General features: G+C 42.2%; 1 protein-coding gene and 1 long non-coding RNA gene across 2 annotated transcripts; both read right to left on the bottom strand.

The window, feature by feature from the left end:
- Positions 1–17,530: 17,530 nt before the first annotated feature.
- APOC1 (apolipoprotein C1) lies at positions 17,531–27,625 on the bottom strand. The gene is made up of 4 exons (XM_077457222.1): positions 27,558–27,625; positions 22,226–22,304; positions 19,382–19,532; positions 17,531–17,724 (listed from the first exon to the last, which is right to left on the bottom strand). Exons 2-4 carry the CDS (start codon positions 22,278–22,280, stop codon positions 17,670–17,672), a joined length of 261 nt encoding a protein of 86 aa, XP_077313348.1. The 5' UTR covers positions 22,281–22,304; positions 27,558–27,625; the 3' UTR covers positions 17,531–17,669.
- Positions 27,626–37,952: 10,327 nt separating this feature from the next.
- LOC143933997 (uncharacterized) lies at positions 37,953–55,922 on the bottom strand. Its single transcript, XR_013263187.1, has 4 exons — positions 55,788–55,922; positions 51,643–51,721; positions 49,866–50,010; positions 37,953–38,155 (listed from the first exon to the last, which is right to left on the bottom strand). It is a non-coding gene; the product is annotated as an uncharacterized LOC143933997 (long non-coding RNA).
- Positions 55,923–72,089: the final 16,167 nt, after the last annotated feature.

Here is a 72,089-nt window from a genome sequence, read left to right on the forward strand (position 1 = left end):
AAAGTCCCACATATGTGGTATCCCCGTACTCAGGAGAAGCAGCAGAATTTATTTTGGGGTGTCATTTCACATATGCCCATAGCATGTGTGAGCAATATATCATTTAGTGACAACTTTGTGTAAAAAAAAAAAAAAAATTTTTTTTTGTCATTATTCAATCGCTTGAGGCAAAAAAATAAAATATTCAATGGGCTCAACATGCCACTTATCAATTTCCTTAGGGGGTCTACTTTCCAAAATGGGGTCATTTGGGGGGGTTTTGTACTGCCCTGCCATTTTAGCACCTCAAGAAATGAGATAGGCAGTCGTAAACTAAAAGCTGCGTAAATTCCAGAAAACGTACCTTAGTTTGTAGATGTGACAACTTTTGCGCACACCAATAAATATACAATTATTGACTTTTTTTTTACCAAAGACATGTGGCTGAATACATTTTGGCCTAAATGTATGACTAAAATTGAGTTTATTGGATTTTTCTAATAACAAAAAGTAGAAAATATCATTTTTTTTCAAAATTTGCGGTCTTTTTACGTTTATATCGCAAAAAATAAAAATCGCAGAGGCAATCAAATACCATCAAAAGAAAGCTCTATTTGTGGGAAGAAAAGGACGCAAATTTTGTTTGGGTACAACATTGCATGACCGCGCAATTACCAGTTAAAGCAGCGCAGTGCCAAATTGTAAAAAGACCTCTGGTCATTTACCAGCAAAATGGTCCGGTCTGAAAGTGGTTAAATATATTTTATCACTGATGGACTAATTGGCAACAGGCGAGGTATTTTTGGAAAATGAATTAACCGTTGCCCTCAACAAAAACCATGTTGCCTATTTGCAGAGCTAGACTGCACAATTCTTCCTGGTGTAAAGTCTAAAATGATTCTAACTGGAATCCCTGAAATACAAATGCGCAAATAAGTATTTACCTAATCAGAGCTGTCTAAAGGCCAAAGTGATTAGGCTGACAAGATTACAAACACATAATTTTCTTTCGCTGCTCATTGACCAGAGGTTTAAACACAGGGCATTGAGAAATTGTTCTTCAAACAAAAGTCCAATAACAGACCACAGGTGGGCTGTTTACCATCCAGCTACGCTAGTTTCAGCCCCTCCTATTGTAGTGTAGGAACCCCCTAATGATTGCAAGTAATTAAGCGCTGATATCTCACATGTAATGGATAGGTATAAGGAGCCATCAGATCATTTATTTTCCAGCACATACCATAAACTGAAATATCACTTTAGTAATTCATTTTGTACATTATAGCATTTCAATATAGAAGATGGCAGTTAACAACTAATGCGCCATACTTCCATGGGTTCAGTTTGAGCAGGGTTCAGTGAACTTCAAAGAAGTTTGAATGCCAAACCTAAAACCTTATGCCATCAATAAGAGACTAATCTGTTAACCACTTCAGGATTTAGCAGTTTAATGGAGGAGGATTTGGCAGCTCAATTACCGGAGGACTTTTTACAATTTGGCACTGCGCTGATTTAACTGGTAATTGCGCGGTCATGCAATGTTGTACACAAAGGAAATTTGCGTCTTTTTCCCCCCACAAATAGAGCTTTCTTTTGGGGGTATTTGATTGCCTCTGTGATTTTTATTTTTTGCGATATAAACAGAAAGACCGAAAATGTTCTAGTTTTTGTTATAAAAAAAATTAATAAACTCCATTTTTGTTATACATTTAGGCCAAAATGCATTCAGTCACATGTCTTTGGTAAAAAAAAAAAAGTCAATAAGCGTATATTTATTGATTTGCGCAAAATTTATAGTGCCTGCAAACTAGGGTACATTTTCTGGAATTTACGCAGCTTTTAGTTTGACTGCCTATCTCATTTCTTTAGATGGCAGGACAGTACAATCCCCCCCCCATGACCCCATTTTGTAAATTAGACACCCCAAGGAAATTGCTGAGAGGCATGTTGAGCCCATTGAATATTTTTTTTTTTGTCACAAGTGATTGAAAAATTACAATTTTTTTTTTTTTTTAATTACACAAATTTGTCACTAAATGATATATTGCTCACACATAGCATGGTGTAGAATTACCGTATATACTCGAGTATAGGCCGACCCGAATATAAGCCGAGGCCCCCAATTTACCCCCAAAAAAACTGGCAAACTTATTGACTCGTGTATAAGCCGAGGGTAAGACATGCCTGTCCATCCCTGTGTGTGTGTCCGTCCATCCCTGTGTGTCCGTCCATCCCTGTGTGTCCGTCCATCCCTGTGTGTCCATCCATCCATCCATCCCTGTGTGTGTGTGTCTCCATCCATCCATCCATCCCTGTGTGTGTGTGTATCCATCCGTGTGTGTGTGTGTGTGTGTGTGTGTGTGTGTGTGTGTGTGTGTGTGTGTGTGTGTGTGTGTGTGTGTGTGTGTCCAGCCTACCTGTGTCCCGAGCCTTTGTCCCGAGCCTCCGTCCCGTGCCTTGCCTCCTTGCCTCCGTGCCTCGCCGCCGTGCCTTGCCTCCGTCCCGTCCCGTCCCGTCCCGTGCCGTGCCTTGCCTTGCCTCCGTCCCGTGCCCTCTTCGTCGGCGCCTCGGCGGCCATTGTAAAATTCAAAAGCTGCGCCGCCGCCTTCGCCTGTGATAGGCGGAACACTGAATTTCCCAGCAGCCTGTGTTCCGCCTATCACGTACATCGTATCATCCTCGTCCGTAGTACGAGGATGATACGATGTCCGTGATAGGCGGAACACAGGCTGCTGGGAAATTCAGTGTTCCGCCTATCACAGGCGAAGGCGGAGCCGGAGGCGCGGCTTTTGAAAGGTAGAATGGCCGCTGTCTGTCTGCTCGACACGCTGTTCGGGCAGTCAGACAGCGGTGACTCGAGTATAAGCCGAGGGGGGCACTTTCAGCCTCAAAAAAGAGGCTGAAAATCTCGGCTTATACTCGAGTATATACGGTACACCCCAAATACATTCTGCTGCATCTCCTGAGTATGGGGACACCTCACCTCATGTGTGAGACTTTTTGGGAGCCTAGCCACGTACAGGACCCCAAAAACCAATCACCGCCTTCAGGATGTCTAAGGGTGTAAATGTTTGATTTCACTTCTAACTAACTATCACAGTTTTGAAGGTTATAAAATGCCAAGATAGTACAACCCCCCCAAATGACCCTGTTTTGGAAAGAAAACACTTCAAGCTATTTGCTGAGAGACATGTTGAGTCCATGGAATATTTTATATTTTGCCACAAGTTTTGGGAAAATTTATATATATATATATATTTTTTTTTACAAAACGTTGTCACTAAATGATATATTGTTCAAACATGGCATGGTAATATGTGGAATTACACCCCAAAATACATTCTGCCGCTTCTCCTGAGTATGGGGATACCACATGTGTGGAACTTTTTGGCAGTTCAACCGTGTAGAGGACCCTGAAAATCAACCACCACTTTCAGGCTTTCTAAGGGCGTACATTTTTGATTTCACTCCTCACTGCCTATCACAGTTTTGGAGGCCATGAAATGCCCAGTTAGCACAACCCCCCCAAATGACCCTATTTTGGAAAGTAGACACCCCAAGCTATCTGCTGAGAGGCATGTTGAATATTTTGCAGATCTCACTTTTTGTCACAAAGTTTTGAAATTTGAAAAAAGAAAAAAAAATGTTTCTTTTATTTCTTAATTTTCAAAAATAAATGAGATCTGCAAAATACTCACCATGCCTCTTAGCAAATACCTTGGGGTGTCTACTTTCCAAAATGGGGTCAATTGGGGTGGGGGGTTTGTGCTAGCTGGACATTTCTTAGCCTCCATAACTGTGATAGGTAGTGAGGTGGGGTGTAATTCCACATATAACCATGCCATGTTTGAACAAGACATCATTTGGTGACAACTTTGTGTAAAAAAAAAAAAAAATACAGTGCCTTGCGAAAGTATTCGGCCCCCTTTAACTTTTCAACCTTTTGCCACATTTCAGGCTTCAAACATAAAGATATAAAATTTGAATTTTTTGTGAAGAATCACCAACAAGTGGGACACAATTGTGAAGTGGAATGAAATCTATTGGATATTTTAAACTTTTTTAGCAAATAAAAAACTGAAAAGTGGTGCGTGCAAAATTATTCGGCCCCTTTACTTTCAGTGCAGCAAACTCACTCCAGAAGTTCAGTGAGGATCTCTGAATGATCCAATGTTGTCCTAAATGACTGATGGTGATAAATAGAATCCACCTGTGTGTAATCAAGTCTCTGTATAAATGCACCTGCTCTGTGATAGTCTCAGGGTTCTGTTGAAAGCGCAGAGAGCATCATGAAGACCAAGGAACACACCAGGCAGGTCCGTAATACTGTTGTGGAGAAGTTTAAAGCCGGATTTGGATACAAAAAGATTTCCCAAGCTTTAAACATCCCAAGGAGCACTGTGCAAGCGATCTTTTTGAAATGGAAGTATCAGACCACTGCAAATCTACCAAGACCTGGCCGTCCCTCTAAACTTTCAGCTCAGACAAGGAGAAGACTGATCAGAGATGCAGCCAAGAGGCCCATGATCACTCTGGATGAACTGCAGAGAACTACAGCTGAGGTGGGAGAGTCTGTCCATAGGACAACAATCAGTCGTACACTGCACAAATCTGGCCTTTATGGAAGAGTGGCAAAAAGAAAGCCATTTCTCAAAGATGTCCATAAAAAGTCTCGTCTAAAGTTTGCCACAAGCCACCTGGGAGACACACCAAACATGTGGAAGAAGGTGCTCTGGTCAGATGAAACCAAAATCGAACTTTTTGCCCACAATGCAAAACGATATGTTTGGCATAAAAGCAACACAGCTCATCACCCTCAACACACCATCCCCACTGTCAAACATGGTGGTGGCAGCATCATGGTTTGGGCCTGCTTTTCTTCAGCAGGGACAGGGAAGATGTTTAAAATTGAGGGGAAGATGGATGCAGCCAAATACAGGACCATTCTGGATGAAAACCTGTTGGAGTCTGCAAAAGACCTGAAACTGGGACGGAGATTTATCTTCCAACAAGACAATGATCCCAAACATACAGCAAAATCTACAAAGGAATGGTTCACAAATAAACGTATCCAGGTGTTAGAATGGCCAAGTCAAAGTCCAGACCTGAATCCAATCAAGAATCTGTGGAAAGAGCTGAAAACTGCTGTTCACAAACGCTCTCCATCCAACCTCACTGAGCTCGAGCTGTTTTGCAAGGAAGAATGGGCAAGAATTTCAGTCTCTCGATGTGCAAAACTGATAGAGACATACCCCAAGTGACTTGCAGCTGTAATCGCAGCAAAAGGTGGCTCTACAAAGTATTAACGCAAGGGGGGGCGAATAATTTTGCACGTCCCACTTTTCATTTTTTTATTAGTTAAAAAAGTTTCAAAAATCCAATAGATTTCGTTCCACTTCACAATTGTGTCCCACTTGTTGGTGATTCTTCACAAAAAATAAAATTTTTATATCTTTGTTTGAAGCCTGAAATGTGGCATAAGGTTGAAAAGTTCAAGGAGGCCGAATACTTTCGCAAGGCACTGTACATATTCCTGCAACTTGTGGCAAAATATAAAATATTCCATGGACTCAACGTGCCTCTCATCAAATAGCGTGGGGTGTCTACTTTCCAAAAATTGGGTCATTTTGGGTTTTTTGTGTTATCTTGGCATTTTATGGCCTTCAAAACTGTGATAGGTAGTGAGGAGTAAAATCAAAAATTTACACCCTTCGAAATCCTGAAGGTGGTGATTGGTTTTTGGGGTCCTTTACGCAGCTAGGCTCCCAAAAAGTCTCACACATGTGGTATCCCCATACTCAGGAGAAGCAGCAGAATGCATTTTGGGGTGTAATTTCACATATAACCATGCCATGTATGAGCAATATATCATTTAGTGACAACTTTGTGCAAAAAAAAAAATAATAATGTAAATTTCCCGACACTTGTGACAAAATACAAAATATTCCATGGACTCAACATGCCTATCAGCAAATAGCTTGGGGTGTCTACTTTCCAAAAAGGGGTAAATTGGGGGCTTTTGAACTGTCCTGGCATTTTATGCACAACAGCTTATGTCACACATCACCCACTCTTCTAACCACGTGAGGACACTTTTTGTTTACATGAAAAAATATTTTTTTTTTGCAAGAAAATTACTTTGCTTTAAAAAAATATATAATGTTTGGGGGTTCAAAGGCCCTACAGATTAAAATAGTGGGTGTTGCAATTTTTTTTTCACACAGTGTTTGCGCGGAGATTTTTCAAATGCAATTTTTGGGGAAAAATACACTTTTTTGAAAACTTGAATGCACTAAAACACACTATATTGCCCAAATGTTTTATGCCATGTACATGGATACCAAACACGACATGCTTTAAAACTGCGCACAAACGTGCAGCAGCAACAAACTGCATACATTTTTAAAAGCCTTTAAAAACCTTTACAGGTTACCATTTTAGGTTTACAGAGGAGGTCTGCTGCTAAAATTACTGCCCTCAATCTGACCTTTGCGGTGATACCTCACATGCATGGTGCGTGCAATTGCTGTTTACATATGACACCAGGCCGATGCTTGCGTTCGCCTTTGCGCGTGAGCACAGGGGTGCTTTTTTTTATCATTATTTATTTTTCTTTTTTATTATATTTTTAAACTGTTCCTTTAATTTTTTTAAATCATGTTATTGTTATCTCAGGGAATGTAAATATCCCCTATGATAGCTATAGGTAATGACAGGTACTCTTTTTTGAAAAAAATGGGGTCTATTAGACCCTAGATCTCTCCTTTGCCCGCAAAGCATCTGACCACACCAAGATTGGTGTGATAAAATGCTTTGCCAATTTCCCACTGGCGCAGTTTATATGCGGGGAAACTTCAGTCATGAAATGCTCGTAGCTTCTGGTTTCTTAGACCATAGAGATGATTGGAGCCATTCTGATCTCTGATCAGCTCTATGGTCAGTTGGCTGAACCACCATCTGCATTCTCAGGTTCCCTGTTGGGAAAGGAGAGCTCGAGAAAACCATGGAAGATGGTGGAGGGGGGGAAATGTTCCCTCCCACTACTTTAAAAGCAGTCTAGAGGTTAATTAGCTGCTAGGATTGCTTTTATATGAAAGCCAACCGCTGGCTGAAAAGAATGACACCAAGATGATACCTAAACCTGCAGGCATCATTCTGATATAACCACTCAAACTCCAGCAACATACCAGTAGGTTGTTGGTCCTTGTTGGGCATACATTGTAATGTTCTTTTTTTCATGCAGCCTGTGGGCTGAACAAAAAAAAGAGATTGATCGGTGAGTATGTTCACCATTAGAATGCACCCTTCATCCACCCACTTCAAATGATGTGCATACATGCACCATTTTTGTTTTTAACTGTGGTGGTGAAATCGCCTCCGACAGCGCTGGAGTCGCGGCTTTACGTATTGTGGGCCCAAACGCTGTTGCTGTCAAGATAAATAAACCCGTGCTGCAGCTGAATGGCATACCTGCTATGCAAATGATGGTTAATAATAAAACAAACATTACAGTATAACATACAATACCTGCAAAGCAAATACAATAAAACATAGCAAAAATAAAACAGAGAGAGAACAATAGATATAAAACAATAATGAGCGAACAGTAGAGTGGACAGTAGAGAGTGAACATAAGAGAGAGAACAATAGAGAGAATAGAAAAATACAACCACAACTATATTTGGATTTTTTATTTTATATTTTTTTGTGTTTTTTTTTTTCATCTTTATAAAAACTGTAAACTGAACGTTGCAGATTAGGGTCTCTCAAAATGTGATGGCCATCATATCTTTCGAGACCCTGTGTTAGTGTGCCTAGGACTGTGTGGTGCTGTACCCTACGCTAACACTCCACTAGTGTGTGGTAGCGTTTGAAACATTCACCAATGCAGAGACCAGGTTGGTCAGGACAGGAGGGACAATAAAAGCGTGTGTCACACCTAAATCCACGTGCAGATGCTGCAGACACAACATCTTCTTTGGGGTGTTCTTTGGGTAGGGGTACCAGGGAGGACTAAGGAAAATGCCTCTCATGCAGCCTGCTCACTGCATTTGCATTGGGAAGCTGGGCAAAAGCACATCTGGAAACAGAAGGGCTCTGACGATCTCTTAAATTTAAGGAAGGATCCAGTCCGTCCTGAAGCTTTGTATAGCACAAAAGCGTTCAGCAAAGCCAATTGAAATAGACACTTTTTTGTACCAGCGTCTGGCCTTACGGGCAATTAGGTACGGCGCCAACAACTGGTCGTTGAGGTCCATCCCTCCCATGTTAAGGTTGTATTCGTGGACACAGAGGGGTTTCTCCACAACACCAGTCACCGTAGGAATTTGGACTGCCATGCCTGCGTGAAGTGAGGACAGAACAAAAACATTCAGTGAATTTTACTGCTAACAAATTATTACACTTCAAGCATGCTCTCTTCCTCCCCATCTAAGTAGGGATTGTACAAGCCATTGGGGGAAGCCCCGGCGATTAGATCGCACTGTGACACATGCGCCAATTTCATAATCAAAAAGGTGACTAAAAAGTTGCACGCTCGTGTAATAATTGTTCACGTACAAATGGTACCCCTTTCTGAATAAGGGTGACACCAAGTCCCACACTACCTTACCAGCCCTCCCTATGTAGTCACAGAGCATATACATCTTGACCCCGTATCTGGCAAGCTTGCTGGGAAGATACTGTTTGATAGACAAGTAATAGGGCTCCGATCTCTGGCAAGGGTCAGCTGGGGATTAGTGGTGATGAATTGACCAGCATACAAATTGCTTTTGTTCACAATAGATCTATAGATATATTCGGTGAAAAACAGCAAATAAAAATCAAGAGACATAAAATCAACTGTTTCCACCTGAATTCCGGGTTGGCCAGTGAATGGGGGAAGTATGAGTGTTGCAGAAGTGGTGGACTCCCAGGTAGGATTGGCGAATGCAGCAGAAAGGGCACTATGGACTCGACGGGCCTGTGTTTGTCTTTTGCTTGGTGGCAGCAGGACACTACTCATGCTTGCCACCTTGCCAGCTTGAACTGCACTTATGGGAGTCGCCACATCACCAAGTGTTACTGCAGTGCTGGATGTACGACCAGGATGTAGGCCGCTGGTGCTTGCCAGTTCACCAGAAGGATGAACAGCGCTGGTACTGGCTCTCTGCTCCATACGAGAGACCAGCGGTTATTGCACCTTTAACGAAAGCAGAAGATCGGGGTCTGGTATGCTTGACCTTGGCAGGGACCACAACTCCATCTGTCAGGGTGCCACTGCTGTCTACGGGTTCATATTCTGAGCCTGAATCTGACAGATGAGTGACTTCCTCTTCACTATCTGTCATGCTCAGAAACCTATTTGCCTCTTCACTACTGGGATCTGGTCTGACTCTGCGAATGCTGCAGTTATGTGTTTTGTAAGTGACAGTGATCGATTGATACTGCACTTGGGTGGGCTGGGCGAGGGGGCTAAACGCTAGACATGTGCAAAAGGAAAAAAATTGTTTTGTTTCAATTCGTTAATTAATTTTGTTTAGTTAGATTCGTTAAATTCATTAAATTCTTTTTCGGATTTCATTTAGTCTTTGACCGAATTCGAAAAATAGTTCGCATTCGAAAATATTTCAACTGAATTCAAAACTATTTCAACATGATTCGAAATTATTTCACCCGCATTCGAAAATATTTTGCAATCCGACTTTGGGGCCACGTATCTCGGGGTCACTTGGTGCTAGAAACCCCAAATTTGGAGATGTAGTGCTAGTTCTACTGTGTTTGCATACCAAATTTGGGGGTTTCTAGCTATAAGTGGCCCCGAGATATGTGGCCCCAAAGTCGGGACGCAAAATGTCATTCTCTGCTGCAGAAAAGTGCTTGACATTTTGCGACCCGACTTGACATATTGCCCATATCTCGAGGTCACTTGGTGCTTGGAACCCCACAACTTGTGGCAGGTGACGTGGCAAGTGGACAATCCACAACTTGGTCATGTGGCTGGTCACTTGGCACTCGTGGCTGGTCACATGGCACTTGTGGCAGGTCACATGGCACTCGTGACAGGTCACGTGGCACTTGTGGCTGGTCACGTGGCACTCGTGGCTGGTCACGTGGCACTCGTGGTCGGTCACGTGATACTTGTGGCAGGTGTTGTGGCAAGTGGACAAGACACAGCTTATGGCAGGTGATGTGGCAAGTGGACAATACACAACTTGTGGCAGGTGACGTGGCAAGTGGACAATACGCAACTTGTGGTCGGTGACGTGGCAAGTGGATGATGACATACAGCATATGTACGTGCCTTGCGATCGACATCTGTGTGTAGTTGAAAAACTTGTCCTCAAAACCACGCAAGTTCTCATACATAGCCCAGAACTGCCCTCTGTTAGGTCTATTGACAATGATTGGATGGATCCAGTAGCGACGTCTTCTTCTCATCCTCATCCTTCGCTTCCTTTCTTCCTCTTCCATCAATACTGCCAACCCAGCTGTTATGACAGCTGACATTAAGTAACGCAAAGAGAGCATTTGGGACTCAGAACAACAGGGAGCAGGGAACAAGGAAGAAAACAGGAACAGGAATGATGTCACAAGAGCAGATAAGCTTTAATTGGCCACTTGTACAGTTCCCTGACCTGGAACTGTACAAGTGGCCAATATATATATATATATATATATATATATATATATATATATATGTGTGTGTGTGTGTATATATATACATATATATATATATATATATATATATATATATATATATATATATATATATATTTTTTTTTTTATTTATTTTTTTTTTTTTTTGTTCTATTGTTTTTTTTATAATATTTTTTTCTATTAGTTTAGAATATTTTCTATTCAAATTTGATTTCATTCTATATGAAATTCGAATTTTGGAAAATGGTTATAGATATATTTTTATTTATATATATATATATCTATATATATAAAACCATCTTCTGAAATTCAAATTTAGTATAAAAAGTTGGATCAAATTTGAATAATAATATAATAGACTAAGAATAGACTATAATAAAATATAATATATATTATTTTAGTTTCCATTGTTTTGAGTTATTTTAAATTCTATTCGAAATTATAATTCTATTCGAAAAAAAAAATATTATTATTTTTTATTACATCCTATTAAATTCTATTCTGTTCTTTACAATTATTTTATGTTCATTCTATTGTGTTATTATTTTATATTCTGTTTTACTGTATTAATTTTTTAAAAATCGATTTATATTTTTTTGATTTATATTCAAATTTGTTTTCGATTTTGATTCGAATTGTTTTCAGATTCGATTTGACTAGAATTTTTTTTCGAATTCGATTCGAATTTCATCAGTGGTTTTTCAAATCGAAACTTTATTTCGGATTTGGTTGAATTCGTAATTCGCTAATTCAGATGCATCCAAATGTCCGAATAATGAAAATTCGTCAGAATTTCGATTCGGAATGAAACGAAATGCACATGTCTACTAAACGCAGATACTAGCAGGTATCTGGGCTGATCCCACTAACACTGCATTTTTGGGAACCCTAAATTGCTGGGGAATCTAGTATAGATCTGATCAGATCAGATATCGATCTGTTCAGACACTATACTACTAAGGGAGGCTTATGGTGCGTGTGTGGGAATTAGCGCTACTGGCACTAATCTGACGCTGCCTGGGGCGAAACGGACCCTATCTGATGCTAAAACCTAACTTTGATCACCCGCCGGGTGATCAGGGAGTTAGACCTTTATTGGGTAAAATATGGCGGTGCCCGACGCTAAACTGCGTCACCCGTGACACTTATACTGTGATCACAGGTGACGGGTGATCAAGGGGTTGAACCTTTATTGGGGGGGTTAGGGGGGGTCCCTAGACCTATCTGGGCCTAAGACTAATTACCCTAGCACTGATTTTTGTCACTAATGACACCAGTACAGAGATCAAAAAAAAATCTGATTGCTGTACTGGGCGACAGTGACAGGTGGTGTAAGGATAACTGGGGGGTGATCGGGGGGTGAATTGTGCCTACGTGACCTGGTGTAGTGTTGGTGCAACTCTCGGTCTGGAACGGAAAAGACTGACGCGAGGAGAGATGACATCACTTCCCCTGCCAGTGTTTACAGTTACACATCTCATTTGTCAGGACCAATCACCAGGTCCAGGCCAGATATCATTGGCCTGGGCCTTGGGATTGATCGGTTCCTGATCAAATCTGATCATCGTGGCCGGCGGGGGGGGGGGGGGGGGGCTAGTCTGGAACTGATTAAATTAAAGTGGAAGTAAACCCATTGATTTATACAGTTAAAAAAAAGGCATGCTGGGAATGCTAACTGCACATTGGCTGTGCTCTGAGCCAAACTATCAAACCATCCAATGGCTGGTGTCATAACGAATTATATGTGCAGCACCATAGCAGTTGAAGATTAAACAGAGGCAAAGATGGCAGCTTCCTTGGCTGAAAACGATAGGGGAGTTAACTTCCACTTTAAATACACCCATTTTCTGAGTTAATAGGCACGGTAGTGTCAAAAATAGCATGGTGATGTACAGTACCTGCTGCAGCAGCTTTGACATATGCAAAATAAGAAAATTTTAAAATTGGTAGCCATCATTTCAGGCTTTTTTGTTTAAAAAATAAATAAAACAGACCCTCATTTTTGCTGTAGCTGTAGTTGAGTTTGGTATGGGTTTTAAGTTGATACCTCACACATAAAAAGCAATACATGAGGTCCCCCAAGAAATCTTCAGGTCTGGTACAGATATTTTAAGCGGGGGAGCCATGCAAAAGAAAAAACTGCGTGGGGCCCCCTAAAAATCCAGGCCCTTAAAAGAGAAGTATGTTTTGTTTTTTTATTGCCCATTCATACTTAGGTGGATGCAGCATCACCTAAGCCTCTTCATTGAGAACCGAGCTATCAAACATCAACAATGGCTCGGTTCTCTCACCTCTCCGAGAGCCGCTGACTGTCAATCAGCATCTCTCTGCTCTGCTTCCTCCACGTTCACTGGAGCGTTGAGCTGTGGAGCGGTGGGGAGCGGCTGTCTCAGCCTCTCAGTAGCTCGCTGAGAGCCTGAGACGGCTATCAGTCCAGGTACCTGGCGGATCCAGACTTCTGAAGTCAGGATGACGCGGTGCCTAGACTGATCTGTGTAGCAGAGAGCAGACTTAATACTGCTCTCTGCTGAAAGCAGGTCACAGGAGTGCAAAACTAATTTTTCGGAATGAGCTCTTTTTATCCAAGCATGCAGCCTGTCTGGCCAGGAAAAGAAGGGGGTAAGTGTGTGCACCCCCCTTACTGAACCAAGCCAGGCCACATCGTTTGTGCAAAGCAAAGCACCTTGTCCCCCAGTTGACAAGGACAAAGACCCCATCCTAACAACCCTTGCCGGATGGTTGTGGGGGTCTGCAGGCAGGAGGCTTATTGGTATCTGAATCTTTAATAAGACCCCTCTACTTAAAATGAGTATGGTGTACATAATACCCCTACTCATTCGCAAAAAAAAAATGTAACCTAGAAATAGAAACCCAAAAAAGTGACCCCCGTTGTAAATCCATCGTCGATCATGATGCCTGCCACTGCCGACTTGCCAGAAAAATCCAATGGCTGGGTGCATGCAACCAATCCTGATGGATAACACTTAACTCTGGTCAAATGACAGCTTCCTGACCAGTCATCAGCCACCTATATAAAGGAAGGGGAGGGGATAATGGTGACATTGCCTACATATAGTCATGTAGCCACATTTAAGCAAAGATGTAAGACGCCATTGACGGCTAGAATCATTCATGTTTGTCCAAGCCAAACTTCCTAAACATCTGGCATTGAGATAAACAAACATTTGGCCCAAACACTGAGCACATGCCTATAAATGACCTATACTTAAAGCGGTAGTAAACCGCCATTTTCTATTTTATTTTAAACCTGCAAGGCAAAGTTATAATGGAGAGTGGAGATAGACTATAATAGCCAGCACACCTAAGGTGTCCTTGTACTTGGGAGGCCAGTCTTTAGCAGAGCTATGGATTTCTGTGTGTTACTTGCAGCAGAGAAGAATTATTACCTTACCCAGCAGAGGGAGTTGGCAGTAATTTGGAAAGGAAACCAGCAGCAAATAACAGGGGACACAATCAGGCAGGGGTAGAACGAGGAGGAGGCACAAACCAAGAAACAGCTAGAAGTGCCAGTTTTAAGGTTTTAAATACAGTGGGTCTGCACACAGAGTATAGCCATCCAGCAGGGACCTCCAACACCTCTCCCAATAAATAAGGACTGGACAGCTTTAACTACAAGGAGGAATTAAAAGTTATTAATTTATCCAGCATGGAGTTATCGAAGGACTGATTGTCCTTGCTTGGAAAGGGGCTGTCTTTCTGCCCTACTTATGGATGGAGTATTTTTGATGAAATAAAGGATATTTACTTATTTGCACATAATTTTATACATACTTGTAAGACAGGTGGGGCTGCCTTTAGGACCCTTGGGTAATTGGACAGACTTGACCAGAAAGTATCAGGCCCATCGTGACCTAATTGATTTATGGTAACAGGGCCACTTGGACTTTGAAGAACTACTAAATGAGGACATTATCAACTCCATGTTGGATTTGGCCCTAGAGGCCAGTGCCGAATAGTCAGATGGACCTGAACCCTCTGTGGAGATTGTACCTTTGAGAGATAATCTGTACAGAAGATTCAAACCCCCCCCCCCGTCAATGGTACTGGCTGTTTACTGTTTTTTTACAAATACAAATGCTGCAGCTGCTGACTTTTAATAATCAGACACTTGCCTGTCCCAGGGTCCAGCGATGTGGGGGATCGAAGCCCCGCTCTCCCCCCCCCCCCCCCTCCGTTCGGCGGTGCTGGAATTGTAACTGGGCACCCGGCTGTGGCTTCACAGTCGGGCACCCACTGCGCATGCGCGAGCGGCACCGCACAATCGCCTGGGACCTGTCACATGTCCCAGATGATTGACAAGAGGGAGGGGGCAGAGCTGAGCCCTTTCTGCACCGAGGGGAAGTGATGTCACCAGCCCAGGCACTGAAGGAGGCAGACTACGAAGGACCCTCTAGCAACAGGCATTTAGAGGTGAGTAAAAAAAAAAGATTAGACGCCTGAAAAAAGATTAGCTAGTTCAGGACAACCTCAGGAATTAAGACTAAATCTCAACTTGTTTATTAAAACCGATGACAAGGGAGGAAATATAGTGATGGAGGATAAAGAGAAATATATTGTGATGTGAAATGTAAATTTTCTGTCCCCTCGAAATAACTCAACACACAGCCATTAATGTCTAAACCGCTGGCAACAAAAATGAGTACACCCCTAAGTGAAAATGTCCAAATTGGGTCCAAAGTGTCACTATTTTGTGTGTCCACCATTATTTTCCAGCACTGCCTTAACCCTCTTGGGCATGGAGTTCACCAGAGCTTCCCAGGTTGCCACTGGAGTCCTCTTCCCCTCCTCCATGACGACATCACGGAGCTAGTGGATGTTAGAGACCTTGCGCTCCTCCACCTTTAGATTGAGGATGCTCAATAGGGTTTAGTATTCTCCCAGAGGAAGTCATGAGACCTGTGACGAAACCGGTAGGAGGAGCTTGATTGTCTGACGTGTGGGAAGTAGGAAGAAGCCTGGAGAGGAGGTATAGGACATACCAAACGCTGTGTAACAGGGGCTGCAGATCCAGGATGCAGGTGACCCTATTCCCCCCTCACTACTATAGCACTATAGCACTTTATAAGCAATGTTTTTGATATATAAATGTGAGGTGAATGTATATTGAGGTTTTTAAAGATTACATTTTTTTAACGTTATTACACTATTGCATGTCTCTATTCTTTTTCTTATGTGGCATATGTGAGGAGGCTTGGTGGAAGCAACCAGGAGACACTGATATCCATATAAAGCCGGGCTATTAGCAGAAGCAGGAGGTGACCAGTGTGGAGTATCAGCATACAGCAGCCAGTACATTAATGGGATACACCTGAATGACCCTGACCATCTGCTGTTCACTACTTTAGGCTTAATTTCTAAGCCCTTAAGGCCCCTTTCACACATGCGGACAGTATGTCCGTATTTCATCCATCCGTTTGCGGATGAAATACGGACATACATACATCACTATGGGATAGCGGGTGTCTGCGGATGAACATCCGCAGACACCCGCTATTGTCCGCCTCCGCAACAGTCTGATTCTGCAGACGGAGGAAAATCCTATTTTCTATCTGTCTGCAGAGAGGATCGGACCATTCTGATGAAGAAGCTGTAGCTTCGAAATGCATTACCATTCCTTGCCACTGTGAATAATCACACTTCCTGTGAAGTCACGACCAGCTGCTTCTTGTTTCCTGCCTCCTGGTTCCCAGATTTTCTGGATCCCTGTAAGATCACACCAGTGCCCCAGGCTGCAAAGGGAAGACATTTATGAGACTCCAGGACTGGCAATTTTCACTGCATACTGAACTCATCTAATTTAACCTGTGAGTTACTACTTGTTTTTATTAAATATATGATTAATACTGCACTCAGTCTGGCGCCCCTCTGTTCCCATTTCTGCTTGTCTTCAGCAAACTGCAGGATTTCTTGTGCGTCATCTTTAGAAGATGCTTCCTTCTGGGTCGACAGCCATGCAGACCAATTTGATGTAATGTGCGGCATGGTCTGAGCAGTGACAGGCTGACCCCCCCCCCCCCCCCCAACCTCTGCAGCAATGCTGGAAGCACTCATATGTCTATTTCCAAAAGACAACCTCTGGATATGACGCTGAGCTTGTGCACTCAAATACTTTGGTCCACCATGGCAAGGCCTGTTCTGAGTAGAACCTGTCTTATTAACCGCTGTATGGTTTGGCCTCCATGCTGCAGCTCTGTTTCAGGGCCTTGGCAATCTTCTTATAGCCTAGGCCAGTAATGGCGAACCTTGGCACCCCAGATGTTTTGGAACAACATTTCCTATGATGCTCAACTACAATGCAGAGTGCATGAGCATCATGGGGAATGTAGTTCCAAAACATCTGGGGTGCCAAGGTTTGCCATCACTGGCTTAGGCCATCTTCATGTAGAGCAGCAATTCTTTTTTTCAGATGCTCAGAGCTCTTTGCCATGAGGTGCCATGTTGAACTTCCAGTGACCAGTATGAGAGAGTGAGAGCGATAACACCAAATTTAACACACCTGCTCCCCTTGCACACCTGAAACCTTGTAACACTAATGAGTCACATGACACTGGGTGGGAAAATGGCTAATTGTTCTGAATTTGGACATTTTCACTTAGGGGTGTACTCACTTTTGTTGCCAGCGGTTTAGACATGAATGGCTGTGTGTTGAGTTATTTTGAGGGGACAGCACATTTACACCGTTATACAAGCTGTACACTCACTATTTTGCATTGTAGCAAAGTGTAATTTCTTCATTGTTGTCACATGAAAAGATATAATAAAAGATATACAAAAATGTGAGGGGTGTACACTCTTTTGTGAGATACTGTATACACACAGTATCTACATAAATATATGTAGATATATTTTTGTTAGTAATGTAAAAAATGGCATTACAAATTGCACAGACGACTTTGGAAACATTGTTTATTAGTGTCGTATGAATCATAGAATTCTAATTCTGCTCTGACAGAGGAGTTTGCTATAGTATTTGGGGAAATACTTCATGGATTCTTTGTTCAATCAAGGAAAGAATCAAACATTCATTTGCTTTATTTCTTGGAGAATTTGTCTTTTATTTTCTTGCCCAAGTCACTGAAAAAGTTCCTGTTGAAACAGAAAAGAAACAATTCATTATAAAAAAAATAAAATCCTATTTGTAACCTTGGTCTTCTCTTATTACCTTTTCCACACTTGCAAAATGCCTATTACCATTTGGGATTCAAGCAGGGGCGGACTGACAATTCATGGGGCCCCCGGAAATAAGAGATGATTATGGGGCCCCTTGGCAATAGGAGATTATGGGGCCTGCAGGCAATAGGAGATTATGGGGCCCCCAGGCAATACATTATGGGGTCACACAGTATACACACACGCACATATACACAATATACACACACAGAATACACATACATACAGTGAAAAGGTACTGGAGAGGTGGGGCAGCTATAATCTTGGGATTTTTAAAAAAACACAGATTTTTACATACTGTTCCTGGTATTATTGAGGCTGGCAACCCTGATGGGGCCCCTTAGTGGCATGGGGCCCTCAGGCAGTGCCCGAGGGCCCAAATGGTCAGTCCACCCCTGGATTCAAGTCATACACAAACCAAAGTTGCAAAAAAAAAGAATAAAAATGTTTAACATTTTAAATAATTCTTCTTGTTTGCATTCCAAAGTCAACTTTAACCAGACGTTAACTGTACTTGGCTTTAAATTTGACCCCCCCCCCCCCCCCCCCCAGAGATCTTTAACTTCCCTCCAAACCAGAATTGTAGCATCCCTACGTGCATCTATTGTCTGCCTAAGCTACCAGCATTGCATTTTGGAGTTTCTGAGAAGATGGAATTTGGAAATACTTTGGAAGTTTAAGCCCAGATTCAGGGAGTTTCCTGGGCACATGCAAGAAAATGTGGACAAATTTAAAGGTACATCAAAGCCTTAGAACAGCTTTTCTTAACCGGGGTTCCTCCAGAGATTGTTAGGGGTTTCTTGAACAATAAGCAACTTCTGCCTCTGAGTTGAGTGGCCACTGACGCCAATGATCTCTGTAAAGGTGGGATTCATCCCAATGACCACAAATGTAAGGTTCATTGACCATCACACTGCCAGCTGTAGATATAAAAATTATTAGGAGGTGTTCCCTGTGACCTAAAGCTTATTTTGTTTGTTTTGAAAAGGTTGAGAGAGGCTTAGAAAAGTGAAGTGGTAGAAATAAAATAGAAAGGTAAACATACGGCAATGTTTTGGAGCCACCCAGAGCCCCTTTGTCAGGCAAGTGAAACGCACCTTACTCTTATGTTTACCATGTGACCATAAAATAAAGCTTTGGACCCTTTTGAGGAATCCTTAATGTGCTAATGACAGTTCTTCACTTTGATCATCTACGGCTTTCAACCTGTAGTCATTACAGCACCCAGCATTACTGAACAGCTTTTTTCGGGAATGTGCGCATGGGGAATATTACACTTGGACTGATGATGCAAGGAGGCACATGCGCAGTGCAGCAGCCTGCTGAGATATGTACATAGGTATCCCAGGAGGCTTTGGGTGGGGGTGACATCATTCTCACCTAGGGAAGAAAGTAGGAAGTACAGGTTCTTCAGAAGATCCATTTCACCCCCCCCCCCCCCCCCCATAAAAAAAAATGTCTCTAACCAACCAACCAAGCAATGATGAGAGCAGAGAGTGGTGACTATATAGATTGCCTTCGTTTCAATGGGTGGCAGTTTCCCTAAAAACAGACAAGGGAAATGGTTTAATACCTTGTTTTGACACCAATTTCACTGTCACGAGCACTTTCATAAGCACTCTTGAGGTGTTCATGAGCTTTATTTGCAGCTCCTTTCACTGATGTTACAATAGAATCAAACTTCTCTTTCACTGGTGACTCTTCTGATTCAGCAGAGGTGGGCCCTGAAATTTAAGAAGTGATAAAAACCAAGCATTATTGGAGATTCCGTTTTAAAATAAATAGTTATAATTAAAAAATACTGGTAAAGGCTGACTCCAGTCAAAAGGTCTTGTTATGTAGTCAGTTTTCTTGTTTGGATTACAAGATGAAATCTGGTTGTTTGCTAAGAGCAAAAAAATTACTTTTTTTTTTAAAATAAGGTGATTGTAGCCATATTAGTGCACTTGCGACAGAAATAATTGAGTACTGTCTGTGATACTTTTTTTTATTTGCACTAACATACAATTTTTCAGGACAAGCTCAAACTCCTTTCTTCAAGTTCGAAGCAGTACTGATATACAAAGTTGTAGCAGAATGGTAAAATAAGACAATCTCTGTGGGAAAAATAAAAAAAACTAATAAATGTACACAGCGATTGTAATTAAATTAGGATAGTTAACAAGATAAGACAGAGAGCTATAGACTGTGGGGGGTCAGTCACAGAGGGGCTCGTAAAAAATGGTAGAAAACCCAGGTCTATATTTAGGCCATTATATTTTGTGTCAATTAGAATTATCATTCTTAGTTCAAAAGTTATTTTTCCTGAATAGTTTTGAAATTCCTTTTAAGAACTAAGGACTAAGGCTGGGTTCACACTGCTGCGGGTGGGAGATCCGGACGTGATTCGCACCGCACTGCAGTGCAAATCACATACGATCTCTGTAGCGATGCGAGTTCAGCCATACAGATAGTATGGCTGAATTCGCATCGCTCCCGCAGCAAACTCGCATGGGACCCTTTTTTTGGACCGCAGCAGAATCGGATCGCATGGGTGTTCACACCATGCGATCCGATTCCTGTCCGAGTGTGCAGATCACACTGCGATATGCGGACGGATCTGGGGGTGTCATTAAGATTTCATTGACACTCCCAGCAGTCCGCATAGGGCAGTGTGAACTGCCGGCGGGAGGCATGTGATGCGGGAAAACACCGCGGATTCGCGGCGTTCCCGCATCGCTACGGTGTGAACCTAGCCTTAAGGTCTTCCATAGTGTGGTCCGGTTGTGGGAAATGATGTCCCACAGGTGTGCAGAACCCATCTTCCTTATGTTCCTTGATGTGTGTCTGTGCAAGTTTATCCTTGTTTCCCCAGCATAAGATCTTATATTCAGTGGCATCACTTGAATTGTTTCAACTAGTGCAGAAAAAATTGGTGTCAACCCCCCCTTAACTATAGTCCCCCTCCACTAACTATAGACCCCCCTCTCTCAGTATAGACCCCCCACTATGTACAGACGACCCCCCCCCCCCGCAGTATAGATCCCCCTCCCTCAGTACTGACCTCCCTAAGTACAGGCCCCCCTCCATCAGTATAGCCCCCCCTCAATGCAGACCCCCTATCAGTATAGACCCCCTCAGTGCAGATCCCCATCCATCAGTATAGACCCCCCTTTCTGGACCCCAAATGCCTGTCCTGAAAAATTGTATGTTAGTGCAAATTAAAGTATCACAGAGTTCTTTTTTGAAAGTAGTTTTTAAAAATTGGAAGATTGGAGATAAAAAAGAAGTGTCTACACTACAGCATAGCAACCAATGATACACTTCCTTTAGCTTTCCAAATAAATGTCACTCTTATGCCACATACACACGATCAGAATTCCGGCCAGAAAAAGACAGATGAGAGCTTTTCATCAGAAAATGTGACCGTGCGTATGCTCCATCAGAATTTAGCTGTTCGAATTTACGCCAGCCAAAAATTTATAGCATGTTCTCAATTTTCTCGACAGAAAAATTCCGATCGCGTGTATGCAATTCCGACACGCCAAAAATCACGCATGCTCAGATTCAACTACGAGACGGAAGCTATTGGCTACTGGGTATTGAACTTCCTTTTTCTAGTCCCGCCGTACGTGTTGTACGTCACCGCGCTATAAACAATTGGAATTTGGTGTGACCGTGTGTATGCAAGACAACTTGAGCGGAATTCCATCGGGAAAACCATCAGAGCTTTTTCCGATAAGAATTCCGATCGTGTGTATGTGGCATTAAAGGCACATTGAAACCTCTGGCTGAGCACCTTGCCATCCTATTAAAACACCATGGGCATTATTATAGAGTTGCCCCCCTTTGTGGCTACAACAGCTTCCATTTCTCTAGGAAGGCTTTCCACAAGATTTTGGAGTGTGGGTGGATTTGTGGATGTTCATGGAAAAGACCTGGCTCACAACTGGTTTTCCAATCCATCCTAATGGTGTTCAGTAGGGTTGAGGTCAAGGCTTTGTTTAGACCATTCAAGTTCCTCTAAGCCAGATATTAAGCCATAAATTCATGGAGCTGGCTGGCCTTCCCCAAACTGTTGCTACAGGGCTTGAAGTGCACAATTGTTCAAAATGTCCTTGCATGCTGTAACAATAACATTTCACTGAAAAACATCTGGATTTAGTTATTTATAGGAGTGTCCCCAAGGCTCTAACCATACAGTGTTTCATGTAGAGCATGAAAGATTTTAATCATAAGATCTTCTGAAGCTTTGGTAGAAGAGCACTTAAGAGTCAGGTCCATATGCCACTGGACATAATGCAAGAACAGAAGTTGCATTCATTTATTTAAACATCTTAAACTAAATCAGATGAACATCTCCCTGTTTTAATATGTAATATTTTGTAATGTCTTCCATAATACAACTGTATGAGGTTGATTACAAAATCTGGCATACCTGCTAACACAGACAGAGCAATGATCACCACAGAGATTGCAAGGATTAGCTTCATCTTCACCACAGCTAGAGATCACACCTGTAAGGAAATAGTAGAGAAACTTCATGCAATTATTATGCAGGGTCACAAGTATAATTAAAGTACAGTGAAACCGTAAAGCTGATTTCTTGGCAGGTAAAATAGACATGAAGATCGGTTACAGGATGAGGGTGAAGAGGGGACCTGTAAGTGAAAATGAAACTGCAGCAGAGACATATATGTTCCACTCCCTCGCCAGGCAGAGCTGTGCTGTGTGCCAGGGCTAAATATCAGGACTAAATAGACAGAAACACAAATCCTTTGGTGGTTAAACCAGCTTCTATATATATGTATTTTATCTGTGTTTGTATCTGTTTTCCTGGAATTCAGTTTTATTATACCGTACTACCTGTAAACTATTTATATACTAGCCAATGTAGCGCCTGCCCTCCCCTAGTTAGGCTAAATGTCATTTTTTTGACCACACTGTAGTCAGTGGGGCAGTAATCTATAGTTTTTGTCAGGTCAGTGTCCTAGCTGGGTGTTTGTCTTCTCTCACCTACTTCTGGGGGAAGCTTCCAGATTATAGGGCAGGAAGAGTCAACTGTCCATTATGAATATTTATCATGCCCCAGCCAATCACTGGAAGGAGGCATCCAGAAGGTTACTGGGGAGGTGATAAATGTTTGGGAGGCATTTCCAGAATGTTCTTTCCTTTACGCATAGGGCTTGATTTACTAATAGACTGTGCACTTTGCAAACTGCAATTGCACTCTAGAAGTGCAGTTGCTCCAGAGCTTAGTAAATGAGCAGATCTTCTGCTGACTTTCATCATCCAAACACGTGCAAGCAAAAATTCAGTTTTTTTTTATATTTTTTTTTTATTTCCCTTGCACGTGATTGAGTCTTTGCAAAGTGAAGCTTTACTTCATTTACTAAGCTTTGGAGCAACTGTAAAGTACACTTTGCAACTGCAAAGTGTACAGTCTATTTGCCTTTAATAAATCAACCCTAGAGAGTTCCAGTTCTTCTGGGCCTGCTGCATAGTGTATGTCCAGCTTAACCCTGACCCAAACTCGCAGGGTCCATTCATACTGGGTGCAGTGAGACTGCTTTGGGTAGTTATTCCAGTGCAATCCCATTGCAAGACGAGGCAAAATGATCATTTGTATCTGGTGTGGCTGGTTCACACCCCTGCGTTGCAAATGTGTGTGGGCTGGGTGTAGTACTTTTTTCCAGCACAGCGAGGGCATGCTGGCCAATAAAACTCAATAAAATGTCACAGATTGTTAATTTACTAAAGCTAGAGTGCTAAATTTGGTGCAGCTCTGCATAGAAACCAATCAGCTTCCGGTTGTTATTGTCAAAGATTAATTGAACACGCTGAACTTAGAAGCTGATTGGCTACCATGCACAGCTGCACCAGATTTTGTACTCTACAGTTTTAGTAAATCAAACCCCTGTGTGACTTTTCAATAAAGTTAATTAAAAAAACGAAAGGGTGAGTAGTGTGATACGCCCAGATCAGAGCATTAACACACACCCTCTCCTCATTAGGTAGAGACTTTCAGAGCTGATCTTTGAATGGTTCAGCACTCTGCTAATCTATTTTATAGCATCCTCCCCAAAACAAATCTCAGGCTGTTTTTATCTCAGTTGACTGAGAACTTGCCAAAAGTTATCAGGCTGATAACAGAAGAATGGAGCAGGAGACAGCTATGGGATGCTTTGAAGAGAGATAAGAAAACACTGCAGATATATGTGCCCAGCTCAAATTTCATGAATCGGGTTTATATCTACTTTAATTTAAGGTAAAAACCTTTAGCCTTTAGAACCACTTTAAGCAAGCCATTGATTATTTGTTATTTTTTTACATATAGGTTGGTGGGTTAGACACAAGTGCTGTTCAGGACTCAAATCTATTTTTGTGGAGAGAAGGGTACAGACATGGGCATTCACAACACAAATGAATCGTCTGACATTTGAACAGCGTATGGCCAGCTTAACCCTTTTCCAGTGTATTCAAAACTAAAAATTTTTGGCTTGACATAAACTTTAACATATGCACTAGACATGGGCACCGTCAAAAAATTTGTTTAGTTTCGTTCTGTATGAAAAAAAAATTGTATTTCGCGTACGAAATACAAATTTTTGTTAGATTCGTAAACTTTTCGTTAAATAACAAAAGTTCATTATGATGAATTTATCATTATGAGGGGCTCCCACCATCCCTGTGCTGTGCTGACTTCCTGGGTTTTTAACTTTTAGGTTTGTTAACGTTTCGTAACAATTCTGAATGTTCGTTATGGTGAATTTATCATTATGAGGGGTTCCCACCATCCCTGTGCTGTGCTGACTTCCTCTGATTGGTGAACAAAACACCAGTCATGTTTCTGTTAATTTGGATCTGAAATTCGTTCGTACTTTGTATGAAATTCTTAAGCATAGAAATTCCCATAGGGTTCCCACCATCCCTGTGCTGAGTTCCCAGGTCTGTACACCAGTCACAGCTGATCACAGGTGGTACCGCCCCACTTTGCACGGCGCATGCGCGCGATCGGGAGCGTGCTGCATGTGCACGACGGTGGGGTCGTGTTCCCGGGATCACTGCTTGTCACCGACGCTGGTAAACCGCCATTGGCCGGCAGCTGTTTACCACGTGTTCGGCTGTGATCCTTTCATCAGAGTACCCAAGTACCTGTCACAGTCCATCAAAGTACCCAAGTACATTTCACAGTCCATCAGAGTACCCGAGTACCTGTCACAGTCCATATGAGTACCTGAATACCTGTCACCGCCCTTCATAGTTCCTGAGTACCTATCTGTAGCCCATCATAGTCCTGGAGTACCTGTCGCCAGCCCATCAGAGTACACGAGTGCCTGTCACTAGTCCATCAGAGTAACCGAGTACCTGTCACCAGCCCATCAGAGTACCCGAGTACCTGTCTGCAGCTCATCAAGTTACCCGAGTACCTGTCTCCATCCTATCAGAGTACCTGAGTACCTATCTGCAGCCCATGCCTCATAGAATATACGTTGGGGTGTTTGCTTTCCAAAATGGGGTAATTTTGTGGGTATTTCCACTGGGCTGGTGCTCAAGGTCCTTCAAAATTGTGATGGGTAGGAATGAAATTAGATGTTTAATTTATGCTCCTAGAATGCCTGAAGGTACTACTTCAATGTTGGGCCTCTGTATCTGGCCAGGCTGTGTAAAAGTCTCATGTGTGTGGTATCGCCATACTCGGGAAGAGTAGCAGAATGTATTTTAGGGTGTAATTTTTGCTATATACATGCTATGTGTTAGAAATATCTTATAAATTGACAACTTAGTGTAAAACAAAGCGTTTTCATTTTTTTTCCACATTTTCCAAAAACGTCTGGAAAAAAATGAATCGTTTAAAAGACTCATTATGCTTCATAGATTATATGTTGGGGTGTTTGCTTTCCAAAATGGGGTAATTTTGTTGGCAATTCCATTGTCCTGGTGCTCCAGGGCCTTCAAAATTGTAATAGGTGATTGAGAAATGAGATGTCATTTATGCTTGTAGAACTCCTGAAGGTGCTACTTCAATGTTGGGCTGTGTAAAAGTCTCACACATGTGGTATCCCCATACTCGAGAAGAGTAGCAGAATGTATTTTGGGGTGTAATTTGTTGTATGCCTATGCTGTGTGTGAGAAATAACCTAATAATATGAAAATTTTGTAAAAAAAAATAATAAAAAGGATTGTGGGAATTTTTTTTTTTAAAAACTCACCATGCTACTTACTTAATACCTTGGAATGTCTACTTTCTAAAAAGGGGTCATTTGGGGGGTATTTGTACTTTCCTGACTTGTTAGTGTCTCAAGAAATGAGATACACCTGATGTACTGAAGGCCTGATCAGATGTGATCAATTTTCAGTGATTGGCACCATAGTTTGTAGACTCTATAACTTTCACAAAGACCAAATAATATACACTAATTTGGGTAAGTTTTACCAAAGATATGTAGCAGTATAAATTTTGGCCAAAATTTATGAAGAAAAATTACTAATTAGCAAAATGTTATGACCGATACAAAGAAAAAGCATTTTTTCACAAAATTTACGGTCTTTTTTTTATTTATAGCACAGAAAAAAAAAACACTAGTGATTAGATACCACCAAAAGAAAGCTCTATTTGTGTGAAAAAAGTATGCACGTTTCATATGGGTACAGTGTTGCATGACTGAGTAATTGTCATTAAAACTGTGAGAGCGCTGAAAGTGTAAGTGCACTGTATTGAGGTGGTTAAAGAAGAGAAGAATGTGCGCTGTATTGCGAGATTTCATAATTTGCCACGTCACAAATATTAATTCTCCATTACAATCACTAGTTTAAAAGACTGACCACTTTTGGCTCGTCCTTGCTTCCGAGCATGCGTGTTTGTACTTTGGACTTTTGTCCCACGAACTTGTGTAAACATGCTCGGAAAATAGGACAACACACATTTGTCTGCAAAAAATTTGAAAACCTGCTAGCCAACATTTGTTGGCGGAAAGTCTGAAAACAATTGTCCGATGGAGCATATACACGGTCGGATTTACCGCTAACAGCCTGTCATCAAACATTTCCCGTCGGAAGGTCCGATCGTGTGTACGCGGCTTAAGTGGGTTCAAACATGCTTGTGACAAATATAGAGCAGGCAAATCAGACATCATCAGGCAAAATGAAAAAAAAAATAAGAAAATTGGGCAAAACTGGATGGATTACTTGATTTATATAAACTATATAATATAAAATACATTGTTCCTAATAATGGGATCAGACAAGACAATTGCCCTGTCTGATTAATCCCATTCCCTGCAGAGCAGCTATATATGGCTATTTGGCAGTGCCACAAGCACTGCAGAGGAAACCTTTATATTATTTTTAAAAGTTAAAAAAAATTATCATCATTCTTCTATGTTTTTATTTTTAATGTCATATATCAGATGCTATATGTTATAAATAAAATAATATAGCATAATGATATACACGTTATGATATACTGTAAAAGATATAAAAACCTAATATGGTTTTGCCATCAATGCAATACATCAATAAGCATAACACAATATAAAATACGTTATTCTAAGAATATAATAATAATTATTATAATTATATATATATAATGTGTGTCAGAAAAAAAAGGACAGCTTAAAACAATGTAATATATACAAAATGTTTCAAAATATACAAATAAGATAATGATTATAAAATTCTGCCTGCAATTTTGACCAAAGGCAATACAAAGGTCTCCCATAGTGAACCTTGTTCTGTTTACAGACCGAAGATAAATTCAGAACACTCACCTGGTAAGAGACAAATAGCTTCTGATCCTGTGATTACAGGCACACATCCTCTTATGTGCCCGTGCTCCTCCCCCATTGCATGCCCCCCTTTACATTGACCAGACAAGTCCCCACCTTCTCCTCCCATGAAGGATGAGAAATACAATCTGTCATTTGCAAACAAAGCCTTCAATTAGTTGCTGTGAAAATCTCTACAGAGAAGTAGATTAGAGACCAAAACTTGGTTTGTAAGTAACAATGACTTGCCTTGGAATTTTAAACTTTACTGTTCAAAGGTGGAATTTATTGTTTCAAATACTAGGATTGAAGGTGTTTACCTAGACTGATTGATCCTGCTTCATACACAACATCTATGGCCATCTGAAAGAGCCATGGTGTCAGGGAAATAGGCGCATCCCTATGCGCAATTTTGCAAGGTTAGCGAATCAGCATAGGCAAGTTCATGCTAACGCGCGTCAGCTCACACGGAGGTGCAATGTTTTTTCTACACGAACGCCTGTCGTTGCGTTCGGACAAGCGCGCGTGCGCGATAATAATGTGTTTATACGAACGCATATGCGCAACAACGTCGTCGTTGTACGAACGCATATGCGTAACGACGCACCTACGACGTGACACAGGCGCCCCGTCTATTTAAACACTCCTCTGACAATGCTGCATTGCTGGATTATCGTCAGCTTCTCCTGTATACCTGTGTTCGTGATTTCTGCTACCTGATCTTCTGGCTTGTTTGACCCGCTCCTGTTTGATCTCCTGGCTCTTATTACTGGGTTGCACCCAACTTCTTCTTGTTTGCTTCCTGTATTTGACCCCGGATTGGCTTACGGACTCCAAATACTCCTGTCTCCTGTTTTGGACTTCTAGCTTCGATCTATGGACTGACTTACCGTGTTTGACTCCTGGCCTGGCCTTGACTCTGCTTCTGGACTTCCGTTGTCCTTCCCTTGGACATCCTAAGCACGGTTGCCTCCAGAGTCTTGCTCTACCCAGTTCCTGACACCAGCTGCTATTACCAGGCAACCCGTGCTTCTGTGGGCACTGCATCCCTGTGTCACCTTCAGGGTTGTGCGTCACTAGGCCGCAAGGGGAGCCCTCTCAGCATCTCGGCTTCCCATCAAATCAAATCCCTGACACACGGGCAGGCATGAAATTGAAATTCTATGCCAACCTTTCTCAACCATTTTACCCTAGAGGAAACCTTGAAATACTTTTTAGGTCTCAGGGAACACTTGTTAAAACTAATTCATTGGGGGTCAGTAGGACAAATGTTCTTCACATTGATGGTCAGTGGGAAGAATAACATCCTTACAGTGGTAGTCAGGATGTCACCCCTGCACACAGATAAAACCTTAGTGCTGTAGTGCAGTAGTGCTCACCTCAGAACTATGAAGACGTCATCAAATGGGAGATCAATCAGCCATAGAACAAGGAGCCCCTTGCAACCTCTGGAGGAACCATAGGGTTTCATAGAACTTGCTTGAGAGTGGCTGCTCTGTGCTGTCAAAAGTTGCCCGAGCACGAATTCTCATCTTATGTTAATGGACCTAACTGAAGCATTAAACACTACAGCAGTGTTTCTCAACTCCAGTCCTCAAAGCGTCCCAACAGGTCTTCCCCTTCTAAAACAAATTCCCCTATTCATCCCCGCTAGCATAAATCCCCCTCCCTTCCAAAAAAAACGTCCCCTTCTAGCACAATTCCCTTTCTCCATCCCCCCTCCCATCACAAATCCCCAAATCACCACTCCTAGTACCCCCTCCTAGAACATTTCTTACCCCCTGCTGCTGCCCCCCCCCGATATCCCCCTTACAACACATATCCCCTCCCCCATCTTCTACTGGTGCCCCCCACCACATGATGCCACAGCACCCAAGACAGCCGCCCTTCCTGCCCACCCCTTGTCCCGAGCTTGCTCTCTACCTCCACGGCTCTCTAAATACATGAACAGTGACTGTATCTGGCTGGATGCAGTTATTGCTTGATCGAAATCTTCCTTCCATCTCAGTCAATTTTTTAAATCTACTTTTGGCAGTGTCAACAGGTCCATCCACAGAGAAAATCTTGCTTGATTCAGGAAATTCAGGCCGGGTGTGGCTAGCATAACTCCAGGTCATTTACAGATTTCACACTGTGCATTTTCTGCTGACTCTCACCAAGAAACACATGCTTTCTTTTCCATTACCAATAATAGCCACAAAGGTCTGACAAAGCACATCTTCATCACTTGTTATCAGTCTGGAGATTTCTGTGTTTTGCTGTCTGGACATATCTCTCTGCCCACCTGATATGTTTCACAACAGGCCCTCTGCAGTTTTAGCAGACTTTCTGTGATTATGTACACTAAAAAGAAACTACCATACAAGGAGAAGCAGAATAATGTGCCAAAACGTACATTTTATTTTTAAGACCAACCCTTCGGAGCCACCTTGGAGCCCTCCAGTTACCAGATTGAATACATTGCACTTTCCCCAGTACAATTGAAGATATGGAGGTCAGAAAATTTTAAAGAGGCGCTCCGGTCCCCCCCAAAAAAGTAAACGTCAGCAGCTACAAATACTGTAGCTGCTGTCTTTTAATATAAGGACACTTATCTATTCCTGGATCCAGCGATGTCCTCACCCAAGCCGATCCGGCTTCACAGCTGGTTTTCTTCTACACATGTGCAAGCCGCACTGAGCTTCGTGAATGGTCCCGCAGTCTTCTGGGACCTGTGTTGTGTTCCAGAAGGCTGTGGGGGAATGGAGTGCGGCCAAACGTCCACAGAGATCACTGTGGCCATGTGACTGTAAGTGGGAGTGGGTACCTGTAAAAACAAGGTACCCCCCCAACCAAAAGTGCCAAATGTGGCACATGTCTGCAGACCCCCATAACCACCTCCTAGGGTTGACCTTGTCCCCATCAACATGGAAACAAGGTGCTTTGGGGGGGAGGGGGCTGCCCCAAAGCACCCTCCCATGTTGAGGGCTTGTGGCCTGGTAGAGTTCAGAAGGGGTGGGGGCGCTCTTTTCATGCTGAGCTAATGAAAATGATCCACAGCTGATCACAGTTGAAATCAACTTAGTGATTCTGTTTTTGATTTTTTTTTTCTGACATGTTGGTGTCATATCTTTTACTTGGATGGTATAAATTGCACTGAATAAATGCAGCTTGATAAAACAAAAACTGTGTATATCTTTATTTCAGGCTGCAAAGCAATAAAATTTGATTATTTTAAAGGGGTGATTCTTTTTTATATACACTGTATGCAGCTTTTACTTTTATGACTGCCAATTACGTTTCCTGAGGTGCTAAAATGCCAGGGCAGTGCAAACACCCCCTCCTCCCCAATAACCCCTTTACACCCCAGACACATTTTGCTACTTCTCCTGAGTATGGGGATACCACATGTGTAAGACTTTTTGAGGGCCTAGCTGTATGCAGGGGTTGAAAATCAAGGACCACCTTCGGCTTTCAAAGGCTGTAATTTCCTAGAGGCCCAGAAATGCCAGGATATTGCAACCCCCCCCCCCAAATTACCTGTTTTTGGAAAGTAGACACCCCAAGTTATTTTCTCAGAGGCATTTGAGTGCATGGAAGGTTTTAGTTCTGGCAACAAATTTTTGGAAAATGGCACAAAATTCTTATTTTTTTACACAAATTTTTCTCTTTAATGAGATATTTCTTCCATGAAGAAATGTGTGGAATTACACCCCAAAAACAGACTCTGTTACTTCCCAGAGTATGGGGATACCACTTTTTGTCAGCCTAGCAATGCATAGGCCCACAAAATCTATTGACCACCTTCGGGCTTTCAAAGGGCATATTTCCTCATTGTCGCTTCCTCTCTACCTCTATGAGAAAAGGACGTTTTTTTCCCCTAAGCTGACTTTTTAGGCAACATATATTAAACAATATCAACAGAGTGTAATAATAAAAAAGTATTTATTCAAATTTAGCATAACAAAAATTGTTGAGCATACATGAAACCATGAATTGACTAGACACAATGAAATATCACCCTGTAGACCATAAATGATGGAACCTCCCAACACCAAACGCGTTTCGAAAATCCTTCTTCAGGGGTGCGGAAGAGGTGAAGATTTCATAAAAGGGTAAACAGAGGAGCAATTTTCAAGGTTTCATTAACATTAAAAACTGGTAGACAAAAGAACGCATGTGACGGACATGCTGGTGTAACATTCAACTCAAGGTAGATGAGGCAGACAAAAGAGAATTATGTGAACAGTGTATGCTGATTGTTGGAATGTGCGGCCGGACCCTGCCTGTATAGAAATTTAAGGGATTTCCCCGCCAGGCTCCAGCATGTTCATTGATTCAGCCTGCTGCTCAGAGCATGAGAGCTAAATGCATTCACCTCTGTGTTTTGAAGACACTAAATTACAGTCTCCTCTTCATTACATAATTCTCTTTTGTCTGCATCATCTACCTTGAGTTGAAAGTTCCACCGGTACGTCCGTCACATTTGTTCTTTTGTTTTCCAGTTTGTAATGTTAATGAAACCTTTAAAATTGCTCCTCTGTTCACCCTTTTATGAAATCTTCCCCTCTTCCGCACCCCTGAAGAAGGATTTTCGGAACGCGTTGGGTGTTGGGAGGTTCCATCATTTATGGTCTACAGGGTGATATTATTTCATTGTGTCTAGTCAATTCATGGTTTCATGTACGCTCAACAATTTTTATTATGCTAAATTTGAATGAATACTTTTTTATTATTACACTCTGTTGATATTGTTTAACATATGTTGCCTAAAAAGTCAGCTTAGGGGAAAAAACGTCCTTTTCTCACTTTGTAATTTTGGATGTGGCACATCAAATAGCACTTTTCTCGCCAGTCAAACTTTTCTTTCCTCTCTACCTCTATCAAAGTTCGGGATGCCCTGAAAAGCCAGGATAGTACAAACACCCCATGGATTTGATAAGAGGCATGTGAGTATTTTACAGATCTAATTTCTTGTCACAAGGTTTTTAAAAATGAAAAAATAAAATAAAATATACATTTTAATTTTCTTTCTTCAATTTCCAAAATCTGCCAGTTTTCAAGAAAAATAATTGCCATGCTTCCTAGCAAATACCTTGGAGTGTCTACTTTCCGAAAAGGGGTAATGTCAGGAAAGGTTTCACCTGTTGGTGGCACTGTCACTCCCAGATCTATGGGATGCAGTTCCGGTGTCCCCCAGCGGGTGTCTCTCGGCAGTCTGGACCCGACATCATCTCCTGCAGTCAGGCATCACCCGAGACTGATTGGAGGAGCTGCACTTATACCCCACAGTGCCTTGGTATTGTTACCTTGTGCCCTGACCTGTGTTCGCTAGCCTGTGTTCTTGTATCCTGTGACCCTGAACCCTGTATTCATTCCTGGACCCTGCCTTGCGGCCTGCTCCCTTCCGCCTGCTCTCCCTGTCTCCTGTTACCCTCTCCCTATCAGTGGCGGCTGGTGCTCAAAATTTTTGGGGGTGGCACAAACAAACTGAATAATACTGAACCCCCCATCATTTGCAGCCTCACTGTGCCCAACAAACGCAGGCATTGTGCCCATCAAATGCAGCCAATGTGCCCATCAAATGCAGCCAATGTGCCCATCAAATGCAGCCAATGTGCCCATCATATGTAGCCACTTGTGCCCCATCATATGCAACCACTTGTGCCCATCATATGCAGCCAATGTGCCCATCATATGTAGCCACTTGTGCCCCATCATATGCAACCACTTGTGCCCATCATATGCAGCCACTTGTGCCCCATCATATGCAGCCACTTGTGCCCCATCATATGCAGCCACTTGTGCCCATCTTATTATGCAGCCACTTGTGCCCCATCATATGCAGCCATTTCTGCCCAGTATATGCAACCACTTGTGCCAATCAAATGCAGCCACTTCTGCCCTATCATATGCAGCCACTTATGCCCATCATATGCAACTACTCCTTAAGGCTTTCTCCGCCATGTCTCCTCTTCCACCAAAGCATTAGGCATCCAATAGGATCGCCTAATGCTTTGGCCAGTCGAGAGAGGTCTCACTGACCTGCCTGCTGATTGGCAGGGAGGAACATTAGTGTGAAAATAGGGAAAATTCATCCACTATGCCACACAACAAGGTGAGATCGTGACACAGTGCTCTGCGCCCCAAGCCCACCCTCTCTTGAAGCCTATTAGAGCCTCTGGCTTTAATCACGTGCTTCAAAATACACACCCCCGCCTATCCCCGACATAGTATTTCATGTGTCCGGCGTCCTGAAAGGGGCTGGGCACATGAATAGGGAGGGTGGCGGAGGTGTCGGGGGGCAGGGCCCATGCACCCACAATGCACAGGCCGCCACTGCTCCCTGTCTTGTGTTGCTCCTGGCCCTATCTGCTTGATCTCCCGTGTATGACCGTGGCTTGTTTACGATTATGATTTTATCTTACAGCTGTATATACATTTGGTTTGGATAGTTATTTGTTGTGTGTCACCGTGGTTGGTTGCTGGTTTATTTTATGTTTGCCATATTAGAGGTTTTTTCCTTTTTTTATTACTTATCCTTTAATAAATCGTTTATACTTTACATGCGTTTGGTTCACTCTCATCGCATTCCACACATTTCTGGTCGCACTGGTCCCTGACAGGTAAATTGGGGTGTTTTGTACTATTCTGACATTTCAGAGCCTCTGAAACTGTGAAGGGATAGTCAGGAAGTGAAATGAGGCGGCACAGTGCTGTAGTGCTTAGCACTCTCGCCTAGCAATAAAAAGGGTCACTGGTTCATATCCCAACCATGACACTACCTGTCTGGAGTTTACATGTTCTCCCTTTGCCTGCGTAGGTTTCCTCCAGGTACTCCGGTTTCCTCCCACACTCCAAAGACATGCAGGTAGGTTAATTGGCTTCTGTCCAAAATTGGCCCTAGTATATGAATGGGGACCTTGGATTGTTGGCTCCTTGAGGGTAGGGACCGATGTAAGTGTGCAAGTTGAGTTTACTCAGGTTGAACTGGATTGACTGGTGTCTTTATTCAACCTTACTAAGTAACTATGAGGACATAATACCCTTTGAAAGCCTGAAGTTGGTCATTGGATTTTGGTCTCCTGTATGCAACTAGGTTGCCAAAAAGTCTCTCATATGTGGTATCCGCATACTCAGAAGAAGTGGGAGAATGTGTTTTGGGGTGTAATTCCACATATACCCATGGCATGTGAGAAAAAGTGATAACTTGCAACAGCAACAAACTACATACATCTTTATTATCCATAGGCTACATTTTAAAAGCCTTTACAAGTTACCACTTTAGATTTACACAGGAGGTCTAGTGCTACAATTACTCCCCTCGCAGTGATACCTCACATGCATGGTGCAATTGCTGTTTACCTACCAAGGGACCAATGCATGAGTTCAAGAACAGGGGGATGGGAGTGCTTTAATTTTTTTTATTATTATTTTGCTTTTTTTTTTCTCTCCCTTTCTAACTAAACCCTGACCCAGATTCACAGCACAGGCTTGGCTACACTAAAAGATACACTGCCGTTCTAGCACACTAGGGTGATGCATAACTGTGTAAAAAGAACATGCTGATAGGGGGAGAGAACAGAGTGACCAGGAAATTAGTTTCATCCATCTTCAGCTTCTCCTTTTCATTTCCAGTCACAGGCTAGGGGAGGGTCAAGACCTGTAAATGTTACTAAACAGCAGCAGAGAGAATATATCAAGCAATATCAGCTACATCCCACTTAGCTTCCCTGACGTTATTTTTTCATAATCAATAAATTGACTGCATACGACATTGTCTCCACCTAAAAAACAACCTTTCTTGATGCATTTTACCACTCCTAGTTTGCTCACAAGGATAGGGGAAGATCCCCTATCCTTGTGAGCAAGCCAGAAGTGATTACCCACTTGCTGACTGCTGCACGCCGATATAGGTTGGCACAATGGTAGTGGTGGGCAAATGGGCGTACCTGTATGTCCCATTTAATTGGTGGGGCTAGTGGGCATGCACACCGCATACAAAGTGACTGCGCCCGTGGTTCCTGCAGATTCGATGTCCGCCGGTGTCCCACGATCGTGTCACAGAGAGGCAGAACGGGGAGATGCCTATGTAAACAAGGCATTTCTCCGTTCTGCCTAGTGACATGACAGGGATCTACTGCTCCCTGTCATCGGGAGCAGTGATCGCTGTGATGTCAGTGGTAGCCCATCCCCCCCACAGTTAGAATTACTCCCTAGGACACACTTAACCCCTTGATCGCCCCCTAGTGTTTAACCGCTTCCCTGCCAATGTCATTCACACAGTAATCAATGCATTTTTATAGCACTGATCACTGTATAAATGACAATGGTCCCAAAATAATGTCAAAAGTGTCCTATGTGTCCGCCATAATGTCACAGTCACGATAAAAATCGCAGATCGCCGCCATTACTACTGATAAAATAAAAAATGCCATAAATCTAGCCCCTATTTTGTAGACGCTATAACTTTTGCGCAAACCAATCAATATACGCTTATTGCGATTTTTCTACTGAAAATATGTAGAATACATATCGGCCTAAACTGAGGAAAAACGTTGTTTTTTTATATATATTTTTGGGGGATATTTATTATAACAAAAAGTAAAAAATATTGTTTTTTTTTTTCAAAATTGATGCTATTTTTTTGTTTATAGCGCAAAAAATAAAAACTGCAGAGGTGATCAAATACCACTAAAAGAAAGCTCTATTTGTGGGGAAAAAAAGGAAGGCAATTTTGTTATGGTGTAATGTTGCATGACCGCGCAATTGTCAGTTAAAGCGACGGAGTGCAGAATCGCAAAAAGTGCTATGGGCAGGAAGGGGGTTGCAGCGGTTAACAACATCAAGGGAGTTTGGTTTGTGGTTAGAGACAATGTTGTATTCAATTACTTGATTATGAAAAAAATACTGTAAGAGAAGCTAAATGGAGTGCATTCCCTTATATTTTCAATGGAGAGTGGAGACGGACTATAATGGCATGTACCTTAGGTTTCCATGTACAAGCGAGTCCAGCCTTGCCTGGAGCTATGGATTTGTGTGTTTCTGGCAGCATAGAAAAGTTATGTCCTCTGTCCTGTCAGACAGGGCTGTGCTGTGTAAATCTCAGAACTGTAGACAGTAATACAAACCCTTTAGGCAGGTAGTTTATCTTGGTATTTAACTGTGTGCCTGGATTGATTGGTATTTTCTTGAACTCATTTTTTCCAAAGGTTGATCAACATATTTTCAAGGAAACCCACCTTAACCTCCCTAGCGGTAATCCTGAGTGTGGTCCGGGGTGGATTTTCATTACCAAAAGCGGTAATCCCCGAGCATCGCAGTATCCTGGGAAAATTACTTACCTTGTCCCCAGGATCCGGCAATGTTCTCCCGCTGTGTCCGCGGGCTGTGTGCTCCGCCCAATTCATTACTGTACCGGGCTCCGTTCCCTGCGAGCGTCGTGACGCACGGGGACTGAGCCCGGCAGCAAATTCAAAAGGTGCAAAAAACAAAAAACGGTACACTGTAATCTTACAGATTACATTACTGTATCAAATCATTTCACATCCCTTTTGTCCCTAATGCTTTGTCCAGTGCCCTGCATGCAGTTTTATATTATAAATATTGTTCTTTCTGCCTGGAAACTGGAGATTGTCCACGGCAACCAAAAAGTGTCCCATTACATCAAAAGGGGTTTTAGACCAGCTAGAAAACAGCGAAAGTCATTTAGAATCACTTGCAGAATTGAGCGATAGCGATTTGTGGGGAAATTCATCATCAAACACTGAAAGTAATGACAGCGACAATTTCAGTGTTTTTGATGACGTCAGGGATATGCAATTAGCAGACAAGTCCAATGAGGCATAGCAAGACTTTGACAGCCACAAGCATGACACCCAGAGGTAGAGACATAATGGGACTTGTAGTTTTACAACAGCTGAAGGTCCGCTAATTGCATATCCCTGGATTAAGTTATTGAATGCATTTTATTATTATTATATTATTATTTGTTTTTTATAATATTATAATTTATGATTTTGTGTTTCAAACTTTATCATACCCAGGATGTCTACTAGACTCTTGGACAGATTTAACTGAGTTATTCCTAAGAATTACAGGCCTACAATATAAAATGCCAAATTTCCAATGCGAAACAATGGACCGCTTTGAGACGCAAAAATCGGACATAATCATACCGCCAGGGAGGTTAAGCCCTACCTCTTTCCTTCTCATGTTTCTGTCTTTGCCTGATGTCCCTTCCCATTTTCCGTTAAGGTATACACTATGACACTCTTCCTAAATACCCAATACGCATCTGAGGATATTTAGTATAAATTGTTACTTTACATGTGGCATAAGTGGGATATGATACTGTATGTATTTTTTTATTCATGTGTTGGAAGTGGGAAAAATGTCATTAAAAATTGCACAGAAGACTTTAGGAACATTTTTTATTAGTGTGTCATGAATCTTCACATTTTTAGAATTCTAGCTCTGCTCTGACAAAGGAGCTTGATACAATATTTGGGGAAATACTTCATGGGTTCTTGGTTCTCTCAAGGCAAGAATCAAACATTCGTTTGCTTTATTTCTTGGAGAATTTGTCTTTTAACTTATTGGCAAAGCCGGAGAAAACCGTCCTGTTGAAACAGAAAAGAAACAAATGATTCATTATAAAAAATTCATATTTGTAACCTTGATGTAAATTATTCTTCTTATTCTTCTGTTATTACCCTTTCTACATTTGGAAAATGCCCATTACCATTTCAGATTCACATGTACAGTACATAAAAAAAATATTGCCCGCACCATGATAAACAATTATAAAATACCAACAAGTCTAATTTATTTTTATTTTTTTTGCTTTTTTCTTTTTGCATTATTTGTCTGCGTTTAACATTATAAATATGGTAATTCTTCTTGTTGGCATTCCACAGTCAACTTTAAGCAGACATTACCTGTACTTGCCTTTAAACTGTCCCAAAGGGACCCTCCAAAATCCCCAACCATATCCACAGATCTTTAGCTTCCGTCCAAACCAAAAACGTAGCATCCCTACTTGCATTAAGCCACTTATCTATTGTCTGCCTAAACCACCAGCATTGCGTTTTGGAGTTCCTTAGAAGACGGAGCAAATCATAATGGAGCAGTTTGGAAAGTCTTTGGAAATGTAAGCCCAGGTTCAAGGAGTTTCCTGGGTACATGCAAGAAATTGTGGGCAAATGTAAAGGTACATCAAGACCTTAAGGCCCCTACACACAATATGAAAATCCGATGTGAGAATTTGAACGGCCAGCTGTCTGCGGATTTTCGGATCGTTGGTATGGTGCTTTCGACAGCCAATTTCACTTTTTAACCAGACAAAAGCTGGATGAGCAGACTAGTAAATTTTTGGCAAAACGACAGTATAACGTCCGATTTTCGGATGATCAGTACAGAAAGCGTCACACAAAAGTCGTAAGTACAAACACGCATAGTCAGAATCAAGGAACAAGCGGTTCCTTGAGCGGTCGGTCTTGTAAATTACCATTCGTAATCTAGAATTAACATTCGTGACGTGGCAATTGATAAAATGTTGAAATGTAGTCCACATTCTCATCTTTAATTGGATAATAATGAAGCTGCTTTGTTGGTGATACTAATGTAGTTATGTCAAACGTATTTTAAAAGGCATTTGTTTTGTAGTGATATAAATAAATTTAAAATTATGGTGGTTGTTTGATTTTTTGTATAAGTTACCACAACCCCATTATCCCTGAGTTTTTAAGATCAAAGATACAACTATGTTGGTGTCCCTTGTTAATTTTCCGACTTTTCCATTGTGTTGTTTTTAATGTAACAGCCTACTCCCAAACTGTCACTTGAAGATCAGAAACCAGGGGAGTTGCTAGATGGCAAAAAGAGCAGGGGCTTCAGCCCGAAGTCTAAGGCCCGCATGGGGGGGGGGGGGCTGCGGCTGCGGCGCAGGGTTTTTTGGCTGGGCGGTGAGTTTGTGTGGTGGGGGGGTAAGCTCACTTGCTGTTTGCTGCCTGGCTTACCGGTGCCCATCAATGCTGACCACTAAACTCACCTGCCTGCCACACTGACCTACCTGCTTGCCACACTGACCTACCTGCCTGCCACACTGACCTACCTGCTTGACACCCTGACCTACCTGCATACATTCACTGACCCACCTACCTAACACGCACTGACCTACCTGGCATACATGCACTGACCTACCTGGCATACATTCACTGACCTACCTGACACACACTGTCCTACTTGACATACATACACTGACCTACCTGACACTCGCTGACCTACCTGACACGCACTGACCTGCCATACGTACAATGCCATGCACTGACCTACCTGACACGCACTGACCTACCTGACACGTACTGACCTACTTGACATACATACACTGACCTACCTACCTGACATGCACTGACCTGACATACGTACACCGCCATGCACTGACTTGCCTGCCATGCACTGACCTACCTACACTGACCTACCTGACATATACTGACCTACCTGTCAAACACTGACCTACCTGACATACGTACACTGACCTACCTACCTGACATACACTGACCTACCTGAAATACACTGACCTACCTGACACACACTGACCTACATACACTGACGGTAGTGACACACACTGACCTACCTGACCAGGTGACTTCATGTGTCCTGCAGCAGCAGCTCAGCCGTGGTGTGTGGTCCATGCCCATCATCACAGCAGGCAGCCAGAGGAGCGCCGAGTGGGTATCTCACACAGCGGCCGCATTGTAATTCCCACCTTCTGGAGCCTTCAGCGCCTATGATGGATGTCACACGTCTGCGCTCCCACCATTGGACCAGTGGGACGTCCATCAGCGCAACAGGCTCCAGAAGGCGGGACTTGCTATGTGACTCATAGCCACACCCGGCGGCACTCGGGATAAGATTGGTCCCACTCGGGGCTACTGATAGAACTGTGCCCACTCAAGCCCTGGGGCTTTTTGGGGACCTACTTGGGGCTTCAGCCACGGTGAGCCCCCCTGCCAACACCACTGTCAGGAACGATCTGAAAATCAACACTCTCCAAACTTCCACTAACCTGAAATTAGCAGAAGTGCCCCAAAGGTTGGCGCCCGAGAAATTAACTTCCTCTTTATACTCTCGTAGTACGTTGAGCAACAAATTGCGTATAGTCAGTATGCTAGACAAAATCCTGCACACTCGCTTTTGATAAAAATTCAGACGCTCAGTCAATCAAACCGTGTGTACGAGTCTTTAGAGCAGCTTTTCTCAACCAGGGTTCCTCCAGAGATTGCTAGGGGGTTTCTTGAACAAAGAGCAACTTCTGCCTCTGAGTTGAGCAACCACTGACACCAATGATCTTTTAGTTATCTGTAAAGCCCCATACACACTATTAGATTTTCTGCACCTTTTTGTCTTCAGATTTACCAAAACTATATAATAAGAGGTTAAACCTTAAAGCCTTATACACACGATTAGATTGTTGGCCAATAAAACCGTGAAATTTTGTCCGAAGGACATTGGCCCAAACTTGTCTTGCATACACACGGCAAACAATTGTTGCCCAACAATTACGAATGTAGTGGCGTACTATGTGTTTTTTCAGCTCTTTAGCGCCATCCTTTGGGCTCCTTCTGCTAATTTCGTGATAGCAGAAGTTTGATGAGTGTCCATTCGCGCTTTTAATTTAGCGTTTTTCATTTCGTGCTTTTCAGTTAATTTCTGAACGGCTGTTCGTCAACCAGCCATGTTGTGGAATTGGAGGAGATAACGTCTTATTATTGGCCTTGGAGTTATCGCTATGACATTATTTTTTTGGTTGACTAATGATGTGATTTGGTATCTTTTCTATATTTTTGGATGCATAGAATGCACTTTTTGGTTAAGTTCTATTGGCAGATAGCGTGTCTAATTTTATTTCTTTTTTTAATGCACAATAAAAAAATTGTGTAGAATAATACTTGGCTATGTGTTTTACTTCAAATGACAGTTCGGGAGTAGGCAGTTACATTTTAAAAAATACAATGTAAAATGTAAATGTAAAAAATACAATGTAAAATGTAAATGTAAAAAATACAAGGTAAAATTGACAAGGGACACCAACATAGTTGTATCTTTGATCTCAAAACCTATGGGATAATAGTATTGTGATAACTTAACGATATACTAAAAAAAACATAATAATATTATTCTTGATATCACTAGAAAAAAAGCCTTTTGAAAATGTGTTTGCAATAACTCCATCAGTATCACCAGCAAAGCAGCTTCATTATTATCCCATTAAAGAAGAAGAGAATGTGCACTGCATTTCGAGATTTCATAACTTGCCACGTTATGAATGTTAATTCTCCATTACGAATGCTAGTTTACAAGACCGACCACTTCCGGCTCTTCCTTGCTTCCATTTGCTGACATTTGTCTGTGGAAAATTTTAAAACCTGCTATCCAACATTTGTCCGGAAAATCCGACAACAATTGTCCGATGGAGCATACACACAGTCGGATTTTCCGCCCAAAGCCTGTCATCACACATTTCCCGTCGGAAAGTCCGATCGTGTGTACAAGGTTTCAATTTGTATGCAATCAGGTAGGACTTTGCACTACATGGTTTTGGTAAAACTGAAGACAAAAATTTGCAGAAAATCTAATAGTGTGTATGGGGCTTTAAGGTGGAATTCTTGCCAATGAACACAAATGTAGAGAGCATTCTTCTCAATGACCATCACACTAATGCACTGTCAGCTGTAGATATAAAAAAAAGTGTTTATCAGCCCCTTTCCTGAAAGAATACAGACAACGATCACAGTACAGTTTGCTTCTGTATTCTGTAATCACTGACACATAGTAAACTATGTTTACTATGTGTCAGTTTGTGAATGAAATATAGTAAACACTGTCTCTATATAGACTCCTATCTCAATCATCCACTGTGCAGTTCAGGCTGTAGAGAAAGGGACTTTCTTCAGTCCCTTTTTTCTGTCTCAAAAAAGAGACATTAAAGGTCTGTTGTTTAGACCCCTGATGTCTCTCCAAAGCCCCCCCCCCCCCCCCCCAAAATGTAAAAACAAAATGTATATAAATAAAAAAAATGCATAGTAAGAGCCCTTTTTACATGGGTTCTCTGGGCCTGCTCAGCGATCCCCCATTCGTCTGTTTTTGGTGGGATCAGATGGTGGTGGGTGTCAACGGACAGGAAGGGAAGACAAATTTAAATGTTGGCAGGTGCTGATTTTAGTCTTGTCTAGGGCAGCACAAAACCAAAATACACCACTGGGCTCCCCACCAGCAAAACCTTGTTCCATAGCAGGGTTTAACCACTTCAGCCTCAGAAGATTTTACCCCCTTCCTAACCAGATCACTTTTTACAATTTGCCACTGCGTTACTTTAACTGGTAATTGCGTGGTCATGCAATGCTGTACCCAAACAAAATTTGTATCCTTTTTTTCCCAGACTTAGAGCTTTCTTTTGGTGATATTTGATCACATTTGCGGTTTTTATTTTTTGAGATAAAAACTAAAAAATACTGAATTTTTTTTTTTTATTATATTTTCTACTTTTTGTTATTAAAACAAATATAATAAACTCAATTTTAGTCATACATTTAGGCCAAAATGGATTCAGTCACAAGCCTTGGGTAAAAAAATAATTCAATAAGCGTAAGTTATAACTCCCCCCCCCCCCCCCCCCCCCCAAATGACCCCATTTTGGAAAGTAGGCATCCCAAGGAATTTGCTGAGAAGCATGTTGAGCACATTGAACGTTTTATTTTTTTGGCAAAAGTGATTGCGTACATTTTATTTTTTTGTAATTTTTCAAAGTTGTCACTGAAATTTATATATTGCTCAAACACGCCATGGGCATACTGTATGTCAGGGATATGCAAATAGTGGACCTCCAGCTGTTGCAAAACTACAAGTCCCATCATGCCTCTGCCTCTGGGTGTCATGCTTGTGGCATCAAAGTATTGCTATGCCTCATGGGATTTGGAGTTCTGCCACAGCTGGAGGTCCGCTAATTGCATATTCTTGCTGTATGTGAACTTACACCCCAAAATACATTCTGCTGCTTCTCCTGTTTACGGGGTGTAACATTGGGCGATGTTTAACTCAGTGGCAGATGCCTTTTCAGTAAGTTCACAGCGAACAGGAACTTTCGTTTAAGGGCATGGTAGCCCACTTTTATTAAAGAAAGAAAAGTCCGATAACAGAAGAGTTGCCCACACAGGGGTTTCAGCTTTCCACAGCAACAATGTAAGTAGAATCAAAAATACCAAGCCACCTGGCTCTCTTTAGCAGCACTGCTGCTCAGACTTATGCTGCAGCCCTCTCGGCTCTATAACAGAGTTCCTGTACACCCAGTACCTCAGCACTCTTTTCCATCTTCCTTTTCCAGCCCACAAGCTTGGACCCTCTGTCTGCTCTGACAGACCGACCTGTGCAGACATGCACACTTCTCCCTTGCTCGCCTGGACTCCTCGGGTGGGTGGAGCCCAGAACCATGGTCTTAGCTCTGTTATAGAAAGAAAAGGGGTGGTAGGTTGCGCTATGGAGCTTATATGCAAGTGAATAGGTAAGAGCAGCCTCTATTAGTATCCACCTGGTGGGGTCCAGATGACGTCCTAGTGAAGAAACGCGTAGGGCGTGGCCTATCGACATACACCTTCAGCATAGACGGCGGGGAAGCCGAACGGAACGCTCGCAGCAGTTTTTCCACATTAAAGACAAACAAACCATACCGCTATTATTCCTACTCACATATTGTAAGTAGTTTTAATCTTTGTCTAATAAACTGTTTCTCATACGGTATCACACTATGGATGGTCCTCTTTTTTAACATGTATACTGTGGCACACTCCACCTGGAAATAATGAGGGATCCCCAACAATTTATCAGAAGCAAGCCAGAGAGCGACACAATAGCTTATATTGTGAAGGCTGATCCACCCCGGATGGGGTCTTTTTTCCGGTGAGAGTACAACCTAGAAGTGTCCACAATGCATGAAGAATAAGATTTGAATTTATCACATCCCTTCTCCCCATTCACGGGATAACCCCATCAACTGTATTTCACTAGAGACTTTTGTTTTAATTTTATTTTTTATTTTTATTTTTATTTTTATATTCATTTTTAAATTTTTATTTTCCTTTTTTCCTTTTTTTCTTTTTCCTTTTTTCCATTTTTGGCATGTTTCACCTGACGCATTGATATTTATCACTCATTTATTGTATTTTTTACTTGCTGCATGCATTTATTTCACCGTCACATCAGTGCAATTTTAAAAAAACAGCACAGTCAGTTCTGGTTTTATTCTTTATTGTCACTAGTATATTAGCTATATAAAAAAAGCACTAGCACTTTGTGTATTTAATGTACTGGTAACCGGCCATAATTTTTGAGGATTATAAGTCTTTGTTTACATATATTTTTGATTCGCACTTTTATAGCCAGCACGCTGGTAAATATTTATTGTTGTGGAAAATACTTTTATTCTTTTATTTTTTTCACTAGGGCAGCACATTACACACTGTCACCTTTTAAATAATTGGGCAGGTTTAATATTTTCAATTTATTTATTAGCACACCAACACAACCAACCCCATTCCTAATACCACCCACTAAAGAGCCCCTGGTGATATACTCCTTGATAATATATAGGTATAGCGCCAGATCTATTCACAGCAACCCCCCTATTTAGCTCTGTTATAAGCCCAGGACCCATCTGTTCAATCATCCAGCCAGACTTCTGGCTGTTCCCAAAACCCGATCCCAGGATTGGAGATTCCGTCCCACCCATAACACTATGGAATCTCCGGGCTCCAGGTCCCAAACTGGATTTTTTGAAGACAACGAGGAAACTGAAAAGCCAGTTTCCTCACAAATAAACAACTTTCCTGGAGCCCCTCAACCTGCCTGGTTGAGAACCCTGCATTCTTCTGCTGGTGGGGTACCATACTACCACAGGGGATACCACATGTGTGGGACTTTTTGGCAGTCTAGCCGCATACAGGACGCAGAAATCCAATCACTGCCTACTTTCCAAAATGGGGTCATTTGGGGAGGGGGTTTGTGCTATCTTGACATTTCAGGGCCTCCAAAACTGTGATAGGTAGTGAGGAGTAAAATCACCGTTTTAGGCCCTTAGAAATCCTGAAGACGATGATTTGTTTTCTGGGTCCCGTATAAGGCTAGGCTCCCAAAAAGTACCACAGAATGTATTTTGGGGGTGTAATTCCACATATACCCAGGTCATGTGTGAGCAATATATCATCTAGTGACAACTTTGTGAAAAAAAAACATTTGAATTTTAATGCACTAAAACACACTATATTGCCCAAATGCTTGGTAAAATATAAAAGATGATCTTATGCCGAGTACTTAGTTTTCAAACACGACATGCTTTAAAATTGCACAGAACTGTGCAATTGCTGTTTACCTATGACACGAGACCAACACTTTCACCTTTGCACGTGAACATGGGGGGACAGGGGTGCTTTTTTTTCTATTTTATTATTTATTTTGCTTTTTTATCAATTTTTTTTAATCATCTTTATTGTTATCACAGGGAATGTAAATATCCCCTATTATAGCAATAGGTAGTGACAAGTAAAATTGGGGTCTTTTAGACCCTAGATTTTTCCTCTACCCTCAAAGCATCTGACTACACCAAAATCAGTGTGATCAGATGTTTTCCCAATTTCCCAATGACGCTATTTATATCTGGCAAAACCAAAGTCATGAAATGCTTGTAGCTTCCGGTTTCCGCTGCTTGTAAAGACAGTCTAGTGGCTAATTAGCCACTAGGATTGTTTTTACATAAAAGTTGACCGCTGGCTGAAAAGAATGATACCAAGATGATATCTAAACCCGCAGGCATCATTCTGGTATAACCACTCAAAGTCCAATAACCACTCAAAGTCCAGCAGTACATTGCTGGTCCTTGTTGAGCATACCGTATTTATCGGCGTATAACACGCACCCCAAGTTTAGGAGGGAATTTAAAAGAAAAAAACTTTTAGGAGGGAAGTTTAAGGAAAAAAAACTTACATTTAAATGCCCACCAATGCAGCCTTGCATTGCAGCCTTGTCAGTTATTTGCAGCCTTGCATTGCAGCCTTCTATTCCAGCATTGCATTGCAGGCTTGTCAGTCGATTGCAGGCTTGTCAGTGTCATTTTAAAAATGACGCCGCCGAGCGGATGTCCTGTGTATCTCGGCGGCGCTCGTTCTTGGCCGTTCTCTGCGGCTTTCGGGTATTTTCGGGCGCACTCAGGTGTTCTCCGCTATTTTCGGAGCTTCTTGACGATTTTCGGCCGCACTCGGCCATTCTCAGCGGCTTTCTGCCGAAAATAGCCGAGAACGTCCGAAAATACCTGGAAGCCGACGAGAGCAGCACAGACGGTTAGGAAAGGAGGGGGATCGGCGTATAACATACACCCCAGATTTCCCCCTGATTTTAGGGGGAAAAAAGTGCGTGTTATACGCCGATAAATACGGTTTATTGTAATGTTCTATTTTTTTCATGCAGCCTGTGGGCTGAACGAAAAAGGAGATTGAACGGTGGGTATACCCACCATTAGAATGGTACACATGCACCATTTTTTTTTTTTACATTTGGTAGTGAAATCACCTCCTACAGCGCTGGAGTCGCTAATTCACGTGCTGCAGCTGAATGGTGTACCTGAAAAGCAAACAATGGTAACAATAAAACATTAACTCAATAAAACAACAACAATCTGTGCCAAAAAAAAAGTAAAAAATAAATGCCGAAGCATGGGGGCAATCCGCCCCTAATGCTCATTTGCTGTCACATACTCTCCAATAACAATTGGGTTAAATTGTGACAAAATGTTATGCTTCTTTTTTAATAACTGAAATAAGGTTTATCTAAGCTAACAGGCATTGGAATGGATCTTGCATGTCATTTCTATGTACAGCCTTTGCAAGGACCGCATTCCCAAGCCAGATGCAAATGGGAAAAAGATGTGGTGCAACGTCACTTACACATTTTGGGAGGCAATGGGCTAGGATGGTGATAGGATGGGAGGTTGTGGACTACCAGTGGTGACCTCTGTAGTTCTAACGCCTATATAAATTATAGGGGGGGGGGGGGATTTTTGCAAACAAAATATGATCTGGTAAAGCTTTGCTTTGACTACAGCATCTACGTAACCTTGTTTTTTGACTAACATTTCAATCCAATCCCCCAAGCATGTGAATGTAGTGGTAGCATCATAATGCTTCTTCTTTAGGCAGCATATGAAAATGAACCCTTTCACGTAAAGTGGTCATCAAACCTTTTGTGACAAATTTTGAAGATTTAGTAATACCAGTTTGCTCAAAAAAATAATAATTTACCTTGTTTGCATAGCAATATGTTTTCTATACTGTTTTTTTTGGAACATCTGGGGGCCTAAATTTGGTAATTCTTTTTAATAAATCGAAAGTATTAAAATTAGTCGATAAATAGATATAAATGTGAAAAAATGCTATTCTAGGATTCAGTGTATAATGTACAGTATTTTGTATCATTAATACTATTCCAAATATTTTTCACTATCATTTAGTATATTGTCCATGATTATTTCACTAAATTAATTTTCTCATAGTTGCTGAATACAGGGATCCCAAATATTCCTTGGCTTTATTACATACAGCTCACTGCTGTATGGTCTATAAACAAGCATGTATATTTTAGCATTCAATGGGTGTAATTCTCTGATGATGAAAACATCTTACAAAATAAAATAGTATTTAACTACTCTAATAAAGGGAACTTACACCCCCTTCCTGCCCAGGCCATTTTTCATATTTTTGCACAGTCAAACTTTGAATGACAATTACACTGTCGTGCTACACTATAACCATGTGAAATTGTTATCATTTTCTTTACACAAATAGAGCTTTCTTTTGGTGGTATTTAATCACTCCTGTTTTTTTTTTTTTTCCCTTAAAAAAAAAGACCAAAAATATTGAAAAAAAAATTTTTTCTTAGTTTCTGTCAGTACATTTTGTAAATAAGCAATTTTTCTCCTTCACTTATAAGCGCTGATGAGGCTACACTGATGAGCACTGATGAAGTGACACTTATGAGCACTGATGAGGCGGCACTGATTAGGTGGCACTGATGAGGCGGCATGAATATACTGCACTTATGGGCACCGATATGTGGTACTGATAGGCGGCACTGATGGGTGGCACTGGTGGGCACTAGGCACAGATAGGCGGCACTGGTGGGCACAGATAGGCAGCACTGGTGGGCAGACGTGTCCTAGCAACACGGCGCAGCTGTGACCGATGCGCTGCACGCCCCCCGGGGCCTCGCAAGAGCGGTCGTTCTGGGAAGCCGTCATATGACGTCCACCCAGAACGAGAGCCACACTGCCCCGCTGTCATTTGACGGTGGGTGGGCAGCAAGTGGCTAATTATACTCTGCATGACAGCTGGCTAAGGCTATCCTGGCTCACTGAGAGACTGATCCAGGGGTCGGTCCAAGGATCTGACAGATCCCAACTCTGTGGTCATGATGACGTGGAGCTTTGAGCCAACTTCTGTATTCCACAGGAGAAGTACAGCCAAGCTTTGGCTGTACTTCTCCTTTAATTCTTCCTGGCATAGATTCAACAAGGTGTTGGAAATATTCCTCAAAAATTTTGATCCATATTGACATGATAGCATCATGCAGTTGCTGCAGATTTGATATGGTGCATTATCCTGCTGGAAGAATCTGTGTACCTGCAAACTTATTCTGTTCTCTGTGATTGCCGTAGCTGTTTTTTCATTGTGATTGCATGATCATTAACCACTCAGAGTGGTTACCAAACAAAGAGGAACTTCACTCCCCCCTCTTAATTTTTTTTTACCTACCTAGCTGTACTGCTGGGTTGGGGTCTACAAAAAATTTTCCTGAAAAAGCTGTCATGCTGTCTCGGCAACATCTTCTCATGTCATATCGTTAGGCCAGTTTTCTTTTCCAAGTTCTTTGAGCCAGCACGCTGATGACTCAAGGAGGCACATGTGCAGTGCAGAAGCCTGCTAAGATATGCAACATCGGTATCCCAGGAGGCTTCATTGACAGCATTCTCAAGTAGAAAGTACAGGTTCTCTGCAGGAGAGCCCTTTCACCACAGCTCCCCCACCCAAAAAAGAAGCATCTTTGATGCTAAGTTGTATACTGAGGGGGTAAGTTGTGGGAAAAGTCTCTGTGTTCCCCAGCATATTGCAACACAGTTCATGTCTCTAACCTACCAATAATGTCAGCAGAAGTGCTGACTTATTATAGATTGCCTTAGTCCCAATGGGTGGCAGTTTTTCCTAAACACAGACAAAGGAAAGGGTTTGATACCTTGTGTTGGTGCCAGTGTCCCCAGCACCTTGAAAAGCGCCCTTGAGGGTTTCCCCAGCTTTATTTACAATTCCTTTCATTGACGATGCAAGAGAATCCATCATACTTTTCATTGGTGAGCCACCGAATTGAGCAGAGCTGGGCCCTGAAATATAAGAAGTGATAATTAACAAGCATTATTGAAGATCTCATTTAAAATAAATAGTTATGATTAAAAATTACTGACTCCAGTCAAAACTTCAGGTTACATAATTGGATAAAACCTGTCTGTTATCGGCAAATAAATAGGTTTAAAAAAAAAAAAAACATTTTAAATTGAAGATTGTACATTAAAAAAAATGAAACATAGAAACCAATGAAACACTTCATTTGAATTTCCAAATAAATGTCACTCTTAAACCCTCTGGGTGAGCACCTAGATATCCTTTAAAAAAACATGCATATTAATTTAGATTTGCTCCCCTTTGAGGCTATAACCACTTCCAATCTTCTGGGAAGGTTTGAGTTTGGGGGAATTTGTGGATGTTGGATGAGGATACCTGGCTCATGTTTGGTGTTCCAATATATGTTAAACATGTTCAGTAGGGTTGGGATCAGGGCTTTGTCCAGGCCATTCAAGTTCAAAAACAACTGATATTAAGCCATGACTTTATGGAGCTGGTTGTCCTTCCCCAAACTGTTGCCATATGGCTGGAAGTGCACAATTGTTTAAAATGTCCTTGTATGCTGCAGCATTAACACTTCACTGGAAACATCTGGACTCATTTATTGGAGTGCCCAAATGCTTTGGGCCATATAGTGTTTCATGTAGAGCATACAAGATTTCAATGGCCATCAGCTCTACAGAAACGTGGATAGAAGAACAGTTTTTCAAGTCAGGTACCTACAGTATGCCACTGGACATAATGCAAGAATGGAAGTTGCATTTATTTAATCAAACGTCTTGCAATTACAACTTAATAAATCAAAAATTCTATGTTGCTGACGTATTTTGGCCCAAACTTGTCTTGCATACACACGGTCGCACAAAGTTGTCGGAAAATCAGATAGTTGAGAATGAGGTGACGTACATCATGTACGACGGGACTATAAAGAGGCCAGTAGCCAATAGCTTTTGTCTCGTAATTTATTCTGAGCATGCGTGGCACTTTATGCGTCAGAATCGTCTACACACGAAGGGAATTTAAATGATCAGATTTTGTTGTCGGAAAATTTTATATCCAGATCTCAAACTTTGTGTGTCAGAAATTCCGACGGAAAAAGCCAGATGGAGCCCACACATGATAGGAATTTCCCACAGCACAATCCAATCGCACATTTTCTGTCACAAAGTCCGACCGTGTGTACAGGGCATTAGACTAAAATTGTAATATGCCTTCCATAAGCCTAGGTCTACACATATGCGGTGCTGGAAACCACGTAATTCCTGCACATTTCCTGCACTGCATTGCAATCACATTGTGTTTGCATTCCACTGTGGGTGTCAATACAAAGTTAACAACACCCCAAAAAGAATTGCAAATGCAGTGCAGTTTTCCGGCATCGGAGCACATCATAGAAAACAACCATGTGTTGCGGTTGCCGCGTGGTGATGCCTGCACTACTTTGGTGCTGTGATTTGAGCCTATTTAAAATAAATTGTCTCCAATCACACCACACTGAATCGCATGTGAATTGCACAGGAATGCAATGCGGTTCCTGTGTGATTTACATGCGGGTTATAATGAGAACCTGAGCTAATACAACTGTATGAGGTCAGTTACAAAATCTGGCATACCTGCTAACAGAGCGAGAGCAATAATCACCACCGAGATTGCAAGGAATAGCTTCATCTTTACCAGAACTAGAGATCACACCTGGAAAGAAAGAGTAGAGGGTCATCATGAAATTACTATGCAGAGTCATAAACATAATTAAAGTACAATGAAATCTTAAAGCTAATTTCTTGGCAGATGTAATAAACATGAAGACCAGTCACAGGATGAGGGTGGGGAAGGGACCTGTAAGTGAAAATGAAACTGCAGCAGTGATATACAGTATCTCACAAAAGTGAGTACACCCCTCACATTTTTGTAAATATTTTATTATATCTTTTCATGTGACAACACTGAAGAAATGCCACTTTGCTACAATGTAAAGTAGTGAGTGTACAGCTTGTATAACAGTGTAAATTTGCTGTCCCCTCAGAATAACTCAAAATAGGATGGAGAAGGAGAAGGACGTGGGGTGGGCCTTTGTGGGATAGCCAATGGGTGGATTCAGTGGGAAGCCCTGTAGAATGTTGGTGGTCAGACCGTGGGGGGGGGGGTCAAGGTTCAAAGATGTGTAAAGGGCCCCAAAATTTCTGATGGCTTTCCTGCTCTCAGCCCCCTAGTGCATAGCTTTGTATTTATCAACATTAAGCCACACAGTTGCACAATTAGACAGAGCATTCAGGTCAGTTTGTAAGTTGGAAACGTGCTGTAAGGACTTTATTCCACTGCATAGCTTAGTGTCATCTGTAAAGGCTGAAATTGTACTTTTAACCAGACCCTATATCATTTAGATATTAAAAGGTAAGGGTTCCAACACTGAACCTTGGGGTGCACCACCAATAACCTTAGACCATTCAGAGCAAGAATCCTTAACGACTACTCTTCAAATTCAGGCTTTCAGTCAATTTGCATTTTGCGTAAAATGTTTTTTTGTTTTTTTAAGCAAAAACAAATCTATGTGGTATTTTATTAGACTCTCCAGTATCTTCCCAACTATAAGAAGTTAAACTAACAGGTCTATAGTTACTTGGTAAAGACTTGAACCCCTTTTTAAATATAGGCACCACGTTGGCCTTACGCTAATCCAGTGGTACATTAACTTCAGTCATTTTTATATCTTTCCATCTATTAATTGCCCTTGTTGTTTTAACTTTGGATAGTAAAACTTTTTTTTTTTTCTGCCAGTAAATACCTTATACAGTTCCCTTTCCGGTTTCTTGTCTGGGGAAAAAAAGGCTAGGCTTATGACATCATGCATAGTTCTTGTTAGAGTTTGCCAGGAAGGGAGGTGGGGGGGATGAATCCTAGGAGGGCTAATGAGAGCTGCAGAGCTGGAGGTGTGCATCTGTGTGTCTGAGTAAATCCAGCTTCAGCTGCCCACAGTTAAAAATGATTGCAGCCCGACTCAGTGGAAGGAGATTTCTGCAGCATATTTGGCAAGTACAGAATCACAGGATATATAAAATAATATGCAAAGTGGTTGGAGGGAAGCTTCAGAATGGCAAAGATGTTTTTATTACAAATTATGTGAGCAGACCACAGTTCCTCTTTAACCACTTCAGCCCCGAGCCTATTTTTCAAATCTGTTGTTTATAAGTTAAAATATTATTTTTTTTGCTAGAAAATTACCAAACATTATATATATATTTTTCTAACACCCTGGAGAATAAAATGGCGGTCATTGCAATACTTTTTGTCACACCATATTTTTGCAGCGGCCTCTTTTTTGGAAAAAATACCCTTTTTTGAATAAAAAAATAAGACAACAAGAAAGTTAGCCCATTTTTTTTATATTGTGAAAGATAATGTTACGCCCAGTAAATTGATAACCAACATGCCACGCTTTAAAATTGCGCCCACTTGTGGAATGGCGACAAACTTTTACCCTTAAAAATCTCCATATGCAACTTTTAAAAAATTCGACAGGTTGCATGTTTTGAGTTACAGAGGAGGTTTATTATTGCTCTCTCTCTACATGTGTGGTTTAAACACCGTTTTCACATGCGGGCGCTACTCACGTATGCGTTCGTTTCTGCAAGCGAGCTTGGCGGGGCAGGGCACGTTTAAAAAATGTTTATTTTTTCTCATTTATTTAACCTTTTATTTTTATACTATTCTTTTTTTTTTTTTTTTATTGTGTCACTTTTATTCCTATAACAAGGGATTTAACATTCTTTGTACTAGAATACACTAAAATGCAATTAAAAATAAATAAATGTTGTTTAAAAAAATTTTTTTTGCTTTAAGAGCTATGGGCGGAAGAAGTGATGTTTTGACGTTGCTTCCACCCTGCGATGATATGGAGACGGGTGGGGTCCATCTTCTCCTCACACAGCTTCATACCACACACAGGGGTGGAGGCCACCGGAGCGCGGCAGGAGGGGGACCCTCTCCAACCCCCGATAAAAGTGAACTTGTGGCGAATCCGCAGCAGAGACCACTTTTATCTGAAAGCAGGCCGCGCGCTAAAGAAGAGTATACCAGAGTTATGGCAGCTAGCTGCTGCCATAACAATGATATTCCACTTCAAACAGCCAAAGTATAACGACGGCGGGCGGCCCATCTGTAAGTGGTTAAAGAGTCCCAAAAAATTTGAAGCAATGGCTTTGAACTGACAGAGCTCAATTCTTTTATGATCTGTGGGTGTATGCCACCTGGTTTTATTGATATTAATAATATTCTTATGATTCACAGTACATATCAAAGCAGAATTTTTTTTTTGCCACTATCTGATATCCAAAGGTTTACAGTCATTACAAAAATGAATTAAGGCACAATGATAAAAAGGAACCTGCTGTTATAGTTTATATTTGTAACAGGTCCTAAAAAATATCTCCAAACACCATATGGACATCTAACTGGGTTCATAACAGTTAACTGCACACAATGTAATGTGTTAAAATGCCATATAACATAGCACAAAATATTACTGCACTGTATAGCATGAATTAATATAGTAAATACCATATAACTTTTTATAACATGAGTGAGAACATGATATAATAAGACACATAAGATCAAGAACATGGGGACATGACCTCAAACTAGCTGGATAAAAGTACAAAACTAATCTTAGAAAGTATTATTTTACCAAAAGATTAGTTGATGCTTGGAATAGACCAGCCTTTTTGAACTAGGATGCCTTGGCAAATTGCCTTTTAGTCATACAAATACACAAGTTTTCATTGTGCACCATTAGAACCTTCCAGCATCTGACAACTGGCAGTTTCCTAAAAACCAATTATATCATAGGTTGATAAGGAGGACAACAGATGCCTGCACAGCATCCTTGTTTCCTCCTGCCCTGCCTCACTCCATCAACACTGGGATCACATTAGCTGAGTGAGGGAGAGAAACAGAGGGGGGAGAGAAACATTGGGATACTAGTCAGTACCAGTGTGCAAAGGTCTATTTCAGGGGTTTCCAAACTTTCTAAACAAAGGGCCAGTTTACTGTCCTTCAGACTTAAGGGGGGCCGAACTGTGGGCATTGGGAGCAGAAAAGGTCCCAACATCAGTGGAAATAACCAATGCCGCATCTTTGGTGTCCATTGGAGAAGTAGCATCCATTTTTGGTGTCAGTGGGAGGAATTCTGCTCCTTCGTTGGTGTCAGTTGGTGGGGGTGGGGGGGAGATATGCCCCATTGTAGGAATTAATGGATGAGTAAGTAAGGCAGTCTGCTTTCAGGGCCGATCACTGGCATGTGATCACTGCATGAGTGATTACATGTGATTGGTTGCAATCAGCTGCGGGAGCCATTCAAAGCATAGTAACCCCCGTTGGGGTTCCTGATCGGGTGGGCAGAGTGCATTTGCAGTTGTGAGTGAACCCTAAGTGAGTTTAAACATGCTTGTAAAGAGACATAGATCTACATGTAAATTAGAAAACCGAACAACAATTTATGCATTTTTTTTCGGATGCATTTTAAACCAAATCCGATTTGCATGACTGGTTACAATGGAGTCGGTTCACACATGTTTCGGGGCGGTCGGAGTCTGTTTTTTGAAAAGAGTCCTGTGCAATTTTAGGTCCTGTTCAGGTGTGAATTCAAGTAAAAATTTACACCTGGACCGTTGAACAAAGTTGCACTAAACTCCTCTTAAAAACTGCAAACCCGCAGCCGGACATGTGTGAACCTAGCCTTAGGGGATAAATTCAGAACACTCACCTGGCAAGAGACAAATTTCTTCTGATCCTGTGATTACAGGCACACATCCTCTTATGTGCCCGTGCTCCTCCCCCCATTGCATGCCCCCCTTTACATTTACCAGAAGAATTCCTACCCTCTCCTCCCATGAAAGATGAGGAATACAATCTCCCATTTTAAACAAAGCCTACAATTAGTTGATGTGAAAAGCTCTATAGAAAAGTAGATTGAAAAGACCAAAACTTGGTTTATAAGTAACAATGACCTTTCTAGAACTTCAGTTAAACTTTGCAAGGTGGAATTTATTGTTCCAAATCCTAAGATTGTATAAGGTGTTTACCCAGTCCGACTGATCCATGCATAACAACCATCTATGTTCCTATGTTCCATGCAGAACTGTCAACTATGACCATCTTAAAGTGCCACAGGTAGGCATGAAATTATCCCCTCTATGCCACCCTTTCTCAACATTTTTACCCTAGAGGGAACCTTGGAATAATGCTAAAACCATCATTCATTGGGGGTCAGTAGGAAAAATTTCCCCCTAAAGTGGTTTTCTGGATGCGATCCTTGCAAACAGATAAAAAGGTCATTGGTGCCATGCAGTTGGCCGTGCCAAGTAGTGCTGGTCTCAGAACTATGCAGCCCCATGAAATGGGAGGTTAATCAGCCATAGCACAAGGAGCCCCTTGCAACCACTGTAGGTACCATAGGGTTTTACAGAACCTGGTTAAGAATGGCTGCTCTATGCTGCCAAAAGTTGCCTGAGCATGAAATGCATTAAATTCATCATCTCATGCTAATGGATCTAGCTGAAGCATTATACTCTGGTACTAAGACTTTGGTTAGTTTTGAAATTACAGGTATGGTTAGAGTTGCATGTATTTACTGTTGGTGTAACACAAATTGCTCTCTCTCCAATCTCCTCAAGACACACTCCCACCTCACCTGATACCACAGTGCCTAGGGCAGCCACCCCACATGCCAACCCTTTGTCCCTGCCCTGGCATCAAGACTTTTGTTAGTGCTGGAGTTACAGGTAGGGTTAATGTAAAGCCCCATATACATTATTAGATTTTCTGCAGATATTTGTCTTCAGATTTCAGATTTACCAAAATCATGTAGTTCAAAGGCCTGCCTGATTGCATACAAATTTAAACTCTTAAGCTTTGACCTCATTGGTAAATCTGAAAACAGAAATCGCCAGAAAATCTAATAGTGTGTATGGGGTCTTAGGGTAACAGGATGCTAATATAATTTATAAAGATATTAAAACGTAAGGGTTCCAACACTGAACCAGTGTTGGAACCCTTGTATCCCTGTCATCAGTTACAACCTTAGACCATTCAGAAAGTGAAACATTTAATTCTAATTGGCTTCAAAAAGTGTGGGTTCGGGGAGCAGAGCACTGCCCCGAGCCCACCCAGTTGTGTGACATTAGAAAATTTATATTCGTTAATGTCTTCCCGTTTTTCCTCCCAGGAAGCTGGTCCTGATTGGCCGCGAGTTCTAAATCCTGATTGGCCCGAGGAGAAGTGACCGCTGGGACTCGGGAGGAGACTCAGGGGGAATCGCCTTCTGGATGGGTTAAGTGCAGGGGCTGATGGGCGATTGATCGAGAGATCGGGGAGGGTAGCAGTGATCGATCGAAGAAGAAAATTGAGCACCAGCTGCCACTGTCTATGTTTGTATGACCACCTTTAGAGAAAGAAACTAAAGCTACCTCTGTCACCATAGCTCCCAACAGTCCCTGATTTCAAGGAACTGTCCCTCATTCGGAACAAAGTCTATCTTTCCTCCTCATTTGTCCCTAATTTTGGTCTGATCTATATAATTGTATATAAAATGCACTACTTATCTTTAAAAATTGGATGAAAGATTTAGTTCTGTGAAATCTTTTTTTTTTAAATTGGTGGATTTGTAAATTCCACAAGCCAATATAAAGGAATAGTAGTGGTAAAAAAAAAATGTGTACAATTCTTTTTTAATGGGGTATGGCACGGGGTGTGTCCTATGCCTATATACTTTTACTAATACAGTGGTGTGAAAAAGTGTTTGCCCCCTTCCTCATTTCCTGTTCCTTTGCATGTTTGTCACACTTAAGTGTTTCGGAACATCAAACCAATTTAAACAATAGTCAAGGACAACACAAGTAAACACAAAATGCAATTTGTAAATGAAGGTGTTTATTATTAAAGGTGAAAAAAAATCCAAACCATCATGGCCCTGCGTGAAAAAGTGATTGCCCCCTAAACCTAATAACTGGTTGGGCCACCCTTAGCAGCAACAACTGCAACCAAGCGTTTGCAATAACGTGCAATGAGGCTTTTACAGCGTCCTGGAGGAATTTTGGCCCACTCATCTTTTCAGAATTGTCCTAATTCAGTTACATTAGAGGGTTTTCGAGCATGAACGGCCTTTTTAAGGTCATACCACAACATCTCAATAGGATTCAGGTCAGGACTTTGGCTAGGCCACTCCAAAGTCTTCATTTTGTTTTTCTTCAGCCATTCGGTGGTGGACTTGCTGGTGTGTTTAGGATCATTGTCCTGCTGCAGAACCCAAGTTCGTTTCAGCTTGAGTACACGAACAGATGGTCGGACATTCTCCTTCAGGATCTCTTGGTAGACAGCAGAATTCATAGTTCCTTTTATCACGGCAAGTCTTCCAGGTCCTGAAGCAGCAAAACAGCCCCAGACCATCACACTACCACCACCATATTTTACTGTTGGTATAATGTTCTTTTTATGAAATGCAGTGTTCCTTCTACGCCAGATATACTTGGACACACACCTTCCAAAGAGTTCCACTTTTGTCTCATCGGTCCACAGAATGTTGTCCCAAAAGTCTTGGGGGTCATCAAGATGTGTTGTGGAGAAATTGAGACGAGCTTTGATGTTCTTTTTGCTCAGCAGTGGTTTTCTCCTTGGAACTCTGCCATGCAGGCCATTTTTGCCCAGTCTTTTCCTGATGGTGGAGGCATGAACGCTGACCTTAACTGAGGCAAGTGAGGCCTGCAGTTCCTTGGACGTTGTTGTGGGGTCTTTTGTGACCTCTTGGATGAGTCGTCGCTGCGCTCTTGGGGTAATTTTGGACGGCCGGCCACTCCTGGGAAGGTTCACCACTGTTCCATGTCTTCGCCATTTGTGGATAATGGCTCTCACTGTGGTTCGCTGGATTCCCAAAGCTTTGGAAATGGCTTTATAACCCTTTCCAGACTGATAGATCTCAATTACTTTCTTTCTCAATTGTTCCTGAATTTCTTTGGGTCTCGGCATGATGTGTAGCGTTTAAGGATCTTCTGGTGGACCTTACTGTGTCAAGCAGCTCCTATTTAAGTGATGCCTTGATTGTGAACAGGTGTGGCAATAATCAGGCCTGGGTGTGGCTAGAGAAATTGAACTCAGGTGTGGACAACCACAGTTATAGTATGTTTTAACAAGGGGGGCAATCACTTTTTCACACAGGGCCATGATGGTTTGGATTTTTTTTCACCTTTAATAATAAACACCTTCATTTACAAATTGCATTTTGTGTTTACTTGTGTTGTCCTTGACTATTGTTTAAATTGGTTTGATGTTCCAAAACACTTAAGTGTGACAAACATGCAAAGGAACAGGAAATGAGGAAGGGGGCAAACACTTTTTCACACCACTGTAGGTGTCCCTCATTCCCATCTCAAAAAGTTGGGAGGTATGCTATCACAACTCCTACTTCTAGAGGTAACTACTTATATTGCTTTGTGTTTGGGTTAAGGCTTCATGCACACTCCTGCACCGAAAAAAAAAAATTCTGGGGGCTTTTTAGCGTTCTTTGCCTAAGCCCCTGAGCACACCTTAATTAAAGCCTATGGGTTTCATTTACTAAAGGCAAATAGTCTGTGCCCTGCAATTGCAGCTGCTCTAAGGGGAACATGCAAGGAAAATAAAAAAACAGCATTTTTGCTTACACGTTTGGATGATAGAAATCAGCAGAGCTTCCCCTCGGGATCTACAGCGACTGCACTTGTAGGGCATAGTATAATTGTCTTTAGTAAATCAACCCATATGTGTCTGTAGCCAAGTCCTGGACTTCTACAGGGCTAATGATGACCTCCAGTGCTAGGGACAGCTGACAATCTCGTATGTAGTGTGGGTTAATAGGCATGGTGGGAGCAATGCAAGATAGATTAATGGGCGCCAGACACTTCTTGAATGCAAAGAGATTTATTGTCTCTTAAACAAAACTGTGGGAGAAAGGGTTTGGGCCAGGACACCCTTTAGCAGTTGCAATGTTAATTGGCAGGCTCCGAGATCTCTACAAGTAGACAGCCATGCAGGGAAAGGCATCCAGGAGGACGCCACATCTGCATATGTAGGATTGCTGTCTCCTATGGCAACAATCTTGTAACAGTTTCTAACACAAGTTATAACAAACTCCTTTACTTCCTCTATCCTCCATTGAGATCCCAGTCTCTCTCACTAGACTCGCTGATCCACTGCCACTGGACCACCTGAGCTCTTCCAATCTTCTCACACAGTAACTTCCTCAAGCATCACCCCCACATCCCTGCTGGGTCCCTAACTTGGAACTCCAGATACCCCTCAAGTGTCACCCCGCTGGCCTGCTCGGTCCTTGGCTTGACACACACTAGTGCTCTGCAAGCGTCATCTCCGCTGGCTGGGTCCCTGGCTTGGCACCTGCTGAAGTTTCCCAATTCTTTACTGTCCCTGGTTGGCAAGAACACTGCTCTGGTACTTGCTTCAGCTACTCAGTGGTCCCCGGTAACGAGGTTAAGTGTTCCCTTAGTGGCGACAGCTTCCCCTCTACCTTTGACCACGACAGGTTCTCCGACTGGCAGAGCCATCACTTCTGATTGGACTGCAAGCCGCAGTCCCAACCCTACGCTGCTCTCTTGCATATGGATAGGTCCCTCAGACAGCCTAGCAGCCATATGCCCGCCGAGATAGGCTTCAGGCAGGGGCGGACTGACAACTCATGGGGCCCTCGTGCAATAGGAGATTATGGGGCCCCCGGGCAATAGGAGATTATGGGGCCCCACAGTATACACTCACAGACACACAATATACACACATAGTATACACACACAGAATACACACACACACAATGAAAAGGTACTGGAGAGGCGGGGCAGTCTATAATCTTGTGATTTTTTTTAAAACACAGATTTTTACATACTGTCCCTGGTTTTAGTGAGGCTGTCAACCCTGATGGGGCCCCTTAGTGGCAATGGGCCCTCGGGCAGTGCCCTAGTGCCCGAATGGTCAGTCCGCCCCTGGCTTCAGGTCTCTGGCCTAACAGCCCGGGGCAGTATAACACAAGTCCACCCAGACAGCCGTCCAGGTGGCACAGAACACTCATCACCTAACTCCAATCAAATAAATAGGCTCTCCCAGCAGGCCAAGGCACTCAAGAAAATCACTGCCCATTGGCTGAAATACCCCATATACTCTTAATTTGTCCTTGCAATGCCCTTGTCTTATCTAATGCCACCAGGTACCTGGCCACCTAGTGACACAAGGGAGAAGTGCAGCAATTCTAGAATTAGGCCGAAGTCGGTTGACCTCCTAGCAATTGACCAAGGCAACTATAACTTGGTAAATAAATTTAAGAGCAACACTGCCTAAACATCAGGATGCTACATGTCCATGCACACATATGCTTTTAGAGGAGTTTAGAGGCAAGCGATGGGTGGTTTAGCACTTGAGCATTTCAATGGCCAGAATACATTTAAAATCTGGCCAATTAAATAACCACACAAACACCAAATGCTGCTAAACTTGCCTAAACTGGTTTGAAAAAATACAGTTTAGGTATGTTTTTAACGCCGAGTTTCTCCTGTCAGGAGAAACAGCATTTACAATAAACCAGTGTCATTGAGGCCTATGCAGTAAGTATAAAAGTGTAGAATTCAGTAGTATGGATGGAGGACTCAGCACCCCCATGTTGACACTGCAACCGGTTCTCTAAATACCTGAACAGCGACTGCATATGGCAGTGCGAACAGCGCAAATGTTGGCTGATTCCGGAAACTGAACAATATGTGGGCCTTGTATGGCTAACATAACTCCAGGCTATTTAAGACCACACTGGTTTCTTGTAAACGCTGTTTATCCTGACAGGAAAAAATCTGTGTTATAAACTCACCTAAGCTTTTTTTTAAAACTGTTTAGGTAAGTTTAACAGAGTTTGGGAGCTTTTTTCATTGGGCAGAATTTTAATTTACGGTATTCTGGCCATTGAAATAAACGCTGAAGTGCCAATAGCGGCTAGCATTTTTGCAAGTTTATTACCCATTTGCAAAATTTTATAACAAACTATGAAATGTTTTTTTTTTTTTTCAAACATTTGTTTTTTTTGTTCAGAAAAAAATGAAAAACCCCAGTGGTGATTAAATACCATCAAAAGAAAGCTCTATTTGTGTGAAAAAAATTATAAAAATGCAATTTGAGTACAGTGTAGCATAACCGCGCAATTGTCATTCAAATTGTGACAGCACCGAAAGCTTCAAATTGGTCTGGACAGAACGGGGTTTTAAGTGCCCAGTGAGCAAGTGGTTATGAAAACGTGAGTTTAAAGTGATTGTAAACCCTTACAACACACTTTGACCTACAGGTAAGCCTAGATTAAGGCTTACCTGTAGGTCCAAGAAATATCTCCTAAACCTAAACGGTTTAGGAGATATTTGCCCGAAGACAGGCACCGCTGTCTACGGCGCATGCACCGTAGACAGCGGCACGCAGGCGCACTGAGCGCGGCATCTTCAACGACGGAGCTGCCACATGTTTCGGCTCCTGTGCGCATGCGCGGGAGTGACGTCATCGCGGCTTTGCCGAATGACAGCGGTGGAGCTGCGAGACCCCACCGAGAAGATGGATGCGCCGGACTACAGGGGACAGCGGTGACATCGCTGGCTCCTGTGTCAGGTAAGTGACACATAATGGACTACTATGTGATGCATAGTAGTCCATTATGCTTTGCCTTTGCAGGGAATGAAAGAGGCCTCTTTAAGAGCAGCAATGTGCATGAGGCCTAAGAATTTCTGCTGACTCTCACCAAGAAACATGTCTTCTGTTTTCCATTACCAATAATAACCAGAAAGCTGAGAGTAAACTCTCACACATGAGGTTAATTGGCGCTCTACGTGGTTACCCCCGAGGAGTCTGTGGTTGGAAATAGTTCATCCTTATGGATATATAGAAAAAGTGTATTCAATTGCTTACCAGCAATACAGCTTTGTTTATGCATACCCACTGCTGAAAAGTTTTTTTAATCTAATCCTCCTGATGAAGCGTTTTTCGACGTGCAACATGTCGAGCTGATAATTGATTCATTCTGCCCGGATCCATACTTCTGACTCAACACCCTGCTTACCTCCAGTCAAAGAAAAGGGGGTCCCCTGGGGGTGGACTTTTAAAGCACGTACAAATTATAATAGTATACAAATTATTTTATTACATAAAACCAAACAAAAGGTAATTGAATATACAGTATATATTAAAAAGTACACCAACAGGTATATATACAACCAGTATTGATGCTATGTCGTATCATTCATTTGAACAGAAAACAACCTACGCGTTTCGGAGCTTGGAAAAGCGTGTCCTTCTTCAGGGGTGTGTGGATACAATGTTTCTGTAGAATCTAATAAATGGCAAGGAACAGGGTAGCACAGTGATATAGTATCTAAACAGGTGGTGACACATGGGTACAAAAAATAGTTAAACAGACACAATTTCAAAATACTTACAATACTGTTAACATATATGACAATAGCCGCTGGGCACCATTTGATAAAAGAAAAAACAATTGTACAGGACCATATGGGTATATTTGACTCCGCCAATGCTCGAGGTATATGCCCCAGTCTATCTCTATTCAATAAAGTGTTGTAGAGATCCTGCAGGAGTGGTGTGAAAACAGGTCTGCAGTCCTCTATTGGGGAAGAAGATTTTTTTCATATGAACTGGGACTTTTATAGTTGTTTTACCCAGAATAACACCTGGATAGAAAAAAATGAGAAATAAAAAGTAATGATAGTAATTTGAATGGGGTAAGAATAAATACATATATAAATAAAGACTGAAAGTTAAACATTGAACAATGCAAAAAAAAAAAAAAATGAAATAAAAAAAATAATAATAATAAATAAAAAAATAAATACAAAATAAAAAGTAGGGTTTGACCCCACCGGGTGAGCGGTGCAAGTGGGGAAACACTGGGACTGACAATTACAGTGCAGGGCAGAAACTAGCACATCATTTAAAAAGTACAAATAAAAAAATGAATTAAAGTATAGGTTGCATCTGGGTAAATTAAAAGATGACAGCCAGCAATGTAGTAACAAAAGGTTCGGCACTGACAGTGCTGCAAAAGGGGCCTCCCTATATATTATGTACATCAGACAAATCTGCTTATTATGTAATGGAGTAAAGAGTATTGGGATATCAGATATCATCTGTATAAATAAACAAATATACACTGAATAGCACAAGCAGAATTCACCTTAGAAGTATAGAACAACAGGGAAAAACTATACCTGCTGTGATCAATATTGCATAGGAGTAAAAAACGCAGGGTGGACCGCACTTTGATAACTTACTTCACCATATGGAGTTATGGGAGAGGATGAGAGGTCCATCCAGCCGGCGTCCTGCAAATAAGGTCTGCAGACACCGGTCAGGGCGGCTCTGATAATAAAGGCCCCTTTAACTATCAACAGCTGATGCTGATTGCAGTGCATCAGCTGTTGGTGAGCACGTATCTCCCTGCTACAGGTCAGCCTCCTGGGCGGTGTGCGCGGGGGCCATGCCCCCCACGCCACCCAGACCAATCCACAAACGGCGCCGGGCCGGGGACCCGCCCCTCGCACCCGGCGCCACTGAAACGCCCATCCCGTGGGACGAGACAAGTGCCCGGGAGTGGCAAAACGGTGTCGGGCTGAGGACAAGCCCACTACACCCGGTGCCATCAGAGCATCCATCCTGGGGACAGCGCATGTGCCCCGGGAGTAGCAAGATGGTGCCGGGTCGGGGACACGCCCACCACACCATCAAGACGCCACCCCCGGGGGACAGCGCATGCCCCCAGGGAATAGCAATATGGTGCCGGCGTACAGGACGCGAGAACACGCCCACGACGCCGGCAGATAGGCCCGAAAGCGGCGGAGCAAGGCCCCGCCCACTCCCCCCACCGGCACAGAAACTCCAGCGGGCAGAGGTGTCCGCAGGAGAGACAAGATAGGCGATAGGCAGCCCAAGAGCACAGGCAACCTCATCGCCATCTTTTCGGATGTGCCGGGCGAACCCCACCCGCAACCGCACAACCACCATGGAGCAAAAAAACCTCCAGTGGGAGATGACATCGTTAAAACTCCACTATAACCATTCCCGATGGATGTGGCTCTTTGTTTTGTTTTTTACTGTATTATTGTTACTCTTTGATGTCATATTTGTTGTGTGAGGGTGCACTACTATTTATCTTACTGATTCTATACATTTTCTATTTGTAATTATGCTTTTTTATGAAATTGATTAATAAATGGGATTATTTTAAGATTAATTACCCATGTGCTTTTAAAAGTCCAATCAATTCATTTTTTCTTTTTTCCCCCCAAGTCTGGGCCATGGCTAGGCCACTCAAGGACATTCCTGGAGTTGTCCCCTAGTCACTCCTCTGTAATCTTGGCTGTGTGCTTAAGGTCGTTGTCCTGTTGGAAGATAAACCTTTGCCCCAGTCTGAGATCCAGAGTGCTCTGGAGCAGGTTTTCATCAAGGATGTCTCTGTACATTGCTGCATTCATCTTTCCCTCGATCCTGACTAGTCTGAAAAACATCCCCATAGCACAATACTGCCACCACCATGCTTCACTGTAGGTAGGGTGTAGGTAGGGTATTATCCAGGGGATGAGAAGTGCCTGGCTTCCTTCAGACATGACTCTTGCCATTCAGGCCAAAGAGTTCAATCTCTGTTTCATCAGCCCAGAAAATTTTGTTTCTCATGGTCTAAGAGTCCTTCAGGTGCCTTCTGGCAAACTCCAAGGGCTGTCATATGCCTTTTACTGAGGAGTGGCTTCTGTCCAGCCACTCTACTATACAGGCCTGATTGGTGGAGTGCTGCAGAGATGGTTGTTCTTCTGAAAGGTTCTCCTCTCTTTACAGAGAAACGCTGGAGTGCTGCCAGAGTGACCATCGGGTTCTTGGTAACCTCCCTGACTAAGGTCCTTCTCCTCCTATCACTCAGTTTGGCTGGGTGGCTGCTCTAGGAAGAGTCCTGGTGGTTCCAAATTACCTAAATTTACAGATGATGGAGGCCACTGTGTTCATTGGGATCTTCAATGCTGCAGTAATTTTTCTGTACCCTTCCCCAACTCAGTGCCTCGATATAATCCTGTTTTGGAGGTCTACAGACAATTCCTTTGAACTTAATGTCTTGGTTTGTGCCCTGAAATGCACTGTTAACTGTGGGACCTTATATAGACAGGTATGTGCCTTTGCAAATCATGTCCAATCAACTGAATTTACCACAGGTGGACTCCAATCAAGTTGTAGAAACATCATATTTGGCAAAGGCTGTGAATACTTATGTACATGTGTTTTTTTTTCCTTTTTTATGTTTAATACATTTGCAAACATTTCAAACAAACTTCTTTCATGTTTTCATTATGGTGTATTGTTTGGAGAATTTTGAGGGAAAATAATGAATTTAATCCATTTTGGAATAAGGCTGTAACATAACAAAATGTGGAAAAAGTGAAGCACTGTGAATACTTTCCGAATGCACTGTATCTAGAGCAGGAGTATGTAATATACAATATAGTGTAGGAATGCGTGATGCACCATATAGTGCAGGAGTGTTTAATGCACGATATAGTGTATATACTGTATGTGGATGAATCCCTTCTGCCAAAACATTGTCTGTCCCCCAGCACACTACCCGTAGGTCAGTCTTTCCCCCAATACAATCCCCTTAGGCCAGTCTGTTCCCCAGTACAACACCCCAAGTCAGTCTCTCACCCCCCCCCCAGGTCAGACTGTCCCTAGTACAACCCCCCCTCAGGTCATCCTGTCCCTAGTACAGTTCCCACCCCCAAGTCAGTCTGTCCCTCAATACATTAACCCATCTGCTCAGTCTGTCCCAGTACAACCTCCTAAGTTAGTCAGAAACAATTTTCAGTGTGTATAGGTAATATATAAGAACAAATTAAATATTATTCTAACAAATTAAACCACATCAATTTAACCTATTCAAGTATATATAGGTATATAGCTAAATGCAAATCCGTAAATACATAAAATCAATAAACAATACATTCATGAAAAATATAATCAATGAAAAATATAAGTAAAACATTGGTTTGAGAGTAAGTAGCGTTTTGCAAGACAAACAACATTTTTTAATAAATTTTGACTTGATATACAAGTGAAGTCTAGATATACAAGTAGCATCATGTCACAGCTAAGTATAAAGGAGAAGAGAGGCGTCTCTAAGTGTAGAAATATGGTTACATTTAATGAAGGTACAACCTTTAGCAACTTATTTCTACACTTAGAGACGCCTCTTTTTTCTTTTATACTCTGTAGCTCCTGCTGGATTTTGCTTCTAATCCCCTTGGGGAGGCTTCCATTTTGTAGTTGGACATTTTATATTAACCTATCGCATTGCTATAATATTTTTATATGGACTACAATCTGGAGGACCTATGAATAAATGGTTGTGGAACAAATCTTTTAAGTTTCCATTATTTCTTATAGGGAAATTCGCTTTGATATACACGTACTTTGGATTATAAGCATGTTTCTGGAATGAATTATGCTTGCTATCCAAGGTTTTACTGTATATGAGAATCAATAAATGAATAATCAATATATTTATATAGAGCAAGAAGTAGATTTATATACCGTATTTATCGCCGTATAACACACACTTTTTTCCCCTTAAAATCAGGGGGAAATTGTTGGTGCATGTTATACGCTGATCCCCCACTGATTGTAAGCGGAGGAGCGAGCACCGCCACTAGAAACATATAGCCGAGTGTACTCAGCTAGGCTCGGCTCCGCTCACAGTCACGCCTAGTCCCGCCCTATGATGGACATAACACAGGGACTGGGCGTGACTGTGAGTGGAGCCAAGCCTAGCTGAGTACACTCGGCTATGTGTATATTGGCGTCGCTCGGCTCCGCTTACAGTCACGCCCAGTCGGGATTGGACAGGACTGTGAGTGGAGCCGAGATACACAGAGTTGGTTCCTGTGTATCTTGGCTGCGCCATATTTAAACATGAAGTGACACTGACAAGGCATCAATGTCACTGGACAAGGTTGCAATGACACTGACAAGGCAGCAAATGACACTGACAAAGCTGAAGATGGACATTTAAATGTAAGTTTTATCCTTAAGTTTTTTTCCTTAAAATTCCCTCCTAAACTTGGGGTGCATGTTATACGCTGGCGCGTGTTGTACGTCGATAAATACGGTATGTGAACAGATTATGAACCAATTTTATAGACCTTATGAACACAGGTAATGGGGAGGGAATAATGGTGGGATAGGGGGGTCCAAAAAAAGGCAGCAGCTGACCTATGTGCTAACGAAGATAGATGAACTCCGCAGGGTGGTACCAGAATTCCTGTGGGGGGGAGAAATTTATATGACACCTTTTAGGTACAAAGTCCCATAAAAGGAATTTGAAATCGTAGCTGAAGTAAGCTGCAATAGTAGGAGGGCAGTGAGTGGATGTGGGGAGGGGGGGCAGTGTAGATTAGGGGGGCTGCAGGGGAGGGATGGGGGTGGACATGGAGGGGAGATTGCAGGTAGTATAAATGGCTAAAAAGCAGAGGGGTCGGGGTGGCCTAGGACAGGAAGGTGGGGGTGAGTGAGAGGAATGACTGGGGGTGGTAGGTTGGTGGAGTTGGGGGGAGATATGAACAAGGATATGGATAGGGTAGATGAATAGAATGAGACTTGCAGAGAGAGGGGAGCTCTTTCCAGAAGGTGAGAGATGGGGATGGAGGTTAGCTGAACGGCAATAATCAGAGGAGGACCAGACTTGGTGGTTAGAAGGAAGTGGCTGAAAGAATGGGAAAGTGGCGATATTGAAGCAAGATGTGTTGTTGGGAGTGGGAGACAGAGCAGTGTATTAAATGGTGGCCGAAAAGCCACCGTCATTATACTGCAGCAGGTCGGCACTAGGGATGAGCCGAACACCCCCCGGTTCGGTTCGCACCAGAACTTTTGAACGGAACGAAAATTCGTACGGACTTTAGAACCGCATTAAAGTCTATGGGACTCGAACGTTCGAAATCAATAGTGCTCATTTTAATGGCTAATATGCAAGATATTGTCCTAAAAAGGGTTTGGGGACCCGGCACCTTCCCCAGGGGACATGGGTCAATGCCAATTTTTTTTTTTAAAACTGCCTTTTTCGGGAGCACTTACTTTAATGACGATTAAAGTGAAACAAAAAAAGTGAAATATTCCTTTAAATATCGTGCCTGGGGGGTGTCTATAGTATGCCTGTGAAGTGGCACGTGTTTCCCGTGTTTAGAACAGTCCCTGCACAAAATTTTACGGAAAAAAGGCATTTAAAACTGCTTGTAATTTTAATGTAATGTCCGGTTCCAGCAATACGGATGAAAATCATTGAAAAAAATGGCATGGGTAGCCCCCCTGCCCATTACCAGCCCCTTGGGGTCTTGTACGGATATTAAGAGGAACCCCGTACCCAAATAAAAAAAAGTAAAGGCGTGGGGCCCCCAGGCCCTATATCCTCAGAACAGCAGTATACAGGCGGTACAAACAAGACAGGGATTGTGTAGGTTTGTTGTTTTAAGTAGAATCTGTTTGTAATTTTGAACTGGTACACTTGTAAAGTGTAGCTCCAGTCAAAAAATCTATTTTTAAGCTTTTTGGAAAACATAGGGAAGGGTTATCACCCCTGTATACATTTTTTTGCCATCCGTCTTTTTTCATCTTCCTTCCTGTTGTCTCCTTCTGTTTGCAAGTCGTTTGTAAGTTGGATGTTTGAAAGTAAGGGCCTGCCCTATATTCTCTGCAGAAATGTGGGCCTAAGGTGTTGGTGTTGCCACAACAAGCTCTCAAAGTGACTCTTGGTGGGCGCTGGAGTGCCCTGCTGTGAACGATTATATCAAGAATTGTAATTACATGCCATTGTTGAATAGTGGTAGAAAAATTGGGCCTTTGGTGGTTTTGGTGGTGGTGCTGGTGCCACAACATTATAAGTCCTCACAGTTACTCTGGGTGGGCGCAGGAATGAGTCCTGCTACAAAGCATTGCATCAAAAATTGTAATTACATGCCCCTGTTAAACAGGGGCTGAAAAATTGGGCATTAGGCACTGGTGCTGGTGCCACGATACTACTACCTCTCCCAGATACTCTAGTTGGAGTGCAGGAATGAGCCCTGCTGCAAAGCATTGCATCAAAAATTTTAATTACACGCCCCTGTTAAACAGGGGCTGAAAAATTGGGCCTTAGGCACTGGTGGCGTCACCCAGAACCAAAAATGTTCTTCCAAGATATCAGCAGGATCATTAAGGAGGAAGAGGATAGTCGGTCAACATAACAGGACAGTAACTCAGCATCAGCATAGGCAGTCTTGGAGGGATGTGACATTTCAAAAAAAGTATTTGGTTATATCAGCTTCAGGTGCTTGATAGCTGGTGGTGATCCAAGACTGATTCATCTTTATGAAGGTCAGTCGATGGACAGGCGCACCCTGTGTTCGGTTACAAAGCCTCCAGCAGCACTGAAGGTGCATTCCGAAAGATGGAGGACAGGCCAGTAGCTCAATTGCATACTGTGCAAGTTCTGGCCAGTAATCCATCCTTAAGACCCAGTAAGCCAGAGGATTTTCGGTGGGAAAGGTGTCCAAGTCTGACCTTGCTCCTAGGTATTCCTGCACCATGTAAATCTGACGCTGGCGATGGTTGCTGGAACCAATCATACATTGGGGCTGTGGACTAAAAAATTGTCTGAACGCATTGGTCCGACGGCCACCTTCTCCAATGCTCCTTCTGTGACTGTGACCCCCCTGAGCTATAATTGGCCACAGGCAACCTGCCTGTGGCCAATTATGGCTCTCCTCACTGCCAGCGCTGTGATAGGCCAAGCATGCGGGGTCACAGTGCAGGCTTGGCCAATCATGAGCCAGCAATGCACTGCGATGGCGCAGTGCATTGTGGGCAGTGAGCACCACACGAATATGGCACGAACGGCCCACAGTGTTCTGGCTTTGCCGAACGGGCGAACAGCCGATGTTGGAGTCGTTCGACTCGAACACTGAGCTCATCCCTAGTCAGCACGATCCCACGAGCTGTCATAGGTATATGTCGGCGCGCGGGTTCCGGGATAGGCGTACGACTGCTGCACTGTGGGGGTGCCGTGGTTCGTTGCCAACGGTCATGATTACCGCCAGCCTCGAGAGATTGCAGGCACGAGAGGCAGAACAGGGACATGTGTTTGTCCTAAAATGTTCCAGGGCTTACCTTTTATTTTTAAGAACGGTCCTTTAGAGCCTCCTTGGAGCCCTCCAATTCCCTGCTCAGATCCATTGCAGTTTCCCCGGTAACATTGTAGATGTGGGGTCAGTGACTGTTAAGCTGAATGTTGCAATAAACATAACATTTACCTCATTCATAATAGCATTATTTTTAATATAGCGAAGAAAGTTTAATGGCTTTTTAACTAGTTTAATGCCAGGCACTTGTTCCCCCTTCCTGCCCAGAGCAGTTTTCAACTTTCAGCACTGTCACACTTTGAATGAAAATTGTGTGGTCATGCAACACTGTACCCATATGAAATGTTTATCATTTCTTTCACACAACTAAAGCTTTTTTTGGTTGTATTAAATCATCACTGTTATTTTTATTTTTAATCTTTTGCTAAATAAACATTTCTTTGGTGAAAATAACCCAAATCAGTGTATATTATTTAGTCTAGAGGAAAGTTTAGGGTCCACAAATTATGATACTGTATATATTATATATCTGAAAATGATCAACCCTGATTTACAGACGGACTCATTTCTTGAGGCCCAACAATGCCAGGACAGTACAGATATCCCCCAAATGACCCCTTTTTGGAAAGTAGGCAATCTAGGGTATTTGCAAAAAAAAAAAAAACGAGCCCAAAGGTTAACGCTGTACTAGAAATACAAGCACCACATATAAACAGAGCTGCTAGCACCCCAAAGTCAAATACAAACTCAACAGATATAAAATACAAAAGTGGTGCAGCAATAATATAATTAGAAAAATACAAGTGAAAAAAGATTTGGAATAAAGACTGATGAAGAGTCCCAAAATA

The sequence above is a fragment of the Lithobates pipiens genome, unplaced genomic scaffold (assembly GCF_037356315.1).
Source record: "Lithobates pipiens isolate NorthernLeopardFrog02 unplaced genomic scaffold, aLitPip1_a1.2 Scaffold_27, whole genome shotgun sequence".
NCBI lineage: Eukaryota > Metazoa > Chordata > Amphibia > Anura > Ranidae > Lithobates > Lithobates pipiens.

Coding starts and splice junctions, on each gene's coding strand:
- APOC1 (XM_077457222.1), bottom strand. CDS start 22,280: ATGAAGCTAATCCTTGCAATCTCTGTGGTGATCATTGCTCTGTCTGTG. Junction 19,533..22,225: donor TGCTCTGTCTGTGTTAGCAG/GTATGCCAGATT, acceptor CTTAAATTTCAG/GGCCCACCTCTGCTGAATCA. Junction 17,725..19,381: donor GAAATTGGTGTCAAAACAAG/GTATTAAACCAT, acceptor CTGTTTCAACAG/GAACTTTTTCAGTGACTTGG.